This window comes from Python bivittatus, unplaced genomic scaffold, assembly GCF_059951505.1.
Source record: "Python bivittatus isolate LINGU-HERP-01145 unplaced genomic scaffold, Pbiv_v1 ctg000480_np1212, whole genome shotgun sequence".
Classification (NCBI taxonomy): domain Eukaryota; kingdom Metazoa; phylum Chordata; class Lepidosauria; order Squamata; family Pythonidae; genus Python; species Python bivittatus.
In genome coordinates, this window is record NW_028277075.1 from 86,298,804 (window position 1) to 86,359,751 (window position 60,948).

Here is a 60,948-nt window from a genome sequence, read left to right on the forward strand (position 1 = left end):
CTTTTTCTCATCCTTTTCTATGCTTTCTCTGATGTTTGTGCTGAGGGACATCTGGGTCCCCTTCTTGCATTCTCTTGCTTGACCCTAATACAACCCCCTTATTTTTCTTTTTATTTTTTTGCCTGGTTGAACCATTATGATGCCATGGTGATTGCAAGGAAGAGAGACATACCTTTGAAGAATGGCAGAGGAGGGCACCCATAGGTATGAGCACAGGGCATGTTCCAAACAGGAAGTAAATATACACTCTATACCCCCCCCCCCATTTGACCATCCCAATTCCAGCAAGTGCTCTATCAACCCCTTTCTACCCCTACTCCCCAGTTACACAGGATTCAAAAAGTGTTCATTGAAGCTTTGTAGAATTATGTCTACATTGCAACTCCTTTTTTATTTTTTAAATTGCAGAACAAAGTGGAAATGAAACCAAAACAATGCTGGGGAGGGAGGGGAAGACAGCAAGGTAAGCATGCTTCAGCCTGGGCAGAAACTGAAAGAGTACCCACTGGGAGTTGTAAGGGCTGAGTGCAGTAATAAGCTTCTAGAATGGGCAGAGAAACACAGGGCAAGGAAGGTTCATTGACTTAATGGGCCATCAATGGATCAACCACAAGTTAATTAAAAAATCACAGCTGCTGTTCATCTGAGAACACCATAGCCCAGGACAATATGCTTCCATGAAGTGAAGAAAGCATACCAAGTGCTGTAGCCAATTGGAGCTGGGGCTGTCCCTAGATCAGAACCAAGTACACCAGACCATGTACTGTTCAGGGCTTCAGTGTCCTCAGGTTGAAAAAAAAATATCTCGGGTTGGAAAACACCTGAAATGCAGCTGGAAAATACAGGCATAGGGTGCATTTGTGATGGGCTGGGAGTTTGTAGGAGATGACATCCATTCTAGAACTCAGGAAGTGGTGACGGGGCAAACAAGAATTGTGGATCTGCCCTACGTGACAGTGCTTCTAGCTAGCAATGATTTGGGGATGAGGAAAGATCACTGAAAAATGTTCTGTTTTAGGCTGCTATTGAATAGCAAAATAAAAGGTTGCATTCTACTCTACTTAGAGTGAAACAATATTTGTTGCTTTTACAACTGAAGGCACGCACAAAATTTTTAGGAACATAAGAAGCTCTATTTAGTCTAGGACCCTGCATCCCATAGTGGACAACTACATATCTCTGTGAAGTCCATTAGCAAGTTCCATCAGACAGTTCCTGATATTATGAGTAACAAGACTCTAACCTTAAGCCTAAGCCTATCTCTTCCTCCATACCAGATGCTTTTGTAGAAGAGAAAAAAGAGGGAAAGAGGAGAGGTGCATGTAGAAAATATCACTGTCCAGAATGCCGACATAAGATTCTGTGATCAAGGCAAGGTAATTTCAGGCATAAAATCTTATCTAGAGGCTCCCAGGAAAGGTATAGTTTCCTGACAAGGTCACTCCTAAGAAGATGGTATTTAGTGGCATGCTTCTGGCACCTGGCAGTAGTCAAGGCTGAGAAGCTAAACAGGGTTGGACCTGATCAATACTTGGATGGGAGACCTCCAGAGTGTACTGGGGCTGTAAGTTAGACTAAGAAATGGAAGAAATGCCCCAGAAGAAGACTCTTGCCAAGGAAACATGTCCATAAGTCACCAAGAGTCAATCCTGACTTGAAGGAGGCTTTCTTTTTTTTATGACAGCCCTTGGAGAAGCAGATCACTCTTAAAACTCATTGCCACTGATAACTTTACCCTGCAATGAATATATCTTATCCCCCTTTAATGCCATCTAAATTTATGGCTGTCCCTTTCCTATGGCAGCAAATTCCACTGTGAAAAGACTTTCTTTTGTCTGTTCCGCATCTCTTGCCAATCTGTTTCATTGGATGACTCCAAATTCTACATTATGAAAGACAGATAAAAGGTTTAACCCTTCCTTCCTTCCTTCCTTCCTTCCTTCCTTCCTTCCTTCCTTCCTTCCTTCCTTCCTTCCTTCCTTCCTTCCTTCCTTCCTTCCTTCCTTCCTTCCTTCCTTCCTTCCTTCCTTCCTTCCTTCCTTCCTTCCTTCCTTCCTTCCTTCCTTCCTTCCTTCCTTCCTTCCTTCCTTCCTTCCTTCCTTCCTTCCTTCCTTCCTGGATATTCATAGAATTGCGCTGCTATTAAAAAATGGATCACACTGATTTGCAGAAGAACCAACAAATTAAAATTCAGCTAAAGAATGCCAGTTACAGAGTCAATGGGACAAAAGTATATTAGGGGAAAAATAATGGAAATTTTCTAAAGATGCCGTATGTGGAACTTGAGAGATAGGAGGTAGCACCAAAACAGCAACAGCCAGATCACATACCCATAGAAGTAGCAAATATCTACCAATTTTGTTAGCCAAGAGTAGGTATTTCAAATCTAACAAATCCCCTAAATGATAGATACTGTTATCTTGGCATAGTGCATTGTTGTTCCTTCATTCTGGCCATTTCTGAGGATTTGGCTACTATCACTATATAAGACTTCAGTCAGGCTGTTCTTCTGTACAGAGTTGATCTTTGTTCTCACAGTATCCAGACAACATTCACAGATGATAGATGATGCTATGAACAAAGTGTGAAGAAAAAAGCCACCTTCCTGTTGCAGACAAGTTATTTTCTGGCTTCCATAAGCTGCCTGCTTATTATTTATTTCCCTCTATGTTGTCCCTTTACAATTTGTATTGGGGTGAAACGTTACATAGTAAGTGATTAAGGATCAATGATGACTAAGAAGGTAAGTGATCAGATATTTCACTGGATAGACTTGTCCACATTATTCATCTCACTTTTCTCAGGGAAGAATTGAATGTAAATTCCTCAGCTATGTCTCTATGGCAATTGCAACTTCAGACCCAATTAGTGATTTCTCCTCAATTTAGAAGCTTATCAGTGCTCCTTATAGAGCAAGATTTGCAAATTGTTAGCCCAGAATATATTTGATATTCTTTTAGGCAACTTTTAAAACATTGGGACTATGTTTGCTAAAGATTGCCTTCAAGCATGCACAGACTGCTTTGCACTGAGAATTTAGGATTACGCTGCAATAAATATTCTACTTGTCTATGTTGCATGATTATTTTCTCATTTGAAGAAGTAAAAGTTGAAATTGGTTGAAAAACATCAGTACTCCACTAACACCAAGCTTTAGGTTTGAAAAGATTGACACTTTAAAGTTTCTTTAATAGTATATATCATCTTTATTTTTGTTCACTCCTTATCTGACTACAGGCAGTTCTCGGTTAACAACAGCAGTTGGGACTAGAATTGTTGTTGCTAAGCAATGCGGACCTAAAGCGTGACGTCATGTGACCATTCCACTTAGTGATGGCAATTCTGACACTCCCAGTTGCTATCGTTAAGTGAATCACCACAGGTGGTTTAGCGAGGACCTCACATGGTCACCATTTGTGACCTCCTGCCAGCTTCCCCATTAGCTTTGCTTGTGGGAAGCCAGCAAAGAAGGTCACAGATGGCGATCACATGATCGTGGGACTCTGCAACGTTGTAATCACAAGCCGGTCTCCAAGCACCTGGATCATAATCATGTGACTGCAGGGATGCTGTGATGGCCGCAACTCTGAGAACTGGTCATAAGTACCACTCATTCAGTGCTGTCGCAAGAGGACCACCTATATACTCTTCTGTCACTTGATTACTTGCTATAATTAATCATATATTACTGTATATAAGACAACCAGCTTGGTGCAGTGGCAAAAGTGCTGGCCTAGAAACAGGAGATGGTGAGTTCCAGTCTCTCCTTAGGCATGAAAGCCGGCTGCGGGATTTTGGGCCAGTCACTCTCTCTTGGCCCAGCCCACCTCACATGCTGTTGTTGTGGGGAAAATAGGAGACAGGAGTATTAGGTATGGTCGCTGCCTTGATATACATAAAAGCCAAGATAAAAAAAAATCTAATAATAATAATCCAGTTGACTTGGGCAGCCAATATTTATACCTCAGCCTTCCCCAACCTAGTGTTCTAAAAATGGCAAGCATGGGGAAAAAAACTGGCAAGCATGGGGAAAATTAATCTAAACAATGAGGAGTTAGGGTTGAGTTCGTTGGGATCACTTTCTCCCCACCTCTGCAACACTGTCACACATGAGAAGCTGAACCATCAAAACAGAGAGTCCTCAAGTTACCCACCAAATAACCTCATTTCTATTGCTGGAAATCACACTTCTCTTCCGATTCAGTTTTGAAATATACGAGTGAATCAAAAGCTGCCTTAGGCAAGCCAAGCTAAGGAAGACTTCACAAGCTACTTCCAGGCATGAGCAGGCATTTCACAACATTATACAAAACCCCCTTGAGGAAGAAGTGAGCATGCTTTCCCTTAGGCTTACAGATGTTACAACATCCTGCAAGTTATCGGACTCCCAAGCTGTAGTGATTCCCAAGTCTATTTTGGGATGTCCTCATATGGCATTTTTTTATGTAGATCAGATCTTGAAAACAAAATTATTTGGGGGTGGCAACATAGGTCAGTATGGCTGCCTTTCTCTCTTTTTGTTATAAGGAGAGCTCTCCTGAATGTGTTTTACCTTCTTTGTTGACTAGTGACTAGTTTTTTATAGAATCTTTACAGAATGTTCAACGTCCTTATCACTTGATCCACATGTGCACGGATCTCTCAGGTAAGTCACTAATCCAGGAAGTGATCAAAATAAAATATTTACAGATCCCCTGAAAGCCTAGCCAAGAAAACAGGTTGCAGAAGAAGAACCTATTGCAGTTGGAAGCTTTCATACATTCACAACGTCTCTGCAAATGTGCCTAGCAGCACAACAATTAACAGCTGCAGTTGAGAAAAATATTTTTGGGCTCATAGAATCCTACAACTGGGGAGTTGGAAGGGGTCACAAGGATTATCTAGTCCAACCCTCTGCAATATGCATGAAAAACAATTGAGCCATCCTTAAGAGGTGACCATTCAGACTCTTCTTAAATCCTCCAGAGATGAGAACCCACAATCTCCATCGATAGACTGTTCCACTATCATTCAGTTTTCCTTATATTTAAACAAAAACTAGACAGCTACATGGACAGTACTCCAGGTGTGGTCTCACCAGTGCAGAGTAGAAGAGAATAAGAACTTCATGTGTCTTTGAACCAGTGCTTCTGCTACAACCCAAAACTCTGTTAGCTCTTCTAGCAGCTGGCTCACATTGCTGGCTCATGTTCACCTTTTGCTCAATGCCCACACTCTACACCTAAGTCTTTCTGCTTCTAAGCCATGAATCCCCCTTGTATATGTGTCCTATATTTTTCCTTAAAAAATGTAGTATCTTATTTTTTTCTGTGAAGGAAATTTTCTTCATCTCAGCCCAGTCTTCTAACCTGTCCAGTTTAAGTTGCAGTCTTGTTCTGCCTTCCTGGGAGTTGGCCAGATGTCCCAATTTTGTACCATCTACAAATTTGGTAAGTGGTCCACCAATCCCATTATCCATTAATAAAACATTACATAATACTGAATGCAAGCCAGATCCTTGTGAGACCCCAATGGTCTCACCTTGATGTAGAGCCACTCATGTTGACTCTGGATTAGCCAGCCAATTGTGTACCTACTGTAGTGACATCAAAACCACAATTTAACAGCTTGTCAGTGAAAATGTTATGTGGACTTTTATCAAAAGCTTTGTTGAAATTGAGGTAGATTATACCCACAGCATTCTCTTTGTCCATTAAGTGGTTATCTTGTCAAAGAACAGATTTACCTTGTCTGGCCAGTTTTTGAAAAAGTCATGTTAACTGTTACAGTCATAGCACTATCTTCAAGATACTTACAAATAGCTCATTTTATTATCTGCTCTAACATCTTTCCAGATATTGAGGTTAGGTTCATTAACACATTTTACTACATTTGTTTTTCTCCAGTCTATCCCACTTCCCCAGTTCTCCAGGACTCCTCAAAGATAATTGAAATAACTCTCCACAGTTCTTCAGCCAGTTCCTTTAAGTATTCTAGGGTGCATTTCATTGAGGCCTGGGGATTCGAGAATAGATTAGCTCTCTTTCCTACAGGAACTTCTCTTTTTCTGGATTTTTGCTCTTTATGCCACTTTTGCTGGCAAGTTCAAGAAGTAAGAACCATTTGCATTTTTGGAAAAGATCTCTATTGCCAGTAGAGTAACACAACTGAAACTTGAAAGAGCACAAAAGTAATTCTCTCACACAATTTATATACCTACAGTAATTAAGGTGGAGTTACTCTGAGTCTCTTTCTCACACTTCCCCCCACCACCCCTGCCTAGACTCAGGAAACTCTTGTTTCTTCCCTGAACTGTCTTGTTGTCTTCTCCGTGTTTCCAAAGTCTGTTAAGTGTTCCATCATATTATGGTTCACTGCATAATTTTAAATTATTCATTAGGGAAGTTTTTTCTAATTAGGAGAACCTAGTTAGGATAGGAACTTAGCTCAGAGCTAGAATGTATTCCTTTCAGTGTGGAATAATTCAGGTTCAGTCTTCAGTTACAGAATCAGGTTGCAAGTGAATCTAAAGACTTTTATCTGAGATTCCAGCAGAAATATTTCTCTAAATTGTGGTTTACACAGGATGTAATATTCAAGTGACTGAGTAAGTTAATAGTCATGGGGCTTCACTCCATAGGACCCAAGTTAGCAGAGGGAGATCTTTAGGCAGCAAATGTGTGGTATCTTTGGAAGCCATTTTTGCTAGCAGCTTAATCAAAAAATACAAAGAATCAGACACAACACATGAGTTATGCCCAATGCATTTGCAATCTAAGAAATTCCATTTCTTTCAAGATTAACAAATAGATGTTTTCCAGTAGATTAACAAATACTTCTTTTTATGAGAGGAGATAAAATTAAAACGACTTAACTGAGAAGCATATAATCTGATGCCCTGCATTAGGAAGGCAAGAAAAGTTAATACAAGATCCATTAATATTGAGCACATTATTTAAATAAGTATCAAACCCCAAATGAGGGCCACATCTGGTTCCTTTCAGCTCCCATATTCATTGTTTCCAGCTGTTAACACCTGCTGCTCTGTCAGATACAATAATGAAAGTTCAGGTGCAAAATAATAACATGAAAACATTATTAATTTTTCATATGTAAAGGTCCTCAGAGAAAAAAATATTTCAGTAGAAAATATAGCTCAGAATATATTTTTCCAGTGATGTATTAGAATAACATGTACTTTTCTTTTCCTCTGAGCTTCTGACACTGAATCCTGCAAACCAGATTTTACAGAGATGATCTGAGCTGTTGCAGTAGTCTGAGAGAATATTCAAATATGTGAAGCATCTGGAAAATGGCCTGCTACTGCTTGTTTGGATAGTTTTTAATTTTATAGCCGACATATGCCCCAAAGAGTTTAAACATGTTGCTAATATCACTATGTCTTTCTTGCATCTTTCACATTCAGGCTAGTAGCCTATCCAGCCCATTAAATAATACACCCAGTTGCAGTGACTAGGATGAATCAATGCAACATTTGGAGATATTTGGAAGGTAGTAAGGAAAATCCTGCTGCTTCAGAAGACATTGCTTCTCATGAGCAACATGGTTCTGGGGTAATAAAAGTTATTTGTGGTCCTGCCACATCCTTAAGATCATGCCTAAAGGTTTTTCATGAGCTGACTTTTTCAGCCATTAAGCTATATTACTCACGACCTGATCTTCCTTTTGACAGCAGAAACCAGGGTAATCCACAGAAAGCAGCGCATAACTCAGCACCATGCTCTTTCACCAACCATAGGATGCTTCTGTTTGCCAAGATGGCAGATGATACCTCATTCCTTCCTCTTCTCCCCCCCCCCCCCCCCCGCTTCTCAACATTAAACAGGAATAGATGGAACTGGTTCATTTACTTCCAATTCTCCAGAAAGCAAACAAAGCCAGAAGATACCGTGTCATAATTCCACATCTGGGTAAATTCTGCTTGTTTGCTTTCCAAGTTTCTCTTCTTGTGCAAAATTCTTATAAGGTAGCAACATTCCATATACATGTGTGTGAACCAGAATTTACGAGGAGTGATGTTTTGGAGCCAAATATAGAAACTTTTGCAAATGAATACAATCTGTATGGTTTCTACTGTTTGGTTAATTTCCATGAGTAAGTCTTGCTCATAAAGGGAAGATATTATCCATGACAGATGGTGCTGGGCTTTCAATACTGTGCACAAGAGTGCAATTATCCTTCATCCTGCAACAATAAAATTGCTTCTTTATTATAAACAGAATTATTGAGATTCTTATTTACAAAATGAATCAAGGCTTATGAAGACTAAAAACTGTTCAGTATCTTTAAAATGGCAGCTGCCCATTACCTTCTGCAATTTGGATTGATCCCACTTTAAAGTTTCATTTACTTACAAATGAAAGTCTACTAACTGGGGTGGATAACTTTTAATACGGTCAATTTCTTTTTAAAAAATCCTTAAACAACAATGCTGCTGCTTTACAGGCTCTGCATCAACAACAGCAATGGTGTGTATAAAAAAGAAACTGATGCATTTCTCTTATTTAATTCTCCCAGGTCAGGATACTCATGCCTGTTGCAATCTTTTAATCAAGCAATGACAACTGTCCAGGGGACTGGATGTTATGCTCCACCACCTCTACAGACAGCAGGTTGGTAAGGTGCGGCTTAGGCTGTATGGTATTTCCCTGTCCTTCCACGGAGGGGAATGACCAGGTTGCAGAGACTGTGCTATGATGCTCTTAATCCAACACTGTAGCATCTTCTGTCTCACTGTACCTAATGGGTAATCCTGAGAGCACATTACTCAAATATTTTTAAAATTATTTCCAGTGTTGTAAATAGTGATATTTGAATCTGGTCAGTCTGGCTTATCTATCTATATTGGATGCATATATACACTATAGCATAAAATTAACTGGGCAAATAAAGGAATCGTATGTATCAAAACTGACAGTTCCTCCTGAACTGCCTTGAAAAAGAATAGGCAGATCTGTTTTCAGGATAATATTGACTGGGGCAGGAGTAAGACTGATAATTGTAGGAACTAGAATTTGAAACCAATATAAGCAGAAGGGTCTAATGGGGCAGACTAATTTGTTCTTCTGCCTCTCTGAACCTGTTGTTTGAATTTCAAGGGAAATTCCATTGTTTCTCCAAAGTTCCTACTGGACAGTTATTGCTGCCAGTGACCACTTCCTTTGAAGAAGCTTCGGAAAAATTACCTTTCTATTTCATCTCTCCACCCCATAGTCCCAAGGCTGTTCAGTCTTCTTAACTGCTTCTAACATTTATCATCATCATCATCATCATCACCACCACCATCCTGCATTCTGTTATTCATCCAATTAAAGTTGTGTTTAATTTAACTCTCTAATTCCTGAATGGGCTGTTAATTAGGAAAGGATGCTAAAGGCTTCCTTTTGGGTTGGTGACTTTTTCTGAGCAGCAGTAACTTTTATGCTCTAATGCATGTATTGATTGTGAATCACTCCCTGGCTCAACTCTAGGAGCTGCCTATAACTTGGCCTCGATGCACACATTTCTCACGTTTAACCTAATAATACTATCACCAATTCCTGCTTGCTGCAAGTCTTCCACAAAAAGCAGGCTGGAGGGAGAACTTATCTGCATAATACGTCAATTTGCTTCTAAAAGCCTCTAATTCATACTCCTCATGCCAACTAAGTTGGACTTGTACATTTTAGCTGATGTCATCACTGGCTTGTCTGGAAAGTTTCTTTCTTTTTTATTATAGTAGATATTCTAAGAAAAATGCATGTGTCTTTCTCCAAGATAATTCTTAGTAGAATCAGGAATACAAGAAAAGACTGGATAACCTCTTTGATAATACCTTACTCTTTGATAACTCCTTACTTAGAATATCTCTATTGAAAATATTTTGGGAAATGTGGGCACCTTTTTACTAAATATTAGTACAGGCTGTTATGCAGCTAGTCTGCTTTGGATCCTGCAAAATAGTTATTGTAGTTGTTCTAACATTTGGAAGGCAGCAATTTAGAAGGTTTTTGGAGAACAGTGATCTGTCATTTAGAGGGCAGTGATTCAATATTTAATAGACCGTGGATGGTAACCAGCCATGTCCAGATGGGCCACAAGGGATGGGGCACCTCTTTGCTTCACTTTCAGTGGGACATGGTGGGCAACATGCTCAGAAGGGTGATGCAGCAATGGGACAGCCCTGCCAAAAGTATCTGATGATGCTATTCCAGAAACATGAGAATTAAGCCAAGAGAGCTGGGCATGAGGTCTAGCAACCCTCCCAGCTGTGAGAAGTCATCTCTAAGCATGTTGGTCCTGCCAGCCTTGCCGCCCACTGCTCATCTCATTATACCTGTTACCTCCTCAGGAGCTGGTGGTGGCCTAATTTAAATAAACCCCCTGCACTAGTAGGTCTGTGAAAATGGGTCCTGATTCAGTTCTATTTGGTGATTCCAAGGGGTTATGATTTAATCTGAAACCACTGTTCAAGATTCAAAGACAAATTGATTTGATTTGAATGGCATCAACATTTGATTTGAAAACAGATTTAGCCACAGACTAGAATGGGAAAATATTTAAAAATGCCTGCAGCTCTTTCATTTTTTGGCAGAATGGGATGAAAATAGCAGGGATGGTGGATTCTTTAGAAGAGATTATCCCTTCCAAATTTCAGCTGGAAAACATTAAGTTTCATCGTAATAAATTTTCAAAACACCCTGTATTTCTTTTAAGGCACATGTAGCAGCAGGAATGACAAAAGTTCATCACAGCAGTTTCCAAAATGTCCATCAAAGAGCCAAAGCTGTGCTGAACCAATGCAAAAAGGACATTACTCTAACTTAAGAATGGTTAGAACTTTTTAAAGGTCAACTGTTACTTTCCATTTGCTTTTCTGGGGTGTTAGGCTTGGTGTGATAGTGAAGAACGTCTATTTTTTAGTACTTGAGGGATTTGCTATTTCTGACCATTGGGTTTTCTGTGGTGCCAAGAGGGGTGGCTCAGTTGACTGGTAACCTTGGCCCCTCCAAGGAACCTTTGTGCATTATTTGTAGAATTCAGATGTGTAGAGTTGTGTCTTGTTGGTAATATTCTATGTTAGTTAATTAGCAGTTGAAGCAGACTGGCACAGGGAGATAGACCACCGTAGAAAGAAAATGGCTGGAACAGAACAAGAGGCATTTGTGTCCTGTTGCAGGTTTCAAACTGACACCCACAATTTACTCAAGGCTGAATAGATAATGGCAGACAAGGAAAGGAATGTAAGTCCAAACAGAGTTTCTGGGAAAGAAAGCTTGCCTGGGTAGTTTTGCTTTCAACAGGAACTCACAGAAGAAAAGTCAAAATCCAGTCTGAAGTTCAAAGAGCCAACTCAGGTTTGTCATCCAGCCCAAAGATCAGAGCTTCAAGCTTTTTACACAAGCAGAATTCACAGGAACAACATGCCAGAGCAGGAGATCAAATGGTTGTTCCAAAAGAGAAGCATGGATCAGCCAGCTATCTTCAGTTAAGAGAATTTCTGCCTTGCTTGGAAAGAAGCTTCATTGAGTGGCTCAGCTTGGTTGTGCTCTGCTCTGCTCTCCATTCTACTTGCTGGATCCAAGGGCTTGGGAGCCGTACTTCATCATCTGACTGCTCCAGCTGTTCTGATGGTGCCTGTGTTTGATCAGCCTCAGGTGATTCCTGGCTTGGCATCTCCTGAGGCTGACATTCCACTGGTTCAACTGGAGCAGCTTCTTCAGAGTCTGAGTCCTGGGCCATGACTATTTGTAGCCTTACCACCCCTGCCCTTAAAAACAATCAGTATTTAAGCCTGTGATTGTGTTAGCCTAATAATCAAGAGACTTAAACCTGTCCCTATCTTTCCCAATTCAAAGTTGAGGTTGGATCAAAGAGTGCATCCTGGATTTGTCAGCCTTGAGCTCGTATTCTGAGTGCTGAAAGCTGAGCTGAGCTCCCACTTGGTGGGCAGGAACACTACAGAAGAATAACATCCTATTAGCTCAAGAGAGAGAGCATAAGGCTTTTGGCTGGCCTCACTAAAGAAGCTGAGGGCTGAAAAAGTGAATAATGGACAAAGCAGTGTTCACCTTGCCATCCCCCAAGGGTTTTGATAGGCAGAGAGTTTAATGTGATGACAAAACTCATTGGCTGTTAATGTCAGTATTGAATAAACCATCACTCCCCCTTACCCCTACCCCTATTCCCCATACTGAGAAGTGAGGTTGCAATACTATACATTGTGTGTAGCAACTACAGGAGTAGCAAAAAAAAAGGCACTGAATCTGTAAAACATTACGAAAGACTTCCAAGCCACTTAATTCCATTTGGCACTTCAAAGGTTCTTGCTTTGTGAAGCTGCTTCAGAATGGCGATTCATTCCTAGTTTTGTCAAATCAAAGCCCTCCTTCAAAACTTTGTGCAGCCCTATAAATTAGTTTAACTTGCTTTATACTGTTTTGCATTTTCCAAAGATCCATGAACACTGTTTTTTTCCCCTGTGTCTGGGCTCATGGTGGATTAAAAAAGTCCTGTTAGAAGAATTCAAGCTGAACCAGTCTGGAAAGGGCCAGTGTCATCAAAGGAGTAAAACAGAATAATCCAGAAATAATTAGAGATTTATGGGTGGAATCTTAAAATTATGGGAGTGGAAGTTCACTTGCATGATTGTTATGTTTTTCAATGTAATAAAAAGTAGATGTACTTTTATTAGGAGCAGAAGATCATTCATAAAGATTGACTGGATCCTTTTTTATTCCCATCATTTGTTCCTCAAAATGCCTTCCCCCTCCCAAGTCTATTTTCTGTTAATGGAATAAAAGGCAAGGGACCTTTTATTTTGCACCTCATATAAGTGAGGTGCAAAAAGAAGTACATCAGGATCTGATGACTTGCCTGATTTAGTTTTAAGAAAACTTGGAAACAATAGTTATGGAACTGACTCATACTGTAATATTGTCCAGGCATCAATATAGTTCCAGAAGTGAGGCAAATGTTGCCAAAATCCAGAGTTACAAGTATTCGTTTAATTTTGGTAATCCTATTTTATGTGTGCATATGCCTGTGTCTGCAACTCTGTATTGCCAGATAACAAGACAACTGATTGAATTATACCCTGCAGTTCCAGGGTACATGGAGTCCCCTGAAACCTTGGGTCCTGAACCCTTCCTATGGTTGCCAGCCAACCAAATTGTAACAGTAAAATTAAAATGATAAAAATCATGTTCAACATGAGATCAGAAGGTAATTATTAAATGCAGGTGGAATTAATGTATTTATTAGGTTAAATAACAGTTGTTGTTGTTGTTGTTGTTTATTATTTAAACTTGTATGCCTCCTGACTCCCAATAATTCTGGGCAACTCACAACAATAAAACAAATTACAGGAAAACAAATAGAACATAAAATATGTTTTTTGTTCCATCCCCTTGAGCATTTTTTGAAGTGCACCCCACTTTACTAAAGCCCCTGCACCCACACCCCAGTTTGTGGACCATGGATTATTCTACTTCACAGTTCTTTAGGTACATGCTTCAGGCATCTTTGTACTTGCTTTAAATTTCCAAATGTTTGCAGAACATTTAAGTTCAGTAGAAAAAGCATTTTCATAAATTCTATAATTCCTTATATGGTGTGAACAACAGAGGTGTTAAACATATGAATTATTACCCTTTATTTTTAGACAGCTGTCCTTAAGATTTTCCCCAATAGCAATATAAAAAATACCACAGAAACAGAATGTGCTTCACAGCACAGTAATACAAAGAAATATTTCTTTGCCCATAGATACAGGCCAGTTTCTCAGATCCCAAGAGATTATTCCTCTTCCTCGACCATAATTTATTACACACTATCTCAAACTCAGTAGAAGTTTCATGAGGAAAACTTTTACCACGAACAGCTTCTACCCCTGAGAATTCATGACTTTACAGCAGTATTAGGTATCCTTGTCACCAGAATATACTGCTGCAAAGGAGTACAATTTAAAAACGGCCATATGCCATTCATGACCTATTGAATCCTTCTGAATTCTTAACAGTTCTATTCCCACGATCCCCTTCTACCATGACCCTCTTAGAGTTACGGTACTTCAAGGGAGTCGGTGGGTGGCGTGATCTTAGGAACTTTTTTTGCACAATACCGGACAGAGAATCTTAGCCATTTGATCATAAAGAATGGAAAACGGCTGAACTGAACAACAATGCTTCACTCATGAAAATTGTATTGGAGAGACAATGGAAAAAATCTATGCAATAAAATGTGTTTCCATTATAGGGATATACAAATGCTGATTTAAGCTGCATGGATGGAAACCAGCAGAATCTCTGAAATGGCGTTGAACCTGAGTAGTGAAACTAGAGAGGTTTCAGTCTTGGCCAACCTGTGTCCACTCACCTAGATGTTCTGACAGGTGAAGCAATAGCTTCCTCTTGGCTGCCCCACCCTTACAAAAGGACTTGTAATCACCTCTGTTGCTAACAATTAAGTACCACTAGGCTGGAAGGAAGTGTAAATCATAGAGATGATGGATTATCCAGAATTAAAAGATAACCAAAAAAAAAAAAAAAACACAACTTAGGGTCACCCAAGTCAGCTCCATGTAGCCGTTTTTTGGAAAGAGTGATTGTTCATCTCTTTCAAAGGAGGAGGAAGAAATTAATTACAGTTGTTGCCAAGGAAACCTCAGAGAACATGGTGTTCTGGCTCATCATCAAAAAATGTTGTGGCATCTTAACAACTGTGCCATGAGCTTTATGATGCATCATTGGTAAAAGAATGACACTAAGCCTCTGCTTCAAATATTGCCCTACCTATGAATTGATGTACAACTTGGTTTATATGCTATAAGCTTTAGCTCCATCTCTACCCCCAAGTACAATGTTAATGTTCTGGGAGGAAGAGCTGTGTAGAAAGAAATGAAATGAATAATGGTTTATGTTACTGGGTAATGGCTACTGAGATGGTCTGAAGTGTTCAAGCAATAAAACGATAGTATAAATACATGAACATAATTTGTAAATTGAGATTTTTTTTTATTTTTTTTTTTAAGGATTGGGGAATAATTAAAGATTTCTCTCTGTACCCACTGACAGAATGTCTAATGTTCTGCCCAGCAGCTTCCTGCTACTGGGAAGGATCCATGAGGATCAGACCTGTCAGGTCAGTACCATAATTTCAGTAGCTGCAAGGCTGTTTGAGATTCTATCCTTGCTTCTTTGTATTCCCTTTCTCTCTTGGTTGCCTACTTACACAATTAGATTTAACGGCCAAATTTTATGCCAATGATACTCAGCTTTGTAGCTTTTTTCCTGAAATATGTGCACTCCTCCCCAATGAGATATATTTTAGACACACCATCAAGGATGACTGTTGTTTAGTCGTTAAGTCGTGTCCGACTCTTCGTGACCCCATGAACCATATTGCGCCAGGCCTTCCTGTCCTTCACTGCCTCCCTGAGTTTGCTCAGTTTCATGCTCATTGCTTCAGTGATGCTATCTAACCATCTCATCCTCTGCCGTCCTCTTCTCCTTTTGCCTTCAATCTTTCCCAGCATCAGGGTCTTCTCCAAAGAGATCTCTCTTCGCATTAGGTGACCAAAATATCTGAGCTTGAGCTTCATTATCGATCCTTCCAATGAGCAATCAGGGTTGATTTCCTTTAAGATTGACTGGTTTGACCTCCTAGCAGTCCAGGGGACTCTCAAGAGAAGGATGACTGTACATTATTTAAAATTGAATATGGCTAAGACTGAGTTTTTGTGTTTCAGTTGGACCATTCCACCTGCCTTAAGCTTTCATCTTGCTCCTTCAGAGCTGTGAGATGACTCCAGTGTTTGTGGCCAGAAACCTCAGGCTCTTGTTAGCTGGTATGCTCACTTTGGCCACTTATAATAGCAACTGTGAGATCATAACTTCATTTATTGAACATCCATTGAATCTGATGGTTCCTGACCATCAGCATTGCATATTTACTGTTTTCAGTCCTGATGGCTGCTCCTCTGGATTGCTGCAACTGTCTGTGGATACAGGTAGTCCTTGACTTATGACCATTCATTTAATGACTCTTCAAAGTTTTAACAGTGCTGAAAAAGGTGACTGTGATGGAATGGAATTATGAAGGCCACACTCAGGGAGGGAAACATCCTCTTTCATCTCCTGAGGGGCGAGGAAGAGATAAGAGGATGAGGCTGGCACCTCCCTGAGGAATTCACTCTGTTTTCACTGGCTGACTGTGGGAACTAAGTTTCAGTCTGGGAAGATTCTTGCTAGAGGTTGTAGCTAATAAACATTGCTGAACTGAATCTGCATGGTCTCCTGGAGTTCCTTGGGCTAGGCCTGACAGTGACTTACCACTGGTCCTCGCACTTATGACCATTGCAGCGTCCCTGCAATGATGATCAAAATTTGGGTGCTTGGAAACTTGCATGCATTTACAATGATTGTAGTGTTCCAGGGTCACATGATGTCCATTTCCGACCTTCCCAGGGGGCTTCTGACAAGCAAAGTCAATGGGGGAAGACGGATTCACTTAACGACCATGTGATCCACTTAACTGTGGCCAAAAAAGGTCATAAAATTGGGCACAACTCACTTAACAACTGCATCACTTAGTGACTGACCAATTGTGGTCATAAGTCGGGGATTACCTGTAGGCATTCCTTTGTCCTTCCTTTGTCCACTGGCCACGGCACAGAACTTTATAGTATGTATTGTTCTGAATTTCCCTCAGTTTTTATATTTCCCCCCAGTGTTGGTTTTACCCTGGGTCTAATTAGGGTAGGGTCTAATTTAAGTTCTTGGTGCTAGTACTCAGGACCATGTTTAGCTGTTTCCCATCTTAGCGCAATCCTGTTTATACATGATTGGCAGAACTGGGAATTCTTTTCATTCCCTCTTTATATGTTGCTCCATCCTATTGTGTATTTCAGAACCTGGGATCATGATTATAGGGGTTTTTTTTCTTTTTCTACTGTGATCCCACACATTTAAGAGAGATTTGAAGAGTTATTTAATAACCTCATTGGTGGAAGCAATTGTGCATAGGTGTTGAGAATAGCAACTAGTAAAATTAGATGATATAGCTATCCTGTTGTAAACCTTATTAATAGTCAGATGGCAGTGTCATATTATAGATATAGGAAGTTATAGTGGTATTAGTATTACTTCTATGTGACTGTAAATATATCATGACATATATTGACTTTATGGCATTTGTACAATTTTCACTGTTTTAGCTTAATTAATAATGTTAATTGTGGATGAACCATACCCCAGAATATTGAAATAGTGTGGAGAAATAAGAAGGTTTATGCAACAAGGCTTTAATGTCTGTCTCTATTGCAGATATAAAATTTCAGCAATTCTTTCTGTTCTCTCAAACCCAACAGAACAGCTAATTAAAAAAAAAAACAGCCCTCTATCACAGATAATTCTCCACCTACCTTTTAGAAAGAAAGGGGGAAAAAATCCTTTTTAATTTTTGTGTTTTATTTTATATGATACTCTCCAGTGTTCTAACCACAACTGGAAGATTTGGATCTAAAAACCCCAAATCAATCTGCAGTCATATTGACTTTATGCAATTGCTGATTTGTGTCTTCTAATGGCTGGAGGTATATGCTAATTTTCTAGATCAGTCTTTCTCAACCTTTAGACCCTGAAGGAACCCTTGAAATATTTTTTAGGCCCAGGGAACCCCTGCACATTCAGGCTCAAATATAGGCCAGAAGTTACAAAAGTAAATTTGTTTAATTCGTAGGCCTGTATATATGCATTAACATTGTTCTTAAACTAAAAATAAAGAATGAAATTTACCTCCTTAATGTGAAACCTGTGCTTGTTTTTAGCTGCACAAATACTAAATTCTGGGCCAAACATGAGTTTTGGAGATCAGTTGTGGGAAACGTTTGGCCTTTGCGGGATGAGTTTTTTTGGGTTATTCTGGACTACTTTTAAAGGTGTGTAGAGTTTTTGAGCAATATATCAAACTCTCATGAACAGTAATTGCAAAATGCATCACAAGGATGCAGATGACTCTGGCACACCAAGTCAGGTCGACTGACATCCTCCACTCTTCCCAAATCCAGCTTCTCTTTTCTCGCCCCCACTTTCCACCTTCTCTCCCAAGGACCCCTTTGCAAATCTAGAGAGGGGCTAACGCCTTGCAACCTCCAATGCCCCTCCCCTTAATATGTGGACTCCTTAACCTCTCCTGAAATCTTGGCACACTGATATCAAAGTCTTTACCACCACCAATTATTCCTCTCCCCTGCCTCCTCCCCCCCACCGTTGTGGATGGCTCCTGCTGCTGCCCAGGCCAGCCCAGCCCCAGATCTCCTGTGCCCATCCTGAGACAGAGGTCCCTGGCCTCCTGCGCCTGCAGACAGGCAGGCATGCGCCGGCAAGGAGAGCACAGAGGTGTCTTTCACACTCTCTCACCACTTGCTGTTCCTCACCTCCTCGCTTGCACATGCATGTGTAATCCCCACCCCATCTGGGGTCCACGCACACTCTGGCAGGCCAATCCGATGTTGGAGGTTGGAGGGTTTTTCTTCGGTCTCTGCTTTTTTAAAATAAATCATGATCACCCAGGAACCCCAGTTGAGAAACCCTGTTCTAGATGTTCTGTAATCATTATGCTGGCTCAACACCCAACATTCTAATTTAATATCTGAAAGAGAATCACCATGATATTATGAATTGCCTCTTCGTAAATGAAAAAGAAACCAATTTTTCATGGCTGTAATTTTATTTAATACATATTTTGCTTTTAACAGCAGTCTGAAGAAGTAAACATTAACAACTTTTACAATTCACAACTAGTGAAGAGTTTATAGTGCTTATAAAGTTGTATCTAAAATATACCTTATTCATCCTCTATAGAGCATTTTGAAGACAATCTATTATTATAGTTACACATCATACAGTAGTTGCTTTTTCCCACCACTGTAATTAAGGCATTCTCATCACAAGCCTCTCCTCTCACAATTACAGTACAGGTTGGTAATACAGAGAAACAATATAAATTTTGTTCAATAAAACTATGTAAGAGATAATAGTGGTCTATCAAATTAACTTTGGAAAGATGGGTAATTTGCTTCATGGGCTCAGTAGTAGAAGTGATAGTCAAGAGGTTTTCAAGTGACATTTTCTGCTGATGGGCAACAATGATGCTTATTGAGTAAGCTAATATGCAAATGTTGGTATCTATTTTCAGGGCAATATGCAATGAGATATGACTTCATGTTTTAAGGTTTATCAACACCTGTGAACTACTTTGGACTTCTTAGCAAGATAATGAAGTCCTAATTTACAACTAAGGTTCAATGCCTTGTGCAGTAAATGCTTCACAGGCAATCACTGAAAAGCCTAAAGTTTTATGAACGCTAGTATTCATAACTTTCAATCAACACAATCATGGCTGGTCATTATACCCACAGGTTGAACCAAAGGTCACTCTTATCTGCATAATTCCATGCAATTAGATTCAGTAAACCTTGTGACAAACCTTTATCCCGTTTCACTTCAAGGCAGCTTAATCCAACAAAACCTGCCAACAGATCTACAAAAGCAAAGTAGCAGATGATCGTATTTCAAACACATAGTACTATACATGTGTTAGAAGATGTAGATAACTGAAGATCTATGGTGCAGCTCTATTCAAAGTCACGCTTGCTGTATTTTGTTACAGCAACACTCCAATTTAATAATTAGACTATATAGGGAGAGCTAAATTATCATATTTAAGCCTTCAAAGCACTCCTATCACCATTTTAATAAACTCTGATGACCACTTTAAATAACTGAATTCAGCAGAATCACAGATTGACTGGATAAGGACCAGACCTCCTTTGACTTAATCTTAAACCACCTCAGAAACAATTACACTATTAGAGAAGTTTCAAAATTAAATCTTATGAATTATTTGTTCCACTGTAGATTTCATGTGGGGAAAGGCATATAAGGAGGTGCACTAACACTTGAGTGTTTTCTAATATTTAGTCTCATAACATTTCAATCATGTTAAAGACCCTATAGTGCAATAGTGTGAATTTGCAACAGCTAGTCAAAAGTTGGAGCTACTGCTATTTTGCATATTGTTTGATATCTTTTTAAGACTTATTGATTGCACATTTTCCTTTCCAAAGCTTGGTTTATTTTTCCCCAGACTTCCATTGCATATTCTTCATGTATTAATGTGCAAGTCTTTAAAAATCTTGGTTTTCCAATTCTACATTTTATGAATATATTAAAGAAAAATAAAATTATATATATTTTTAATATACACACACACTCATACATATTTTTCTTTGGACCAACATCAGCCTCTTTGAGGGACTGCAGAGTACTTTTTAAAACTTGCACTGCATATAATTTTTTAAAAAGCATCAGCAGCTTCTCACTTTACACAGATTTCTTTACACAGATTATAGAAGAAATTAAATTGAATGATTTAAAACTTTTATTGTCAGAGAGTTTATTTTTCCTTTCTCCCATTTACCAGACTCAAGGATCAGCTCTACTGAGGCAGTACCATAATAATGTCTTCTGCTGTGCCTCTCTTTTGTTAAAATTCACTTTGTCACATGACATTTCTAGAAAAGCAATAACATAAATTCATTTCACTGGGACCTCTGTAAAGGAACATTTACAGATCCGATGATCAGATTGCAAGCAGCTATCCACATTTTATTGTACAAAGTGAGAGTGGTACTTGCAACTAGTACACTGAAGTTCATCTTATCAAACTTAAAAAGTAAGTTGGATTTTTCTGTTTCCAGAACTAAACTATTAACTGTAAATGTCTTATTTATGGATAGCCCCAGTATTACCATTTAGTGTGAATCACATCTCAATAGCTGTATTGCTGCTACTATGGGATGAAGAGTCCTACAACAGGGTGTACCTATTTACAGAGTGGTCCCATGCTCATCACACTACAGGCATAGACGTTGAGAGTGCAGTAGCAATATTACCCATCTGTATTGCAAATAGTGCATTTACATCCAACTATGCCATCAACTCTTGACACAAAATTGAAAATTCATGTTCACCTAATGTGCAGCTGTTCTGTAGATTTATTTACCTTTTTACTAAGAGGAGTCACAGCACTGATTATACTTTTGATGTTAATTTCATCAGTGTCTTTTTGGGCCATTTATCCCTCTGACTTGAGGTATAATAAAATAGCAACACTCTAAGAATACCACATCTCTCAAAATTGGCCAAAATAAGTAAAAAGTAATGCAGCCAGAAGAGGGTGGCATTTCGTTTTGTTGTAAGCTTGGTTTGGCACGGGAACCTTATGGAAAGAAAGGGACGGTATATGGCAAGCCTAGCTTACTTTAGAAAACCAAGGATCCTACTCAGAAGCCAATACTTTCTCCAACATGTTGCACTGAAGCACAGTTTCACACAGATCACATTCCCAAGATGCCAGGATTTTTAAGTGACCTAGAGATGCAGCAATCACAGATTGCAGTAAATAGTGCCTTCACAAGTGGACCAGGCCAGAGACACAAAAGGGACAAGAGAAGAAGAAACAAGAGAGGGAGATTGTTTTTTGGCAATTGTATAATCAAGTACTCTCTACTGTGTGCTCTTCTCGGTCTGCTATTCATCCTTCTGTGAGAAAATTATTTTTGCTCTTTTAGTCTTGATGAGACTTTTCCGCAATAACTTTACATTCATACTATAAAACAAACAGAAGTTAGGCATAAGTATCTGATCTGTGCAAATAAATAAAAATGTACAATTGAGAAAGAGCAGAGCAAAGAAATGGGTAGATTCAACAAACGAGTTTTCTTTTCCCCAGGGACTCATTTTACCCCATTAATCCTTGGAATTGCTGCTTGAAAATGTAGTATGCAAACCAAGTGCAATTTGGATTACTGGAACGGGCAGAGGTAGGCAGGGATCAACCACTAGATCTTTGAAGGAGATCAGCAAGGATTTCAGATCCTATAATGTCTAAAAATAGTACAAAATGGTTGATGATAGAAATAAAACTTTGGAAAGAAGAAAACCATAAATGAAAAAGAGGAGAGATGGATGGACTGGGATCAGCCCTGGAAATTTAAAAAGCAAAACAAAACAGCCTCTCTAGATGTCTATAGCCTTCACTGCTTAATTGTGCGTCTCCTGTCCGTTAAGCCAATTTACTTTAAAAACAGTAAAAACAGTAAAAAAAAAAAAAAGAGATTTCAATAACACACACACACATACACACATAGAGACAACATGTATTTCAAAATTTAACATCAGTTCCTGGTGTAAGATTTTTTAAAGAATGAACCCATCCATTTTGATATTGCTTTATAATGATGAAAAAGCCAGTTACATTTTTTATAAACAATAAGTTTTAAAAGGAAAAAAAAAGTTTATGTTTGCATGAACAAAGGAAAATCAGGCTAGGTATTTCTAGAAATGTTATTTATACTTACATAAATTAAAAATGTAAGGCTGAATTCTCCTGCAACTACTTTTTAAATTTATTAAAAAGTATTTATAATATTTTTGACTCACAAGAATTGTCATTTTTTAAAAAATAGTTAATCCATTAAAATCATAAGCAAGTAAGAACCAAAAACAAAGAACTGTTTAAAACAAACAAAATAATACTGACATCCATTATAAGGAAAAGGGAAAAAAAGTCAAGGACAAAAAAGAACACTGAACTACTTACAAGTATACTGCAAACAAACAGAATACTGAACTACTAGCTTACCATTGCTAGCTGTCTGCCAATGTTTCCCATAGTTATTCCACCAGCAAAGAATATACAGGGCAACCAGGAACGGACATAAAGGAAGTCGGGAGATGTATATCTGGGAAGAGAGAATTTTTTTTTTAATCAGTTAGCATCACAATGGCACCTTGCCTGAAGCGTGATTTTGATTTTGAAAATACAGTAAAAAGCCTGAAGGCTGCTAGGACCCGGAGTGTTATGGATGCTAGCTGTAGGATCATTGTTACTGATTAAATTAAAAAGAGTTAAAAAGAGCAGAACTCCTTCATGCACACAGTTTCCTAACTATCACCTTGGCCAGAAATTATAAAATAATTTAAATGGGCCAATTCAGAGTATTTATAGAAAACTGGGGACAGTCCAGTATAAAAGCAGAGTGCTAAAATGGATTTATTTCTGTTTCAGCTGTGATGTATTTGAAACTACCATAAAATTACTTTAAAAGTATGGCTCTATGTAGCTTGTGGACAATTCTCTTCCCCATTTGTTTTACGCTAGCTCTTCAGCATCAAATCTTTTAATAGGAAGAGGCAGCTTGATTGCTTTTAAGCGCCCCCCTCTGAACAGCTGGGATTTTATTTATTTAGCATACCACCAGATAATGCATGCAACATGAAGTAGGAATATGGATGAGGATGGATGGATGTAAGCAATTCATTTAATTAACCTTTTGTGTGTGTGTGTTCTTTTTTTAAACGCGGTACCAGTAGCAGCCTCGCCAAGGTGGGGGGGGGAGGAGGGAATGGTGGCACACAATTATTTTTGTTCCTTGTTCTGAGCTCTATGAAACTGGAGAATTGGAAGTATATTGCAAATAATCTTCACATTGCTGATAGGGAGGAGAAGCAGTGGCAGTATGGGTGGGCCTGCCTATAGCTTCCAAGGCAAACCTGAGCTTTACTTGCAACCTTGGTTCTGGGAAGCATAATTATTAGCATTTAATTGCAGAAGTAATTTCATCCCCAAACTTCAAGGCATGTAATTGCAAAGGCAATAAACAAAACAATCAACTTCTCCCTGCCACAAATGTAATGTGTCAACTTGAGTCACATTCACTCCAATGAATTTTTTATGTTGTTATTCCTGTAATAAGGCAAAGCATTTTTAAATTACAACCCTGATACTGCCTTTAATATCCAAATTAAATTAATATAAATTTAATATGTATAAAATACTTACTGATAAACTCCATTGTAGACCAGAAGCTGACTCACCAAGGTGGCTAAAAATGCAATTCCTATTCCAAGTCCAAAACCACTTCGAGATCTATCAAAAGTCCACCAGAGCCCAACTGAAAGTGCAGCAAGTGTGAGAGACAACTGAAAGTTGTTGGCAAAATCCACTTTCTGTTATGACTGTTTAAGGATTGTTTTGAGAAGACTGGCAGCAAACCAATTCTGTTTTTTGTTTTATCCTTAAAGAGACAGTCAGCTCTTTAAGCTAAAAGAAACCCAAATCTCTGATTTTCCTACTTATCAACTCTCCAAAAGCCAAGGCTAAATATTACCCCTGCCCAGCCCAACATTCACAGCATTTTCAAGACTGGTCCAATGATGTCAAAAGTCCAATTTTTTAAATTATTTTTTTTAAGTGAGCATGCAATTATCCACATTTAGTGGTTGTTTTGAAAAACTAAGTTCCTCTGGATACCAACCTCACTCCACTTTTATGCCTTCTGTGGGTATAAATTCATGCTTCTTCAGAATTTAAATCTTATGTTATTGTTTCTGGTTATTTTATGACCAATGTATCTTAGACTGTGTTGTATTTTTACTGTGCTTATTCAGAATTTTTAAGGAAGTGTTGCTTTGAAAGTGGCACAGGTAAAAAAAAGAATTTCTTTTTTCTATTAATTTTCCAACTAATAATTTTCTATTATATAATGATAGCTACTAGCGTGGGAAGATCTTAAAAGGAAAAGTGTATCAATGGCTATCAGGCAACATGGATCTTCATTATTTTCATTATCTGAGACCATAGCTATTTTAAATAGTGGTATACTACTGAATTAATACGGGGAGGGTAATGGCTGTAATTACCCAAAAGGAAGATAATCCTGATTTTAACAACAATATTTCCTCATTTTTTTTACCCTAGGTTTGCCAATTCTAGCTGAAACCAATTCTTGAGACCCCTTCCTCAAAAATGTGTGCACAGAGTACATCTGTATATGTGAGTACATGTTCATTTTGTATATATACACATATGTATTAGCTATGGCTAATCTTCAAAGGCAACCATGCTTTTCAGAAACAATATCTGTACCCATCTGTACCTCCATCCCACTCATTTGTTTCCAACAGTATCTTCCTAATTCAGGTACTCATGTTAGGGAAAAAATGGTCTTCCTCTAATATAAATATAGTAATAAATTTATTACCATATGGAAAAATGTTCCTTGTATTCAACCTCAGTGAAATTAGAGGGCAGCTCAGTTTTATTTTTTGATCTGCTTGAAGTTTATATGTTATTGCCAACTTCATTACTGTAGAAAAGGATACAGCACTGGCATGATTTATGCCAACAAAGACTGCTACGCATCTCATCACACTGGACCATTCCCTCTTAAATTTATGAGGTTCTCCCAGATGTCTATCCATGCAGGGGTACAATAACCCAATTACAGCTGTAAAATACAAACACAGCTAACAAGGTATCTACTGTATAATAGCTTTTTTGACAGTTGATATGTTTAAGTCCTTTTAAAGCGCAACCTGTGAAGTAAATTTTACTGAGTTCAGTGAGAATAAATGACACAGGCAAGTCATTTGGCGTGGCAACCTGATTCAGAAATCCTTTAAAACTCTTTAAGGGATGAAGAGAAGGGACACGGAAAACCTACCATTCCGTTTCTCCTCCAAATCACTCAGATCATGCCATTTCCAGAAGTTACTCCTCTGAATGAGAAGTAGCTTGTGTATAAGTGTTTTGGAATACCACAAACTGCTTCCATCTGAGACAATTAATTTCTAGAAAACCACTGGATCACTCTTGCAATTGTAAGATCTGGAGGAGAAACAGCATTCCTGACTTTTAGTGTTTTTCTGGAACAATATATTTTGAAAACACCTAATGAAGAACTACTGCAAATAGTAGCTTGATGATGATGAAAATGTACACACAACTGGGAATCCTTGCTTTAGAATTACAAAATTTAGGGGGAAAAATAAAAATTAAGCCTAGCCAGCATAGCATATTTAAGAATCTCAGATTCACTCCAGGAAAAAGGAACTAAAAAAAAAAAAAGAACTATGACATACAGGTATTTTAGAGATCCAAATCCCTAACTATAATATTTTTTTCCAAGTTTACCCATGTGAGAAATGATTCAGCCAGATTTCACAGAAAATTCCTTTCAAGTTAGTCTTTGAAATCTATAGTGCATTAACTTCATGAAAAGGGAGCAAAAAGGAAAGTATTTACTTAACATCAAATATCTACCTTTGGAAAACACTTTTAGCAAGCAAAAATCTGTTTGACAAATAATTGGTAAATTAATCTCAGAGAAATATTCTCATTTTTTAAAATCTTTTATTACCAAGAAATTTTTTGGTAAATCTTTTTACCAAGTAATCTTTTATTACCAAGAGATTTCTGGTGTTAAAAAGATGTTACATATCAAGTGAATTCATCAAAGTATTAAATACTGCTTTCTTTTCTTTTTTGAGAGGGAGTGAGAAGGGATATACTATCCAGGCTGCTTCCAGATGAGAACTAGTAGTGCTACCAATAAATAGCATCGTACAATTCCATCTTTTCCTCTTTAACTGATTTTGCCCGGTAAGAAAAAAGATGGAATTGGTGGGTTCCAAATGAGCTATCTGCCAATACTAGAAGTATACAGAAACTTCACATTTCCCTTAACCTGGCATGGAACATAAATAAATTTGAGGCTGAAGGGGGGGTTGGGGGGCAGAAAATATGGATTCTGACCACAGGTCTGAAGTTCTTGATGGCCTGGATTAAGCTAACAACATTTTTCTTGTTGTCCTTTTAGCATCATTATTCTGACATACCTGATGCAGTGCCGCATCCAAGGGGTACCCACCAAGCTGAAGAAAAGAAGCTTGTAATCACATCAGGTGGAAATAAGGTGACATTTCTTTGTATCTGAAGCAAGTTTAATATTAATGCAAGAAAAACTCCAATTAGGAACAAGACTATCCCACGAAGGACCAGGTTCAAGCTGTGGCTGGTGACAGAAGAAATGTATGGACCACACCTTTTCGGTATGGATGGCTGAACATCAACATCTGCCATGGCCTCATGTGCTTCCAACAATATTCAGAACAGAGACTTGAAGCTAGAGAAGGACAAAGAAAGCTGAAATAATCCTATTTCTTTTAATTCAGAGCCTGTTCAAAAAAGACAAAACAATTACAGGACAGATATTCATTTATTCACATCCACACATGGATATATCATGGACTATATATAAAAAACAACAGTATGGAAGTTCTTCTCAGAGGCCCTATCTATCAGTTGCAATATTTACATACCATCAAGCACTGCCTATTTTACAGAACAAACCTACTCAGGCCGGCCAATACTGCTACGTTTTCGTTCCCAAACCAGGCACCCTCTCCTCTGCCTCCTCCTCAGAAAGAACAAAGCCCTCTAACTAAAAAACAAGAGGAATTAAAACAAAGAACAACTGAGCACCTAGAACAGCACAAAAAGAACAGAATAAGGTTGTCTGCATTGAAGCTTGTTACAAAGAAAGAGCAGTAGTAGGCTCTGGGCAAGTCTGCTTTCTGGGGGGATGGTGCTCCAAAGGGCGGGCACCACAGCAGAAAAGGCTTTCCTCCTGGGTCCCAACAGGTGACCCTCTGTCACAGATGGAATCCGGAGCATGCCTCTCCTCCTGAGTCTAACAGGACAGTTAGAGACTCCCCTGGGGAGAGATGGTCCCATAATTAACCTAGCCTCAAGCCATGAAGGGCTTTAAAGGTAACCACCAGCACATTGAATTGTACCCAGAAGCATACTGGTAGCCAATGCAGCTTGTGGAGCGGAGGTATCACTCATGCCGAATGCTTGTGCCACTGCATTTTGCACCAGCTGAAGCTTCCAAATACTCTTCAAAGGCAGCCCCATGAAAAGCGTGTTGCAGTAATCCAATCTAGAGGTGATTAAGGTGTGGATGACTTTCAACAGGGCCTCCTGGTCCAGGAATGGGTACAATTGGCACATAACAGAAAGTTGTGCAGAGGCCCTCCTGGCCACAGCTGCCACCCAGAGGACCCCAAATAGGATCTGTCTGGGGCAGAGCAGAGATGGAAGGTCCCCAAAACCAGGGGATCCTAAAACCCAAAGCCATTCTATCTTACTAGGGTTGACCCTACTATTCCCTATCCAGACTCCCACAGCCTCTAGACACCAAGACAGGACCTCCATGACATCACTTGGACGGCCCTGGGTGGAAATGTATAACTGGGTATCATCTGCATACTGATGGTACCTCACCCTTAACCTTAACTGACAGATGACCTCATCTAGCAGCTTCATGTAGATGTTAAACAGGAGAGGAGAGAGCACCAAGCCCTGCAGCATCTCACATAACAGAGGGTATGGGCTGGACCTCTCCTCCCCTATCAACACCAACTGGACCCGGGCCCATAGGAAGGAGGAGAACTAGTACAACACAGTGCCACCTACCCCTAACTCCCAAAGCCAGTCCAGAAGGATATCATGATTGATGGCACCAAAAACTGCTGAGAAGTCAAGAAGAGGAAGGATGGTTGCACCACCCCATCCCACTCCTACAACAGATCATCCAAAAGTGTGATGAATGCCATCTCAGTCCCATACCTGGGCCTGAACCCTGACTGAAAGGGGTCTGGATTCTTCCAGAGTTCTTTGAAGCTGCTGCACAACCACCTTCTCGACCACCTTCCCCAAAAAGGGAAAGTAAGAAACTGGACAAAAATTGTGCAGCACTGTTGGGTCCAGCAATGGCCTCTTGAGGAAATATCTCCTTAGAGACAGTAGAACCACCCCCTCTTTCAAAGAGGAATTAACCACTGCCAAAACCCAACTACAGGTCACCTTCCAGGAGGCCTTAGCCAACCAAGAGGAACAGAGGTGGCTGACCTAATAGCTGTCAGAACCCTGTCCACTTCCTCAGATCCAACAGGATCAAATTTCTCCCAAGTAACCAAGTAAGACCTCGCCCCAATAACTTCCATAGAACCTGCTACAAGACCAGGGTCCAAAGTAGTGTAAATCTGATCAACTTTATCCATCAGATGCCTTGCCAATTCCTTAGCATGACCTTGTAGGTAAACCTTTGAGCTATCCCCTCCCAGGAGGACAGGCCACCTGAAACAAGGCTGCCAGGCAGCCATCTGCACATGCAACAGGGTGGAGAAATATTGACATTTTGCCGCCCTTATCGCTACAAGGTAGGCCCTAACAGTGGTTTTAACTTGTGTTCAGTCAGAATCATGCCATGTTACTCTCCTTTGGTGAAAGATGCAACTGATCACACACAGATACATTCCTAAATATTAAGTACAGAAAAAAAGAATGGGTGAAATTTAAATTCAGTTCTTTTTAGACTAGATTTGAAGACAGCCTTCAGAACTTGCACAAACTGTCTTGGCAATAATTTATTAAAGACTACATGTTGCTGAACTGATTAGAAACTGAGTCAAAGTAATTGGAGAAACAATAAAATGGCTTACAACTGCATTGTCAGGGACAAAAAATGTTAACAATCATTTTTAAAATGATTTAGAGACCAAAGGGAGCTGCTTGGTTTCCAGTTCTAACAGAAGTTAACAAGGTGTTCTTACATACCTGGTAATGGAATAAAGATAACTCTTGGTCTTCTAACAAAGCCAATAACCAGATAACCTGCCAGCAAACTAATATAAATGCTATTTTGGTAGTGCCAGCACTCTAGAATGTTCTCTTGATATTCAAGAGGCTCATATTATTAGGCCTTTTAGTGGACCTTTAAAACTTCTCTATTCACTCAGGCCTTCCATAAATGTATGGCTATTTTCTTCCCCTTCATCTTTTTAATGAATAGGGTTATTTTAATATTGTTTTAATTAATTTTATTCTATGCCACTGTGATACGTGATTATATGGGAAGCAGAATAAAAATATATTAATAATTAATAATACCATGTAGGCCAAACATTAAAATGTAGATTCTCAATATATTTTTATTTTCCTTTTCCCCTGATTTTTTTACCATAAAAATCCAACATTTTGTGCAGCATTTACAAATACATTTAAGTTAAGGTTTACTCACTCAAGCTGAACAGCAAGATTTCTCGTCCATGCTATGTGGAATGATAATATGATTTTAAAAAGTCAGTATTTTCTACACTATTACAAAATGTAACTCAATATCCAATGTGATGATACTCCTTAAGATTATGATTAATAATGCAATCCAAATTCAAAAGATCTGCTGGCAGAAAAGGATTATGATGAGACTTATTCACTGATTAACTGGCCCCAGAGATTTGCTGATTGAGAAATCTGTCACTACTGGTCACCAAATGCTATCAGTGAGTTGGAAAAGGAATGGAAAAGAAGCAGACAGAAAAAGACAGAGAGAGATACACAGAGAGAGAGAGATTGAGAGACTTCCTCCAAATCAGGAACACGATCACAATTCTGGCACAAAAGTAGGTTTTGAGGACATCGCTGGAGGCCTGCTCCAAGTATGCTCATAAGCTAAGGACTGGCAGATGGCTACTTGGGAGCAAGACTTCACAGCAGTAGCCTACTTTAATGGAATTCTCTCCACAAATATTCTTTTCATATATGCTACCTGGTCAACACTGGGAAAGAACCTATTTATTTTCTTAGGTCTTCATTTTCCATTATGGTATTATATAGCTAGCTTTTTTTCTGGAACTCTGACCCACATAAGTTGGTAACCCAAAATGTAGTTTCTCTGAACTCAATAACTACTGTTAGTTTTATGGTTGCATGACTCCAGCCAACTATGGTTTACTCAGCAAACAATGGTTAAAACAAATAATTTCTGTGAATGCAGCCTGACCCTTTACCACTTTTAGCTGATCTTTCAGTTTGTTTTTTCTATATTTTGAATTGTTACTGTATATTATACTGAGAACTTTTACTATAGTGCAGCCAACAAGTTTTAGAGATAAACATAAAAATACTCAATTGAATGCTGAAATGTAATGAAAATTATAAATGGAGATTTACTATGGGGTCCTTTATGAACATATAATTAGCAAAATCAACCCTAATGATGGCCAGACCACAGGCAATTAAAGTAATTCCCAGATCAATAAAAACCCAGCCACATAAATTGCAAACCTGGTGTGGAAAATGGAGGATAAAATATACAAATATGTGAAAAAAATGGTATCCAAACAATCAAATGATGAGACATGCTTCTACAATAGCCCTATCATAAGCCAAACAATAAACAAAATTCCAGTATCTTAATCGTTTTTCCTATAACCTCCTGGAACTGAATGACAGAATTCCCCTCCAAGCCACTTCTTTTTCCAACCTGTCAATCAAAATTCCTGCTCTACATAGATTCAGTGTCACAGTCATGTATAACAAGTATTTTGACTGGCAGTTTAGTCATCTGGAACATTAAAAAAAAAAAACTATAATGTTTTATATATTCTGAATCTGCCTATCATTTACATTTTTTGATAGTTCTTATTCATGAGCAAGTAGAAGAGATGTAGCAGCAGCCATCTGTAAATTTCTCTTATACAATATTACCTTCCATTCAGCAGATGTTCACAATACGCTGACCTATCTGCAGATACTGAACATGGCTGCTAACTTAAGATTCTGCGCCTAATCTACCAAATGAGCAAAATAAAAAACAAACAAGCTTGTTGTCCCTACCAATTACATTGATGTAAGTTTTTACAAGCTGCATTTATATATTTCAAAGATGATTTTTACCCATACTGAAAGGAAGTTCATATAGTCTTCATTGCACATACCTGAATAAATCAAGTATACTGGCTAAACTGGTGCAACTTTATATAACTGGGGTTCCTGGGAGGGGGGAGGTGTTGCCCTGCTAAATTTCTGTGGGATATAGGCATTATGTTTCCTTAACTGAAAACAGGTACTGAAAAAATAATCCAATTGTCAACACAATTTCTGTGGCTTTTAGGGAAGATCAGCTACATGGAAAATATTGCTGCAAGAATTTTGGAGTTTTTGATCAGTTAGTTAGGAAGGCCACAGTAGACACAGACAGGAAAAAAGAGACTGCAGAAATACAGAAATACGCAAATGAACAACTATTTTTCAAATCTTAGGAGTTCAAAAGAAAAGTAGATATTGTATGCTCAAGGCTGAAGATTACAAAGCAGAAACGAAGCAGATAAAATAAACGACTGAAATTTAGAATCTTTTTAAAAATTTCCAAGAAAGTTTTAGCTGTTTAAGATCTAATCTACTGTTCTGATTTAAGAATGCTTGGGATAGGGTGTGGGAGACACATACATACATAACCTGTGCACCTCTAATTAGTTTTTCAGCCTGATTGGAGAAATAATATTTATTTGAAGGATATATCATGAAATAAATGTGTGCATCTGTAAGGCAGAGATAGAATTGAAGGAATCTGAAGTCCTGAATGGCAATAGACTGCTGTAGCTTTCTTTTGAGAACATTTATTTGCAGTGGATAGGCTGTTAATTCAAGCTTGTCTTATAGGTGAGCTCTGAGATAAGAATCTGCTGCAGCTGTGTGTTATTTCAGCTTCTATTCTTCAGTTAGAAAGAAAAAAGGAAAGCTCTGGAGGAGAGACAACTGTGATTTCAGTCTATAGCCTTTTGTAATTAGAAAGAATTCTAAAATAGCATGAAAATCAAAATTACACTAGATCTATATAACGTATATCACAAGATACAGAGTGCAGAAATCTGAATGTTGTAATCTTTTTATTCCATAATAGACACTGAAAAAAATGCCCTGGTTTCATCAAAAACATATTTCTAGACATTTCCCAAAATCAAACAAAGCATTTCTGTCCTTCTCATAAATTGAAGGAGTGCAATGCAGGAAAGACAATGAAACTTAGTTTTACTTTAATTTGTCACTGTAACATTCTATGCTGCAGTATCCTCCCAGCAGACAAAGGCCGAACCACAGTTATTATGGATAAATCACAATACCTGCAAAAAGCCAAAAAGTTATTAGAGGACAAAGAAACCTACATCCCAGTTAACACCAACCCAATACAGAAACTAGACAACCTAATCAAGAGAACCCTTAACGACCTAACAAGAAAGGCCAGAGCACAAAGGAAGTACAGTGGCGGATGAAAAGCAGTGGACCCATCCTCCCACGCTTCTATGGACGACCAAAAGTACACAAACCTGACATACCGCTCCAACCAACTGTATTTTTACCATTGGCTCCAACATACAACATAGCGAAAGAACTGACAAAAAAGCTTGGATATCTCACAGAGAAGAGCGAATATTCTATCAACTCCTCCCTATAATGCCTCCAGAAAATCAAAGATGTACACATAGATGAAGATGAAATTATGGTCTCATTTGATGTCACAGCACTCTACATCCATAAACCCAGAACTAGCAAAAGAATCCATATCAGCAGTACTACACAACACACCCAACCTAACCAAATACACCCAAATCGAAATACCCAGAATCATGGACCTCATCAACCTCTGCCTCACTACCTATTTTCAGTTTGGTGGACAAATATACCAACAAATCAGAGGCACACCCATGGGGTCACCACTGTCAGGACTCACAGCAGAGATTGTAATGCAACGCCTAGAAGCTATAGCACTTCCACACATACAACCTAAAGTATGGATCTGATATGTAGATGACACCTCTGTCATAAGAAAAAAGGAACAACTAGAGAAGACACGTGAAACCATCAACAACATCTTCAAAGGAATAAAATTCACCAGAGAGGAAGAAAACAACAACACGCTACCCTTCCTGGATATCCTCATCAGCAGAGGACACAACAGGAAATTAGAAACCCAAGTTTATCAGAAGACAACCCACACCAATCAAATACTCCAGTACCAGAGTAACAACCCAGCCTCCCACAAGAGGAGCTCTGTAAGAACATTATTCAAGCGAGCACAAACACATTGCAGCAACCCAGAACATCAGAAAAAGGAAACAGACCACCTATACAACTTCTTTGAACAAAATGGATATCCACGCAATTTTATCAAAAAGTGCCTGACCACTCAACCTACTACAACACAACCAACACAAGCTATGAAAAGGATCACACTGCCATACATCAGAAACATCTCAGAACCCATCAACAGACTATTACAACCATGTGGCATCTCCGTAAGCACACAAACCAACTAAAGCCCTCCAAAATATCTTAAGTAAACCAAAAGACCCAGTAGCACAAGAAGAAAAAACAGGAATCATCTACAACATACAGTGTAGGGACTGTAACAAACACTATGTAGGACAGACAGGCAGAAGGCTGGCAGAGCGCATTCATGAACACTAACTAGCAGTCAGAAGACACAATGAAAACTCCTTAATCTCACAATACATGGACAGACTTAACCATAGTTTTAACTGGGAAACTGTCAGCATTTTAGACCAAGCTAAATCCAAAAATGCAAGGGAATTCTTGGAAGCTTGGTATTCAGACAAGGCAGCAATCAACAGACACACAGAGATAAACAGCATCTACACACTATTCAAGAGACAATAGAAAACAAAAGACCAGAACATCTCCTCACAAGCAATCATCACCCAGATAAGCAGAGATTACCACCAGGCACACAATCAAGCAGTAAACAATATTCTAATCAAGGAACTACCAGAGGAACAAAACAAAACCCCCAACCCCACCAGCACTGGCAGGGCATGCCACAGTATATAAACAGAGAGCAAACCCCATCCTATTCTAGCACTGATGATGTTACCTGATGAAACATTTGGAAGAAAAGAATCAAGCTCAGAGAACTCTATTGGTATGCTGCAATAGTCAAAGTATGCTGAAAGAGTTTTAAGTGGCTGGAACAACACCTTCCTATTATTGCTACAACTACCTCCCTTGGTTTACACAGATAGCACAAACCCATGAAAAGAAAGACATCTGCTATTATCTTCAAAACATACTGGGATGACTGTTAAAACTTGCGTGGGCTCAAAAGAAAAAAAGGTTCTGAGACCTTTACAGTGGCAAATGATTATTTTAAATGGATTTCCATTGTGTTCTTTGACCCAGTAGAATACATTTTCCCATTTGGTGTCCTCCAGATTTATTAGACTTCAAGTCTCCAAATTCCTAGCTGTAGCTTGGGATTTTGTGAAATGAAATCCAGCCCAAAGGGAACACCAGACTGGAGAAGGTGGGATTACTTTTGTGTATGTGTCTTTGAGCCAGCATTGACTCCTTTCTTGGGAAGATTTTTGGAAGTGGTTTGCCCTTGCCTGCTTCCTAGGGCTGACAGTGTGTGGCTGGCCCAAGGTCACCCAGCTGGCTTCATGCCTAAGGCAGAACTAGAACTCATAGTCTCCCTATGTACAGGGTAGACCAGATAAAGAAACAAACACCACACCGATCTAAAACTACTTTTATTAGAATGGCTATATTAACAAAATCGTATAGGTCTAAATGTGCTTCCCCTCCTCCCTCTTCTATCTTCTTGGGAATTAGGGGGGTGCCTATCTGAGATGTTTTCATAAATTTTACTCTTCGTATGAGCTTAAGGCACATTTATCTGTTTGTTGCCTTGATAACAGATATTCCTTCTATCTGTCAGTTCATTCTATATACTCTCTACATCCAGTTACTAGCCTGGTGCCTTAACCACACACCAAACCGGCTTTTGGGATTACATTTACTAATAGTAATTTAAGACTACTATAACCAAACTTTATATTCCGGTTGCTAACTTTGTAAAAACTAGCTTAGAAATCAACAATGGTACTTTAAACTTTTACATTTAGTAAACAACAGTTAAATACTGTTATACAATGTATTCAAACTTTTCTTTATTAAGAAAGCAGATTCTGAGGTTAATGCCTGTCTATAAGAATAAATAGATAAGAAAACAAAAGTGTCTTTTGAACCAAGTTGGATTCCTGATGATTACATGGAGATATCCATGACATTTTTGGGGCAATACAGAAGTGTTCTGCCACTTCTAGGAATTTTCTTTTTAATTCCCCAATCCCTAAAGCCCAGGGATTTCCTCGTGGCTTCTCATGCAAATACTAATGAGGTTCAAGCATGCTTAGTTTTTTTTTTTTTAATTCAGCCAATGTTGACCAGGTACTGCTACCACAGTGACAAGAACAGTAAGGAAAGCCAAATTCTTTCCATAATGTTAGCCAATTGCATCACTTATATTTTTTATTTGACTAATAGGATTAGAATAAAGAAGGAAGAAGAGTTATTCTAATCATATTAGTCAAATGAATGTCAGAGCTATATGATAGTACAGTGCCAAGAGCTTAGCATCTGTATCTACTAATCAATCAAAGCATCATTCCATGCTAAACTCTTACCAGGCATTATTTGTTTCTTTAGTACCAAGATATGCACAGCACTAACAAGTTAAGACCACTCTAGTGACTATACCTCTTCTGGGTATAGTTCTTGCATTCTGCTATTCCTGATTTTTGGAACATTCATGTGTACCCATACATTTATTCCACTGTAGGGTGTATGCTCTAAAATACAATTATCTTATACTTTTTCTGAGCACCCTTAACACCAGTGTCCCAGACAGGAATGGGCCTCTGGATATGGCCTTAGATAGTATCTCTATTTCTCAGTTTCAAACCTTCAAACTAATTTACCAGGCTTCACACAGTAGTGTTGAAAATCTTTAATTGCTTTTAAACGCAGCATCTTCTCCTCAGTTAACATTTAAATTACTATGTGCTCCTTCCAGACAGTGGGATACAAAAGAAAACATGGATATGATCTCTACTGACCATCTAAGAGTTGACACAGAACTTAATACTCCAATGGAATTAGTGAGGCAACTAAAATAGGTAGAGTGTTGAGGAAAGGGATAATCCATTATGTAAGTTACTAAGGCTGGAATCTGAACTTCACAAACTTGAAACTTAAATGAGTTGTCATCAAGAGATCTCCCTACTCACTTGTGCTGATTGACCCCATTCCTACCACTTTTAGCATTTCAAACAGAAGACATATTTTTTTATATAAATTTTATTAAAAGTTTTAAAAAGATAAAAACTAACAAACACTAAAATAAAGAAAAGAAAGAAAAAGAGAGAAAAAAAGGACAAAGCTGCAGAAAAAAGAAAGATAAAAAGAAACAAAAGCTTCCAATCTCTGCAGCAAATGTTAAGTATAATTACAAAGTTATCTCTTACTCTATGGTTACAAAAAAAAAAAGCTCACTTTTTTCTATTATCTAATTTTTTTTTCTAACCATCAAAACCACAAATCATAAGTGTGTTTTTTTCTGTTCATGCAAAAAGCCTGTAAGGGGTTTCCAGTCAGCCATAAATGTAAATATTGTCTTTTCTCTAATCAAGGAAGTCAATTTAGCCATCTCTGCAAGTTCCATCATCTTCACTAACCATTCCTCTATTATGAGTAGTGTTGAACCTTTCTACTTTTGAGCATATAGTAATCTCGCTGCAGTTATCATATTAAAAACAAAGTTCCATGACTTTTTTCTAGCTATCTGTCATTAATCTCAAAAGAAAAGCCCCTGGTTTCAATTGTACATTAGTCTCTAAGATCTTCTGAATTAGTGTATGTATTTGTATCCAATTTTTTTTGGCTTTTTTACATGTCCACCATACATGATAAAATGCCCCTTCATGTTGTTCACATTTCCAGCATAAATTCAAAGTACCTTTATACATTCTAGTCAATTTCTCTGGTGATAAATACCAATGGTACATCATTTTATAAAAATTATTTTTAAGACTAGAACATAATGTAAATTTTATCCTTTCAACCACATATTTTCCCATTGATCCATTTTTATACTGTAACCAAATTTTTAGCCTATTTTATCATATTCATTCACTTGTTTGTCTTTTGTCTCAAATTTCAACAAAACTTGTATATTTTACCTAAAACATGGTCATCATTTGTACATAATTCTTAATTATGTCTCAATAATTGAGACATAACTCAGTCCTACATTGTTCAAAATGATAAAATCTTTCATCTACTTTAAAACTTTCTGATAATTGTACATAGGAAAACTATTGACGAATATATCCTTCTGTTATCAAATTTCCTCTTAATTTTATTTTACAATCCCCTTGAGAAAATTCTAGTATATCACAGTAAGTTAACCATCTATGTTTACTTATCATTTCTTGTCTATAAAATGTTTCTTGTGCTGAGATCCATAAAGGTGTTTTCAGGCACAACCTAGATTTGTATTTATTCCATACTCTCAAAATTATCTACTTGACATGATTTTTAAAATCTACATTAACCTTAGCTTTGTCATACCATAGATATCCATGCCACCCAAATCTCAAATTGTGTTCTTCTAATTCCAATAGCTTTCTATTTCTCAGCAACACCCATTCTTTCATCCAAGCTAAACAATAGGCAGCAAAGTATAACTTCAAATCTGGTAGACCCAATCCTCCTCTTTCCTTTGCATGTTGTAATACCTTATTTTTAACTCAGGATTTTTTCCCCTTGCCATACAGATTTAGATATATCCTTCTGCCATTGTTTAAACAGTACATCAGTTGTCAAAACAGGTACTGTCTGAAACAAAAATAACATTCTAGGTAAAACATTCATCTTAATCACAGAAATTCTCCCCAACACTGACAATCGCACTTTGTCCCAACTTGTCTTTTTTAACTTCATTCTGTGTCTTAATATAATTTTTTTGAAATAACAAACAATTCATATTTGACACAGTAATACCCAAGTATTTGTTAATCTTAGAGCCTGCTAATGCACCAAATTCTTTTAATTTACCTATTAATAATTCAATTCCCTTTAGAGGGTCTTCCAGAACCAACAGTAAATTGTCTGTAAAAGCTCTTAACTTATATGTCTCTTTTTAAAAAATTTTATGCCCACAATCCTCTAATTTTGTCTTATGTCTCTATTCAATATTTCAAGAACTAAAATAAACAGAAGAGGGGAGAGTGGGCAACCTTGTCTTGTTCCTTTTTGTATCTCACAGTTTGGTTAAATCTCCATTAACAATTATTTGTGCCATCTGTAAAGTATAAATCAATTTCACCCATTTTATAAAATTCTCTCCAAAATGCATGTCTTCCAAAACTTTAAACAAAAAAATCCAGTTCCAATTGTCAAAAGCCTTGTCTGCATCTAAAATGCAGCTTGTTTTTCACTATGTTCCAAATATTCCAAAATATCCAACACAGTTCTAACATTATCCTTTAAGTATCTTTTATGTAAAAACCCACATTGATCCTTATGCATAAATTCTTACAGAATTATTTTCAGTCTTTCAGCTAAAATTGTTGTAAACAACTTACAATCATTGTTCAATAATGATACTGGTCTATAGTTTCTTGCTATAGGGTCAAATCTTGTCCCTCCTTAGGTATTAATGTTATCTTGGCCTTTTTCCAAGTCTCTGGCATCCTTTTCTCTGTAAAATAGAATTCATCACGTTTTGTAGAGGTTGTAGAAGTTCATCCTCAAAATACTTGTAATACAGACTCAATAATCCAGGCGCCTTTCCTGATTCACTCTTCTTAATCGATTCTGAAACTTCCCGTATTATTATAGGTCCATTCATAATTTGTCTTTGTTCTTCTGTAATCCTTGGTAGGTTTTGCTTTCTGAGATAATCATCTATTTTCTCCAATGGAATATCATGTCCTTCATACAAATTAGAATAATATTGATAAAATGTTTTTTGTATAGCCACATTATCCGTAAATACAGTATCTCCCTCTTGTAATTTCAATATCATTTTCTTTTCTCTTTGCAATTTATAAGCCATTTCCCTGGTTTGTTCACAAATTCAAAATGTCTTTGTTTTGCATAATTGTTTTATTTCCATTTCTCTTATTGTTAACATGGATAGCTGTTGCTATAAAATCTTAATTTGTTGAGAGATACTTATATTCCTTGTGAATTCTTTAATTCTTCTTCTGTTCTTTTTATCTTATCTAAAATATTTTGTCTTTTCTCTTGCCTTTTCCTCTTAAGTTCAGAATTATGTTGTATCAGGTAACCTCCGGACCCTATCTTGTTCATTAAGCAAGGACTACCTATATCTTGAAATGCCATTTTTGTGTCTCCATATATCGACCAACCCTAAATTGACCATCAAATTAAAAAAAAAAAAACTTTTGGTAATTTACCTTGAGTAATTTTAGCATCTTTCTTAGAAGTCCTGTCCAATTGTGGGGAGATCACTCAATTCCAATCCCCCATCAAACACCAGCTTTCATAAGAAAAGTCTATTAATCTCTCCATAAGTTGTTTGGAAAATATTGCTTTATCATCATTTGGGGCATAAATTCTCAACTTCTACCCCAACAAATCTACCAAGTTCATCAGTCAATACAAGTTCTGGTTTCAGATTAATACACAAAACAACTCCATTTTCCTTTTTAATATCTGATGAAGTAAATTGTTCACCCAAAGATTTATAACTCTTTTATTTTTATTTTTTATATGAATCTCTTGTAGGCAAACAATGCCTTGTTTTAATTTTTTCAAATAATTTTTTTTTTCTCTTTTAAGGAGCATTTGCTCTGTTTATATTCCATGTTAAACATTTGTAATCCATACTCAGGCCAAAAATTTAGAAAAGTCCATACCTATAGCACCTAATTCGTATCACCTTTTTTCAATTCCTGTTATATCTGTTGTGATTTTTCTGCAGTTTCCTCTGAAAACTCCATTTGTATCTCCTGCAATTCTCCTTTGTATCTTTCTAAAAATTCTCTTGGCTTCTGAACAGAATTCAGTCTAAATCTCTGCTGGTTAAAAAGAAAAATCACACCTTCCAATTTATCTCATTGAAATGGGATTTTTTCTGTTTTAATTTTTCAGCCAAGAAGGCATATTCTTTTATGTAAAATTCTAATAGGAATTTCTTTCAAAACAATTGTATCTGTATTGTCCATTTTCAATTTGCATTAAAATGCTGCTGCAGGACTAGATCCCTTGTCTTCTTTCTAACAAAATGTACTAAAATATCCTTTGAGACATTTTTTGTTCTGGCAAATCTGGAATTTATTCTACAGACCCTATCAAATTCTGTCTCCATATCTTCCTTCTCCCAGTGCAAAAAATTTGCCAAGACTTTAATAATCCATTCATTAACATCTTCATCTGAAACCTCTGGAACAGCTCTGAATCTCAAACAAAACTCTTTCTCTCTCAACTCCAATAAAGCCAGATTATCCAGTTACCTTTTCCAACTCTCTTCCTTGAACTTCTCTTACTCTCTAAAATTTCCACTTTATTATTGATTTGTTTTACCTCTCCAGATACTTGCCTTATAGAACTGTCTATCGTTTTAATATCTTCTTTCATCCCTTCTCTCAACTTTACAAATCTTTCATCTATCCTTTTTTGAAAAGTGTCCTATTTCCCATCTGTTCAAATAATTTCTGAATCATATCTAGTGTAATTATTTTGTCTGCAAGTTGCCTTAGCAAGCCCCTCCTGCCCTCTCTTGTCATTTTTCTAGTAGCTGCCATTGTATATTATAATCCAAAAGTGAAAGTGTTTCCAGCAAGCAAGAGGAAAAATCAAGCCTCTCCTTTTTTGTTTCCTCTTTATCTTTCTGTAGTTTTAACACTTTTGTTTAGCAGCTCTCCATAACTTCAAGCCACAATACACATCACATCTCCATGGCAACTAAATGTCACAGTCTGGTTCATTAGCTTATTGTTTGTTATGTAGAGTTCACCAATTAAATGCACTCTTTAACAATAAACATCAAGCATTCCAACAAAGATCTGGTCTCTTTAACTGGCTTAGTGTTGATTTATGTACTTTTGTCAAAGCATTTTCATAAAAAGGATGATAAAAATTTTAAAAAATAGAAAAAAAGACTGTCCCTTATCCATTTTAACACTTTCTTAGATCTTCTCTTTATTAAGCTTTTTGCAAAGGATTCTTGAATCTTTAAATCAAAGTCTCTCTTTCTTGTTGTTTTGTAATCCAGAAAGAAGGTTTAATTCACTGTAAGGAGTCTTTGCTGCAGAGGAAATCTCTCTATATCAGTAGATTAATTACTTCCCAAAGTGATTAAGAAATGAAGGCAGGGCTTAATATCCATATAGGCTCCACTACAGTTAGGAGTGTAGATGGAATCCTGGGACTCCCAGCAGCTCAAACTCTGAGCTGATTGCAAAGACTTCTGTTTCTGCAATTTACTCACAAGGAGCCACCATCCGGAGCACACATGGATTATCTCACAATCTCCCTTTGATCCAGAGATTGTGCCAGCCAGAATCTGCTTTCAAGCCAGTGTTCTACACAGTGATGTCTCTCTGCTCCTTCAGAGAGCATCAGCCTGCCAAAATTCCCCACCGGAAGCCTTCAAAAAGAAGACATCTTGGCCTGACAAAATTCACCTTGTAACTTTCCATTAGTTCATTTCAGTTGCATCTCTAGAAATGTTATGCCTTGCTGAAAATTGTTATTTGTCATTTTTGCTTTTCACATGTAGAGATGGATTCTCTTTATATGGAGTGTTCTTTATATGTTTTCTGTAGTGCAGTTATTATGTTAATATTGATCCATGTCCATGTTCAGAATCGTTGTGTTTGTAGAACTGATTATATTTTTAGTTTTAAAAAAATGGCTTGTAAAATTAATTGAACTTGAAAAGTTAAGTTCTTAACTTAAGATCCAGTGTGGGAACTGGCAACCCTCAAATCTGGGTGTAGCATTTATTTTTACTTTCATTATAATAGATATTCCTTTTGCAGTCAGCTTGTAATAGTTATGGGCTTATAAAATATTTTATGCAAAAACAAAACAAAGTACTGGGACTTTAAATTCCAGGTATTCACCATGTGATAAATTAATTATTTCAATTGTGACTCACTCCCATAGAAAGGAATAATTTATTTATTTATTAAATTTGTCAACGCCCATCCCGTGAAATGACTCTTTTCGGTTTACAATAATCCTAGCTGATTATTTTAGTAGGGTACAACAGCATTATTCAAATATGTTAGATTTGATAAATGAAAGTAATATTTGTGTAAAATGTTATGAAAGATTATTTTCTGTATAATTTCCAGTATAAATTTGATCTTTATCCTATTCACAGAAAAACACTGTAATATCAACTTCAGTCATTCAGAAACAACACTGCAAAGTACCCAGTAATTAAAATCCATATGTCACTTTGACAGGGCTAAAGAAATTCCTGACACTATGCCAAAAGTTCATTAGCTAATACATATAAGCATTAATTTGCTGCTCTTGTGCAATGCATTCATACACAAAGCTGGGTTGACTGCACAAAGACAGTGAAGAATTCTGCTGGGTTGATGTAACTACTTAAAGCTCTCTTGTAAAAATATTTATGTAACTAGTGTCCTAAAGAAAGTTTTAAAAGTTTAGAACAAAGGTTTACTTTGCAATGCTGAACATTGCATGTTCAAATGTAGCATGAGTTACAATCATATCAAAAATGATAAAAAACTAATTTCCTATACAAAAAAAGGTAAACAGAAGGGACATTTATTTATCAATACATATGATATTCTAGGCTAAGTGCATACACTACACTAACCCATAATTCCCCCCCCCCCACACACACTTTTATTAGGTATACAGCACGAAGTTACCAATTCAGTTTTGCATTCTATACTATATAGCTCAGGATGCTGCATGAACCCAGCTAATTGTGACTTACATTACAACCATGATTTGTTTGAACGTTTAGTTTAATGTGTGAATGAGGCTAATAAACAGAGTTCAAATGCTTTAATTTCATTTCTTAACATTTGTAGTTGCTGTAGGATGGTTTATTCTGCTCCACAGACATTGGCTTTCGTCTGCCTGGTGCTGGAAATTCAGAGAACCTGCTTAAACTGCCACTGACTATATAATACAGGTAGTCCTCACTTAACAACCCTAACTGGGACTGGCAACTCCACCGCTAAGTGAAGCAGTTGCTAAGTGGGAAATCATGTGACCGTGACTGTGCTTTCTGGCTGGAAAGAAACAAGACTACTTGGTTTCACACCTTTGGCCTTTGTTTGCTTCCTAACTATTCCCCCATCATTTGGAATGCTTGAGTGCTTACTTCCTGTGTGTGCACATCAAAAGCAATGCAATCCCACCTGCAGCCTGGGGCTGGGAGCCATGGGTGTGCTATGCAAACAGTTTACAGTACTCTCTGGAAATCTCTTCCTCTCCAATCTTTCCACTCTGTGAGGGGGGAGGGGGAAGCAAGCAATTTCTGTAGGCAATCTCTGCTTTGCCTGATGCTTTCCCACTGCTGGCGTGATAGCATTGCTTTCAAAATGTAGAAGAGCAAACAGCTCCCTCTCTTGTAACCCCTTCCTCTCCAATCTCTCTGCTCTGCAAGGGGGGAAAAAAAGAAAAACACACAGATCAGGCACAGGACAATGCGTACTGACTGTAATGGCGATCACGTGACTGAGGAACGCTGCAAAGGCCATAAGTGGTTTTAAATTTATTTTTCAGCACTATAGTAACTTTGAACAGTTGCTGAATGAGTGGCTGGTAAGTGAGGACTACCTGTAAGTTAAAAGCAGAATGCAGAGCAGAACTATTATATAAGCATCCAGCCATCTATAGGGGATTCATTAAATTACCATGTTTGTAATATGATGAAATAGAAAACTAGTGGTAACATCCAACTCAGTGAGTTCTAGAAAGTATAGATAGGTTATCCTAAGGCAGTTTCAATTACATATCTAGCTGGAGTTCTGTCCCAACAACTATTTAATAGGGCTTGCTTTTAAATGCATAAGAGCCAAAAGAGAGTTCTGAGTGCTACTAGTCAAAAGGAGTTACAGTTTTTCTCTTTTCAGCCATTTCATCTGTTAAGTAAGAAGGCCAAATAATTGGTGATAAAATATAGAAGGGTTACAGGTGGAAGAGGATAATATCTGGAACACAATAAAATGCTATAAATGAGGCAGACTATGGACCTGATCTAGGACTTAAAAACCTGATCTAGACACACCTGTAATTATGAGCAAAGAAAGGGTGCTATTGTAAACCAACCGAGAAACAGATCTATTACTGCTACTTTTCTTAATCTATTAGAATAATAAAGACAAACTTGTTCTTTTTTCCTTCCCATCCCTCTATTTGTCTGAATTAAATAGGTAAAAATTTCTATTGCAAGTATGTTCAAAGTTTAGCAATGGCTGAAAGGATCATTTTGTTTTAAGCCTTTGACAAAGGATCAGACATTTCTATAAAATGAAGCACAGCCATGCTATAAGCCCTGCAGTGAAACTGCAGTGGGGAAGAAGCTATTTTAAAGGCTTTGACAGTTTTCTGTTCATGTTTGCATATATTATGGGCGGTGACTAAATCTGAAATATAAATATAAATAAATAAATTTCCACTGAAGTGAAGTGCCTGGGCAAAGAAACACAATCTATTTGAGATTTTTGGCACAGGCCTAATGTGTATGTATGAAAAAAAAAACCCTTTAAATGAATATGTGGGGTGGGAAAAGAAAACTTATTTTGGAAAGGCAGAATTTTTTTTTTTACTTCAAAAAGCCACAAAAACAATTTTAGATACAAACAAAACTTCTGAATAATTAAAGAAAGCAATTACCATTATACCCACCAATTCCTTTTATGACCTAGTGCCTTGCAAAAACGTCTAATTATAATGGAAAGGGCAGTCTTCAGTAGATGGTCTAGCACTTAAGTCAACATGGAATAGTAGTTATTGTGAAATCCAATATCACATAAATGAAATCCTGATAGCAGCCTTTTTCCTTTCTCCTGCAGTTCTGAACCTCAACTCTCCTAAATCCACTCCAAGACATTGAAACAATGGAATAAAGCACCTTAAACTCTTCAAAGTAAAAGTGAAATACAAACTTAAGAAATCATTCTGTCTTGTTACATAGAATATGAGGCACCCCAGGGTTGTTTACAGAGACTGATCCTAGCATTTACCAGGCCTTTCTCCACCTATCCATGACCAGGCATAAAATTACACAGGGGTGGAAACTGCTGTTCCCATTCCTGAGCTCTATCCTTCCTCTATGCAGTTTCAAGTCAGCACAGTCACCTGACTTAACTCCAAGGGAATAGGCGACAAAACCTAACAGATTTTATACGCCTTGAGGCTGCCCAGGAATGGTGCTAGTGTAAGGAGGAAAAGACTAAAACCAGTACAGTGAAGAGCAATTTAAGACTATTCCACACCTGAGATAAAGGTGACATTTTGGGGACCCAAGAGAAAGAAAAGTGGGGCAGGTTTGTGCCTTAGTGAGGTCCACGTGAGAAAAGGCAGTCGGACTATGGTCTCGCCCTCTTTAATGGACTTCCTTCTGGAAAAACGCAGAAGGGTGAAAAACATAAGACAATATCGCTTAGGCCCTCCGCTCCGGGCCTTCAAGCGATCAGGCACCGAGAAGCGTTCCCAGGGCAAAATCCTCGCCTGAACTCCCTTGGGGGAAAAAGCACAAGGCACGCTCCGGACAGCGCTACCGACAACTTCGGTAAGGCCACGACAATTCACCCTCAGGGATGACGCCGCCCTGTCTGCTCGAGCGGGCTTAGCTCTCCCCGGCCTCCTCCTCCTCCTTTGGCACGCACCTCGCAGGAGTCCCTTCCCAAGGAAGAGGAGCCGCGGTAAACGCGCCGCTTCCATGTAGAGCGGACCCCCTGCCCGTCCCCGAGCTCTCTCCCATCCCAGCTGCTACCTCCCCGGGTGGCACCAAGCCTACCGGGCGCTTCCCCGACTTCTGCCGCGCCCTTTCCCCTGCGCGCCTTTTGCCACCTCTCCTTTCCTTTTCCCGTTGCATCCCATTCCCACCAACATCCCATCCCGGGCGGCCCCAGGCGCCGGGTCTACTCACTCTTTCTCCGCCATCTTCGCCCTCCCCGGCCGGCTAGTCTCCGCCTTCCGCGCATCCTCTAACCCGGCAGCAGCTCGCTTTGCCGGCGCTGGTACTGAGTCAAGATGAAACCGCTTCCGCCCCGGCGCGGAGGCTGCAGGGAAGGAAAAGTATCCTGGACTGGGCGCCGAAGCGCGCGCGTGTGCGCGCGGACAGCAGCGGTTGGGGTTGGCGGTCGCAGAGGCGCGGAATTGGGAGGGAGAACAAGCCTTCTTTATGGGTGGCGTGGGGAGCCTTTTTCTTCTCCCTTTGCAATTTCCTTTAGCAAGAAAGCGACCTTTTTTCGGCCACGGAAACAAACTCTCCTTCTTTGTCCTGCTTTAAAAATGAGGCATGAGCGGGGCGGAAGGCAAGAAGGGAATGCAAGAAAAATACTGTGAATAGTGCGGCACGGCATCATCTAGCATTACAGTATACAACCATAACATTCCTGTACAGCAGTGTTTCTTAAACTTCTTTTCTTTCAGGATCCCTTCCCACTTAAAAATTATGGAACTTTCGTTTGCATAGGTTATATTTATTGATTTGATTGATTGATTGATGCCTTCGAGTCAATGTGGACTCCTGGCGACTGCCTGGACAATTCCCTGCAGTTTTGGGGGTAAGATCTCGGTAGTGGTTTGCCTTTGTCTGCTTCCTGGGGCTGAGAGAGAGTGACTGGCCCAAGGTCGCCCAGCTGGCTTTGTGCCTCAGGCGGGACTAGAACTCCCCGTCTCCTGGTTTCTAGCCTGGTGCCTTAACCACTACACCAAACTGGCTCTCTATTGATATTTATCGTATTAAAAATTAAAACTCATGTATTTGCTGTTGCTATCACTTTTCACAATTTTGATGGTATTTTAACATTGCATTATTTTATAACATAGGCCGGCAAATAATTTTGATTTCACAGACCCCTGAGAGGGTCTTGGGGGAACTCGAGAGGTCCTAGGACCATGCTTTAAGAAAGACTTAAAGTGTTTTTTTAAAGCAATAAAATAAAATTGTTTCAGTCATTCAGCTTGCCCCCTGTTTTTTCAGCTTTTTTCAGGTTGTGGTAATAAAATGAAAGGAGACCCCTCCCATGGACACCACTTTCAACTCCTAGAGGAAAGGTGGCATAAAAATGCCATCATCCTGACTTCAGGTATATTTGAAAATAACTCCCACTGCCTAATGGAATTCATGGATTTCAAAATTAACCTTAAAAAATGTCCTCATACGGTAACAAAATGCTCCTTGTGACAGTTCATGGAGCAGGGGCCATGTTCATGCCCTAATTTTTTTTCCCAAAGCAGCGGGTTGTTGGGCTTATTTTGTGAGTTAAAAATCAGAATATTACACTTTTTAAAAGTTTTAGAATTAATGTTTGAATACAGCAGAAATCCAATGCATATGACCTGGTGAAATTGTTCTGAAATGTTTATTCATTTCTTGTTCTTGTACCAATATGTGGTCAGAGAGGCAGAGAAATACATCAGTGGCACACTTTAGTTTAATGACCCTGTAGCATCCAGCATTTAGAACAGGATAGTTGCCAGTCTTTGGCAGTATAAAAAGTTTTCTCATTATATCAGCCCATTGAGAAAAACTGTTGGATTTTGCTTGCCATCATGAATCTTTCAGGATTGTTTTAATCTGGATTCCTGAACAGAGCAAAGGGGTTGGACTTGATGGTCTAAATGCCCCCTTCTGATTCTAATTCAGAATTGAACACCTAGGAGCCCTACCTGTCAAAGAAAGTGTAACATGTGCTGAGTTCTTTTTTAAATGCAGATGACCTGCATTTCATGATTTATGTAACACTAAACATTGAAAGCATTTTGGTAGCATTTCCCCTTAGCATTAAATGGAGAATTGTTCTTAGAATTAATATTTTTTTCTTCCTAGCATTTTTCCCACAGGTGCAGCATCCACTTTTTTTCGGATCAAACAAATATTGATCCATTGGTTGTGACAGGAATTGAGTGACCCGCTTGTCGCCCAAGCCTGATGTCATGGCTGAGAGAGAGTGACAGCCATCTTTCATGCCTAAGCTGCGACTAGAACTCAGAGTCTTCTGGTTTCTAGCCTGAAGCCTTAACCACTAGACCAAACTGGCTCTCTTGTTCTTAGCATTAAATGGAAAATTTAATATTCCAACTTTTTATTGGAAAGAAATGTTAAAGATTTAATTGGTATACTGATGAAAGAAATCTATTTAACAAACAACAACCATTATATGCCTACAATCATGGAAATTACTTATTTGCAGTTTGCTTATAGTTTTGAATTTTTTGAATTTTTGAATTTCTTTTAAGTTTATTGCAGAATAAGAAAGTATTTTTGAAGATAATTTTACCTTTTTTTGTTAAGGATTAATTTTCCTGGACATCAATTCCCCCGAAGCTAAGCATAAAATAAATGTCATCTCAGATGTATGTACTCAGTTTGTGAAATTAAGCTGCTGTAAATTTGGCTCAGATTTACTCTGAGTTAGACTCCAGCTGTAAGGCATGGTCTTGACTAAAGCATGGTCTAGTGTAGATACCTAGGAAGAGTTTGAACCTGAGGTCCTGAGGAATGCTGTGAATGCAGCCGCTTGTGTATTAGATCTATGTCCCTCTCAGTTGGTTGAGACCTCCCTTGAGGCAACATGTGGGTGTATCCAAGTAATGATACATTGTAATGGTATGTGGGAAAGACCTTGGGAGGCAGGGCCAAGAGAATCTAGAGAATTAAATCTAATTTAATTTAATCTAAAATTAAATTAAATTAAATCTAGGGAATGATCATATAAAAGATTGCATAACCTACAACTGGATAGTGGGCAGGGCAAGAGGCTCAGAAGACACGCACACACATACCATTTCTCAGGCAGTAAAGGAGATGGCGGGAGAATTGTACTTTCAGACTTGCAAGATTCTGTTAACATAGCTTTACAGTAAAGTAGAACTGGCACATCTGGTCGTGTTTCCTGTCTGGTCTACCTAGTAAGGCTGACATAAATGCATCGTTTGGGGGAAGGAGGTAGAAGTTCTTCCAGCTGTTAAAGAGGCAGTGGTCCATCCCCTCCTCAAGAAGACATCCCTGGATCCAATGTATTGGACACTTTTCATTAGTCCTCCAACCTTAGCTTTTTAGGATAACCACCCAGAGTCGTTGAGAGTTGGGTAGCATACAAGTTTAATATATTATTATTGTTGGTTGCATGGTCAGCCAGATGTTTAGGCTGGATTTGGCATTTTTATCCACCTATTGAGTCCTTCCCAGGGATCTGGGATAGGCAGATGTTGTTTGATGGTGTTAAAGGTATTGTTGCAGGATATAAGCTGTTCCAAGTAAAGCTGCCTTTTGCAATTAAGTGATGGTGATCTTGTCAATGCCGATGGTCTTCAAGTGGTGCTCCAGATGTTTTGGGATTGCACCTAAGGCACCTATTACTATTGGTACTATCTTTGCTTTCTTTTGCCATAGTCATTCTATTTCTTTTGCCGTAGTTCTACTACTACAGTGGTACCTCGGGTCACGAACTTAATTCGTTCCGCGACTCTGGTCGCGACCCAAATTGGTCGCGACCCGAATCAAATTTTCCCATAAGGTTCAATGTAAATACAGTTAATCTGTTCTGACCCCTACGAATTTGGTCGCCAACCGATTTTGTTCGCGACCTGAATCAAATTTTCCCATAAGGTTCAATGTAAATACGGTTAATCCGTTCTGAACCATATGTATTTTTTTAAACCACAAAAATATGAAACAAAGTACAGTACAGTACAGTATGAAGAGAGAGAACACTAACCTTGCTTGAGGCGACTTCTGGCGTGGAGGACAGGAAGGCGGGTGGGGAGGCGGTTATTGTTTGGAGGGAGAGTCCCCCTCCAAAAGGACATCGGGGAGATCTCCTTCAGGAGTTTCCTCTCTTCTTTGCCTCTTAGCTGCAGGCTGAGTTTTGGCGAAAAATCTGTCTAGTGTCACTTATTTTTTCCTGCGCTGCATAACCCTCCAGAAGAGCCCTGTTTCATCGCAGTTGAACACTTGCTGAGCGATGTATCCTTCCGCCTTCATGAATTCCGCGAATTCTTTCTTGTAGGCTTCTGCAGCAGCCTTGTCAGAACTGGAAGCCTCACCATGTCTTGTCACACTGTGGATGCCACTTCTCTTGCAGAATTTACCAAACCAGCCTCTGCTGGCTTTAAACCCTTCACTTGCTGCACTTGTAGAGGGTTTTTTTTGCAGTAAATCACTGTGCAATTTCCTGGCTTTTTCAGAGATCATAGCTTCACTAACGCTATCACCTGCCAGCTGTTTCGCATTCAGCCACACTAACAAAACTCTTCCAGCACTTGTGTCCTCTGCTTGGTTAACGTCGTTACTCCTTTTGCTACATCAGCTCCTTTGATGGCATCTTTATTCTTCAAAATAGTCGAGATTGTTGACTTCGCCATCTTGTACTCCGAGCCCAGATCAGTCACACAAATACCACGCTCATGCTTTTCTACAATTTCCTTCTTTAATTCAATGCTTATTTTCTTCAAAACCTTATTCTTACCATGCTTGCTCTGCACTTTCTTTTTACCACCATGCTTGCTCTGTACTTTCTTTTTACCACCATGATTGCTCTGCGCTTTCTTTGGAGCCATGCTAAAAAGTACACCAAAAAGCTTCACAGCCAGTGTCTGTCTGCGTCCGCGATCTCGCCTACAGAAAGCCATGACCACGTGTCACGGCAGGGAAAACGGCCGCGGGTCCTGTTTGTCACTCGATGCGGAGTTCGCGAACGGAAGCAAAATTTTGCGAACGGTGCTGGTCGCGAACCAAATTGTTCATGAACAGAAGCATTCGTGACCTGAGGTACCACTGTATTATTATGGTTGGTCACACAGTCAGCCAGATGTTTAGACTGGATTTGGCATTTTTTATCCACATATCGAGTCCTTCCCAAGGACCTGGGATAGGCAGATATTGTTTGATGGTGTTAAAGGTATTGTCACAGGATGTAAGTTGTTCCAAGTAAAGCTGCATCATCATCATCATCATCATCATTTACCAAGAGAGCATTGACTGCACTTGTAGATAATCTTTGACAGGATCAGGATGGGGTTGATGCATCCTGATTTCTCAGTGGCTTTCAATTCCATCAATCACAGTATCCTTCTGAATTTGTTTCAGTGTTTAGGAGTGGGAGGCATAGTCGTTGCAGTGGTTTTTCTCCTTCCTCTGGGGCTGGTTTCAGTGTTGGTAGTGGGGGAAAGATTGGCTCCTGCTGGAAATGCAGGTGGCAGCCATGGCTAGGAGGGCCTTTTTCACAAATCTGTGTTGTGTGCCAATTGTGCCCTTTCCTGGATTAGGAGGCCCTGTTCACAGTCACAAATGCCTTAGTGACGTCCTGCTTGGACTATTACAAAGTGCTCTACATATGGCTGCTTTTGAAAACCACCAGAAACTGCAACTGGCCCAGAATGCAGTGGCACAAGTAATTTTGGGTACACCTTGGTGCACCCATGTAACACTATTATTTTGCAAGCTGCACTTGTTTCCTATAGGTTTCTAGGTGCAACTGAATATGCTGCAGCATAAGGCCAGGTTATTTGCAGAATGCCCCACTCCAGTTATCTCTGCTCATCCCATGAGAATTGGAAAAGTAGGCATGCTTTGGGTCTGTTCTATGAAACAATGTCGCCTGGCAGGACCCAGGAGTGTGCTTTTTCTGTTTTAGTGCTTGCCTTATGGAACAATATCTTCCTGAGATTTGGATGATCCTGACTCTGCTGGCTTCCCTAAGGCCCTGAAAACCTGATTCCTTCCCGAGCATTCCACCAGAGCATGGGATGAACCATCAAGGAATGAAAAGTAATGAATGGAATATGCAATGGTTGACCTTGGTTATTCTATTATTCTGTTCTGAGTATCTGTTGGGCCTTTAATTCCTTTAGTTTTATGCTTCTAATCTGTTGTAAGCTTCCCAGTTTGGCAGCCATATCAATCCAACCAACCATCATACTTGTTATGGTTTCCAAACTATAACTTATTAGTTTCACATATTGTACAAGGCAAAACCAAACAAACTAGATTAAGGATTAGTATATGTGAAGCCAATAATTTCTTCAGATTGACTGGTTCAATCCAAGAAGTTTGGGAAAGGAGGAACTAGGTTTAACATAGCTGCCTACCCTAGAACTGAATGTTACTCTGCCCGAATATGGCTAATTTTGGGACTGCTTCCCAGCTGTATAATTCTGTGGAAGCTAGCAACATGCTATTGTCCCAGGCAAATGTCCTCCTTTCTGTATGAAATTTATATGGAAAGAATCAAGAACACTGACTCCACCCACTCGGCTTATAAGGCAGTATGGATTGCTCCATGGGAAGATTTTTCTTGTGTCACAATGAGTAAGTGGAAAGTTGGATCACAAACATACTAATTATAGTTCATTGAATAAACCACAGTTGTTCAAGCTCACTCAATACCCTAATATGCCCCAAATCAGGACTGGGCAACCTTTGTGTGGGGGACACAGTCCTGCCCCCTTATCTTCCAAAAGGCTGAAAGATGCCAGTTGATGACATGTTAATCCTACAGGTAGTCCTTGAGTTACGATGGTAATTGGGAGCAGAATTTCCATTGCTAAACGATGTGGTTGTAAAGCACAATGTTACATGACCGCATCACTTAGTAATGGCAGTCCTGGCAATCCCTGTTCTGATGTCAAATTTTCTCTTGCTTTTATTTTAAATTCACCCTCCCTGCAGTTTTAAAGTACCATATTCCCTCTTAAATCACTTGGAACACTCCTATGTGTTTTGGCTGATGCGCTTTATTTTTTTACAGGCTAACCCTAACAGTTCATTGGCTATTTTGCAGAAGATGGAATGCCCCTGTAGTTGAGCCGGTAGTTACCAAAAGTTCACTTAATAGTTCCAGTAAAGGTAAAGGTAAACGAAATTAGAGACCAACAGGGCAGTAGGAAATACATTTTTATTGTAAAGCTCCTTGTTGTACCTATATGTATGCACATTTTGATGCTTCAGCTTAATTTAATGTGTGTTTGTGTATGCACACAAATATAAATTTAACTTTGTGTTGTGTATACACACTCACTACAGTAAAGCCTTTGATTGTGTTGTACATGAAAAATTATGGAAGTATCTGAATGGAATGAACATTCCAAAACACTTGATTCAATTAATAAAGACAATGTGCAACAGCCAAGAAGCCAGATGGTTTAAGCCAGCATAAGCATAGGGCAGAAACAACTTAGGGATGCAGTGCAGATATTCCCTAACAGAATTAGTGCTCTGGTATTAGCAACTTAGGATCAGGTTACTAAAAGAATGCCTTTTCCCATATGGATCTGCCTGGCACCATCAGCGGCTTTTCTTATTGTGCCACATCTTGCAGATACTAATTTTGACATCAACAAACAATTGTTTTTAATTAGCTACAAATGAATAAGATGCATAGAGCAATATGAGTTTTCTTTCATCAAGCAGCTTCATATTTTGGATCTTAAATGTTATAGAAATCAAATTGCTTAATCTAATTAATTGTTTTCAGTAGCTAATTTACTTTGCATATTTACTTTTTGCATTTATTGGTGCTGATACTGAAACCTTTCCCATTAGTATTGCTCAAGGGGTAAAATTAGGATAATTTATTTCATGTTAGCAAAATGTGAAACAGAAAAATGCTTCTAACCAAGGAAAGCCTAGCCCTAAATTTGTGATATCTTACTTGTTTATTTATATTTTTAGAAAATTATACAGAGCCTTTTGAGCCTGAAAAGGACACTCCAAAACAGTTTACAGAAGTAGAGTAGCATTGCAGTAAAAGCCAGAGAGAATTAAAAGAAGTCAATTAAACAAAGCAAGAAATAATTAAAATACAACAAAACTGGGAAAATACATCAGTGAAGAAGTCAGTGTCACCTTGAGAGAAGATATCAAATGAACTCATTAATGAACAAGATCTAAACATATACAAATCATAAAATAACTTTCTTGCTTTCTTGTACATGAAAAATTATGGGAGTATCTGAACAGAATGAGCATTCTCTTTTTTATAATAACTTTATTTAAAAACGGAAAGATAAAAACTAACAAGAACTAATAAGAAAGAAAATAGGAAAAAGAATGAATGAATGCATGCAGAAAAAGAAAAAGAGTGGGTGACACTGAGAAACAGAAGGACTTAGAAGGACATGATTTGAGATTCAGATGGCACAGCTATTTATGGTACAACAAAGTTAAGATTAAAATAGATTTCAAAAATCATTTTATTAGACCTGCCATTTTGAGAATTTGGAATAGATATAAATCTAGATTGTGTCTGAAATACCTTTATGGCTATCACCACAAGAAGCCTATTATAGAAGAGAAATGGTAATTAAACAGAAATGCTTATGGTGATATTTTAGATTTCTATCAGGGTGAATTTAAAATAAAAGCAAGAGAAAATTTGACATCAGAAGGATAAATGCGTTAATGGCTTTCACATGTACAATTAATAGAAAGATTTAAAATTAATAAAAAGACTTGGTTTTGAACATAACTATTTGAAATTGAGTTATGTACTAATGATTAATGTCTTATTGCTAAAATGTATAAACTTTTGTTGAGATTTGAAACAGAAGATGAACAAGTTAAAGACTGTAAGATAAAATGGTCTAAGAATTTTGGACATGATAAACAAATGGAACAGTGGGAAAATATGTAAAAGAAAGGGTTGAAATTTATATTATGTTATAATCTTAAAGAGAATTTTTATAAAATTATGTATCAATGGTATCTGTCACCGGAATCCCTAAACCTGTACCATTTTCTCCAGTAGACTTGTCTGATACGCTTATATCTAGAGAAAGTATTGGGTGCTCCTCGCTTTTGTGAAGTGAAGGAAGCTGAGGCCAGAAGACATTGCTTCTCCTTATTGGCTCTGGTGTTATGGAACAGCCTTTGTCTAGAAGCTAAAGTTATCCCAGTGTTGATTGCTTTCCAGAAGCTGGTGAAGATGGAGCTCTTCTGTAAAACGTTGGGTGGTTCACTGGGTTGACACTATTCATGTTATGATTGCTCTTTGTATGATGGCTCTGGATACTACTTTAATTAATTGATTTTAACCTTAACTTTAATTAATTATCGTTACTTACCATGGATGTTTTAATTTGTGTACTGTGGATGTTTTAATTATGTATCCTTGTTGTGTTTGCTACCTGCCAAGAGTCCTTGCAGATTACACCAGTAATCAAATCTGATAAATACACATGTATCTTTAAATGATTCTTTCCTCTATGGTTTAGGAAAAGAAAATTATGTCATGCCATACATTTCTCTGTACCCAGTAAAGAGAAGTACAGTGATTAAATGTGATGATATTACATAATATTTTGTTTAGTAAATATTAGAGCAGTTTTACCCATCCTGGTGCCCTCCAGATTTGTTGAGATCCAGCTTCCAGAATTCTTAACCAGCCTGGTCAGAAGAATTCTAGAATTTATGTTAGCAATAAATGCTGGAAGTCGAGTACATCTGGAGGACAGTAGAGGATGGTGCATTTCAAGGAGAAAAGGCACACAAATAATAATTATGCTGATAACAACAACAATGCCCCTTCTCGAGGACCACTAGCCTGTTGTGGTAAGGGAGCTTGTGTGCCTTAATGACACCAGGAGTTATGCTGGTGGTAGCTTAGCTACTGGTAAGTTCAATTATACCAGACAGGGTGAGAAGCTAGACAAAGTTCAGAATATTTAAAATGAGTGCAAAAAATTCTAAATTCAAAGTTAAATGGTAGAGATACAATAAAAGCCATAAATACATAGGCAATATGTTACGGGTATAGTAAACTGGACATAGCTTGAACTGAACAATTTAGACTGGAGGATCTGGAAGCTGATGACAGTGCATCATGCATTATATCCATGAAGTTGATTGACTACATATTTAGTATAAATTGGAAGGAATGGCTTACTGAAGGTAAAACAGACAGTTGAAGCAGAAAAATATGGATTAAATGATTACACTGAGGCAAGGGAAGAGAAAATACTCATCAAAGTATAAAGAAAACTTCCTGAAAGTAGCAGGGAAAAAAAAAGACTATAAAAGTCAACTATTGGAAAACTGTTTAGAAAATTGGAGAAGTAAACCACTACATGGCAATACATAAAAGAAGTTGAAAATAAAGTGGACAAGACCAGGAGTTGGGATTGGCTGCCAGCTGGCACTATCAAGAAGGAAACAGAAAGATTAATTTTCTGCATTAAAAACAAATGTGATGAAATCAAGATTGAATATGTTATCAAACAACAGTAAATGCAGACTCTGTAAAGAAAAAAAGATGGATCACATAATTAATGGATGCAGCAAAATTGCTCAGACTGACTATAGTTGTTAGTGTAGTAGGCAGAATAACAAATAGGCAAATTTTTACAAGAACTATATATTTTGGCTATATTAACTATGGATTTTTTAAAAAAATACTTTGTGAGGCACCTGTTATATCTTCATTCATTCATTATTCATTACCTAAACAATTCCTAGATTATTTATTTATTTATTTATTTGTACAATTTGGAGGCTGTTTGACTCCCAGTAACAATGGGTGGCTTACAGCTAAAAAAGTAGGAAAATATAAAAAGCAGAAAAAATCATGAGCATGCCAAGAATAAAGATCTAAACAAAAAACCCTTCCCAAAATGATTCAAGCATCACCCTGCCCTGTCTGGGAGAATAGCCAGATCTTTATACCTTCCTGAATGTCATGTGAGGGGGAGCCATCCCGATCTCTAGAGGGATATTTCACAGGGCAAGGAGCACAACAGAGAAGGCATGCCTCCTAGATTCCACAAGATGACACTGCTTGTTCAATAGGATCCAAAGCATACCCACTCTCCTTGATCTCACTGGATGGACAAAAGCAATTGGACTGACACAGTCCCGCAAATAACCAGGCCCTATGCCATAAAGGAATGTACAACTGTTAAACAGCACCTTAAATTGCACCCAGATACAGCCAGTAACGAGTGCAGCTCATGGAGCAGTGGAGTCACATGAGCATAGTGAGGCATGTTCATCACCACCCACACCACCACATCCTGGACCAGCTATAACTTCCAAGTGGTCTTCAAGGACAATCTCATGTATAATGCATTACAGTAATCCATTTGTGAATGACTAAGACATGAGTGACTGTCTGAAGGACATTCTGGTCCTCTTAGCCCCAGCAGCCACCTGCTTTTCAAGTTGTGAAAGTTGTGAGCTGTGAATCCAAGATGACCCCCAGATTGCTCAAGTGCAACCCCATTCAAGACCAAAGAAGGAATGTCGGCAGATGGGGGGGGGGAGGGGGAGACAAATATCTGCAGCCACTCAGTCTTGTCAGGACTGGGCCTGAGTCTATTTCTCCCATCCAGACCCACACAGCCTCCAGACACTGGAATAGAACTTAAACAGTTGGTCAGCCTAGAATTGAGATGTATTGTTGGCTATCTTCAGCATACTGGTGATGCCTGACCCCAAACAGACAGATGATCTCACCCAGTATTTCATGTAGATGTTAAACAAAAAGGGCAAGAACATGAGACTTGTGGCACCTCACAAGTGAGAGGCCATGGACTTGATCTCTGTCTTTCTTTGTTAACGCTGATTGAAACTGGTGATAAAGAACCATCACATAATGTGCCTCACATTCCCAAGCCTCACAACCAATCCAGAAGTATATCATGATCAATAGTATCAAAAGCAACTGAGAGAGCAAGGAACACAATTTGGATGAATTACCCCTATCCCAACACTGCCACATGTCATCAACAAGCAAAATCAATGCTGTCTGTGTACTGAAACACAGGCTGAAGTCCTGCTGAAAGGGGTCCAGATCTGTCTCCTCCAGGACTTTCTGGAGCCCAACCATTTTCTCAACAACCTTCCCTAAAAAGGGAAGGTTGGAGACTAGACAAAAGTTGTCCAGAATCATTGGGTCCAGCAATGGTTTCTTGAGGTGGAGGTGCACCACTTCCTGCTTGAGTCCAAGGGAACAATCCTCTTTCTCAAAAGGATGATAACCACTGCATGGACCCAGCCATAGGTCACCTCTTGTGCAGCCTTTGCCAATCAGAAGGGACCCAGATCTAACAAGCAAGTAGCTGAGTTCACAGTCCAGAGGATATTGTCCATTTCCTCCAGAGTCACAGCCACAAATTCACTGCAGATAACCTTACAAGATTTGCTTCAGACACTTCCACTGGACTTGTCCAAGTGGCTTGCCTGAAACATGAATTTCTAAAGAACACCAACAACAATTATTAATTGGGGAGGGAGCTCATAATTTGTGATGGCTTAGTATGTTGCATCTTAAAGTTGTATGGACAGCACCACAACACAGCCCCATCCTCTGTATGCACTACGAGTGCACCGTTAGGGCAGCAGGATTTAGAATGGCATGATATCCTGCCAGCTCCAGGATGGGAAAGGAGCACAGCAAAACAGCTGTGAAGATGTGGCTATAGTCCCTGAAGTTACTAAGGCCTCCTAACCCTTCAAAGTGGTAATCCTCTGGGAATGCACATGTGTGTGTCCTAACCACACTATACAGTACACAATGTGTTCTGATGTGTCAAACTCTTCAAAGCATTGCACCCTTAATATGCATTATAATAGTACACGTGTGTGTGTGTGTGTGTATGCACACGCACACACACCTCCAAGTCAGCGTTGACTCCTGGCAACTGCTTGGACAAGTCCCTGCAGTTTTCTTGGCAAGATTTCAGAAGTGGCTTGCCATTGCCTCCTTCTTAGGTCTAGAGTTGAATGAATATCCCACAAAGTGTAGATTTCCACAGAAAATCAAGATTGTGTCAAATCTTGATATGTACCCAGTGATGGCTCGATACAAACTATACTTCTACATATGTAGGTCTCTGCATTCAAGGGGCAGGCAACTCCTTACCCATGTTCATTGACAGCTGTCCATGTTGCATTTAATTAACATCAAAGCTGACTGGGGTATGGCTTAGAATCTTCTATTCAGATATTACTACAAACCCCTCCCTTCTGCCAGTTGGAAATATTTGTATATTTTTAAAAATAAAGGAAGAAGATGAGCACTTCTAGAAATAAAAGAGAAATAATATTGTCCTCCAGCTCCTGATTAAAGGTTGGAATCTACAAGAAACTGGAAAAAGTGCAGGGAAGAAAGCAAGCAGAAGACTTTTGTTTCAGGAATCCATTTGTCACTAAGAAATACAAGTAGCTAAAGAAAACTTCATAAGAATTCTAATCCTAATTCTAAATTCTAAAACTATTATTGCTTGGCAAAATTGAGGGAAGAAGAAGAGGAGAAGAGGAAGACCACAGATAAGGGGTAAAGATGTAATCAAGGAGATTACAGGAATATCCCTGAAATAACTACAGCTTTTTATTAGAGATAAATTTTATTAGAGATAGATTGACATGATGGATATTTGTTTATGCAGTCACCGGGAGCTGAGCTGGACTCTGTGGCTTCTAACTAACTAACTCCTTTTGAGATTAAGCAGCGTACCTTCTGCAAATATTTAATTTATATATAGTTTTTAAAAATGTCCATCTGAGGATGCAACCTCACACTCCAAACAGATTTCCACTTTCAAAGTTTAGATGTGTCACAGGCATACAGTTAAATTTTTAAATCAAAAGTATTAATTAATCAAACCAAGGAAAGGAGAGGTAAGTAGCTAAAATGAAATATGTTTGGCAATGCTTTTTGCACAATTCCTTTTCACTGAGTGAGTGTTGCACCACAGAGCTTCCTAAGAGATGGTGCCTTTTGTTTTCTAAAGCAAAGTTCTACTTTTGTGGTCAGGAATAATTGACATCACTTGTCATCAAGAGGTAGACTTCCAGGGTTAGAGGGTTATATGTGTGTGTTTGTAAGAAATATTACTAGCATCACCTAGGATATGCTGTAAGAATAAAGTGCATATATTGTATGCCTAAAGCTTATTATGTTCAAGGGCATTAAAGACACTCTTATCTAAAATTCCTACCAGGTTTCAACTTGGGAGCAATCACTGAAAAGGCACAAATTAATAAATGGAGATAAATGTAGGGTTATAGGCAAATGTCATGTCATAGATTTACCTACCAACAAGACACTGGCAAGGTTTAGGTCAGGGGTTAATGAAAGACATCCAAAGGTCATTTGGTGATTATAGGAGAGCATGGGTTTAATAGGGTACAGAAACGACAGCCAGTGACAGAAGATTTATACC

The 60,948-nt window shown here is 38.5% G+C and overlaps 1 protein-coding gene and 1 long non-coding RNA gene across 3 annotated transcripts; one reads left to right on the forward strand and one right to left on the reverse strand.

The window, feature by feature from the left end:
- Positions 1-20,219: 20,219 nt before the first annotated feature.
- On the reverse strand, positions 20,220-46,830 carry INSIG2 (insulin induced gene 2). 2 transcript variants are annotated; one of them, XM_007421893.4, is made up of 6 exons: positions 46,709-46,830; positions 26,724-27,010; positions 25,209-25,333; positions 23,887-24,053; positions 22,687-22,786; positions 20,220-21,651 (listed from the first exon to the last, which is right to left on the reverse strand). In XM_007421893.4, exons 2-6 carry the CDS (start codon positions 26,965-26,967, stop codon positions 21,610-21,612), a joined length of 678 nt encoding a protein of 225 aa, XP_007421955.1. In that variant the 5' UTR covers positions 26,968-27,010; positions 46,709-46,830; the 3' UTR covers positions 20,220-21,609. The 2 variants fall into 2 exon arrangements, with proteins under 2 accessions (XP_007421955.1, XP_007421956.1); XM_007421894.4 differs by lacking the exon at positions 46,709-46,830 and adding an exon at positions 39,177-39,292.
- Positions 46,830-56,047, forward strand: LOC112542335 (uncharacterized). The gene is made up of 3 exons (XR_015797188.1): positions 46,830-47,348; positions 47,768-47,873; positions 52,425-56,047. It is a non-coding gene; the product is annotated as an uncharacterized LOC112542335 (long non-coding RNA).
- The last annotated feature ends 4,901 nt before the right edge of the window (positions 56,048-60,948 follow it).

Bases quoted from the DNA above. Each gene is read 5' to 3' on its own strand.
- INSIG2 (XM_007421893.4), bottom strand. From the start codon at position 26,967: ATGGCAGATGTTGATGTTCAGCCATCCATACCGAAAAGGTGTGGTCCA. The intron at 24,054-25,208 runs GTATCCTTTTCT...CAGTCATAACAG, and splicing joins GCATAAATCATGCCAGTGCT to AAAGTGGATTTTGCCAACAA. The intron at 22,787-23,886 runs GTAAGTATTTTA...CTCTCTTCCCAG, and splicing joins GTCTACAATGGAGTTTATCA to ATATACATCTCCCGACTTCC.